Consider the following 71,415-nt stretch of genomic DNA (forward strand, 5'->3'; position numbering starts at 1 on the left):
TGTGCTTCGAGTCATTGTCCTATTGGTAGGTACTGAGCACTCTGGAACAGGTATTCATCAAGGATCTCTCTGGACTTTGCTCCGTTCATCTTTCCCTCGATCCTGACTAGTCGCACAGTCCCTGCCGCTGAAAAACATCCCCACAGCATGATGTTGCCAGCACCATGCTTCACTGAACGGATGGTGCCAGGTTTCCTCCAGATGTGATGCTTGGCATTCAGGCCAAAGAGTTCAAACTTGGTGTCATCAGACCAGAGAATCTTTTGATACCTTTTGGCAAACTCCTACCGGGCTGTCGTGTGCCTTTACTGAAGAGTGGCTTCCGTCTGGCCACTCCACCATAAAGGCCTGATTGGTGGAGTGCTGCTTAGATGGTTGTCCTTCTGGAACGTTCTCCAATCTCCACAGAGGAACTCTGGAGCTCTGTCAGAGTGACCATCGGGTTCTTGTTCACCTCCCTGACCAAGGCCCTTCTCCCCTGATTGCTCAGTTTTGCTGGGGGGCCAGATCTAGGAACAATCTTGGTGGTTCCAAACTTCTTCCATTTAAGAGTGATGGAGGCCACTGTGTTCTTGGGGACCTTCAATGCTGAAGAAATGTTTTTGTACCCTTCCCCAGATCTGTGCCTCAACACAATCCTGTCTCTGAGCTCTACGGACAATTCCTTTGACCTCATGGCATGGTTTTTGCTCTGATATGCACTGTCAACTGTGGGACCTTATATAGACAGGTGTGTGCCTTTTCAAATCATGTCAATTAAATTTACCACAGGTGGACTCCAGTCAATTTGTAGAAACATTTCAAGAATGATCAATGGAAACAGAATGCCCCTGAGCTAAATGTGAAGTCACATAGCAAAGGGTCTGAATATTTAAATAAATAATGTATCTGTTTTTCAAAAATCTAAATTTGCCACAATTTCTAAAAAACTGTTTTTGCTTTGTCATTATAGGGTATTGTGTGTAGATGGATGATAACAAATGTGTCATTCTCTCTTTTATCCATTTTAGAATAAGGCTGTAACGCAACAAAATGTGGGTCCTGAATACTATCCCGAATGCACTGTACGTAGATAGTGACACACAGTGCTTATTCTGAATCGCTACCACCTACATAAAACAAACTCCCTCCAAACCTCTCCCAAATGCCCTTCGCTGCATGGCAGAAGAAAAACACCATCCTCTCTTCCATTCCGAGAGCATCTGATTGCTTTCAACAGGCGATCAGTGGATGACACTGGTCCTTCCTTTGTCCGCTAGCCGCACTGCAGTGGGAGTTGTCGCAACGCCGAGGTCAATAATTCCTGTAAAAGCTATAGTCGGCATCTCAAATGGCACCATATATAGTGCACTATATAGGGAATAGGGTTTGATTTGGGGGAAACACACCCATAGTCTGCTTTTGGGATTCGTTAGACGGCACACGTGACAAGAGAGCCTGTCACTCAAAGCGTTATTGACTGGGTGTGTACTAGGGGACAGAAAAAGAAGAAGTGGGAGCAGCGTGTCAATGAGGGCCAGAGGTGTCTCTGGTGTTATGACCACATTGGAGCGCCAAATGGTGCAGCTGCAATCACAGAGAGCATAGGTACTAGGAGGACACTGGTGTATAAGGACATTATACACTAATCATATTCAGGTATAGAAAGACCAAACTGTAAAATAATAAAAGCAACAAATATAAAATAAAGACCTGGGTCCATATTCACAAAAAGATTCAGAGTAGGAGTGTTGATATAGGATCAGATTTATCTTTTAGATCATGGTGAATGCAATTATATGGACAAATAGACCTGATCCGAGATCAGCACACCTGCTTCGCAACACATTGTGAAGACAGACTCTGCTTTCCCCTCACCAAGAAAAAAATAATACTTTATAACAAAGTGGGGCGGCAGGGTAGCCTAGTGGTTAGAGCGTTGGACTAGTAACCGGAAGGTTGTGAGTTCAAACCCCCGAGCCGACAAGGTACAAATCTGTCGTTCTGCCCCTGAACAGGCAGTTAACCCACTGTTCCCAGGCCGTCATTGAATAAGAATAAGAATGTGTTCTTAACTGACTTGCCTGGTTAAATAAAGGTAAAAATTAACTTGTAAGTCGCTCTGGATAAGAGCGTCTGCTAAATGACTTAAATGATGTAAATGTAAAGTTACTTTCTAAATGGTTCAGAACCCATAGTTCATAAGCATGTTGTGTAGGTCTATATAGATCTGCAAAAACTTTAGTGCAGTGATCAGGGTAGACTTTCTAGCCAGTTTTAATATTGCATCGACTGTCGTGCTTCCAAGTGTGCCCCCATATTGTCACCCGCCTCAGGTCTCCACAGGGTTTCCTGGCAGGGGAGGTGGGGGCCTGGCAGGGGAGGTGGGGGCCTGGCAGGGGAGGTAAAGGAGGAAAAAGGGCTATGCTGTCTCTCTGACTGTGAGCCACTGGGGATCGCATGCAGGCTATGCGACCGAAGGTGCACTGAAGCCTGAGTGTGACACCTGGGCTGTCTGTCACAGGGCTACAAACACAGACTTATGTGGCACATGACAGGACAGCAGTTGAGGCTGCAGCACTAGAAATAAAGACCCGGGCGACAGCGTGGAGGAGGTGCACACGGCTAAACAGCCCTCCATCGACCACTGGAATCCCAGCCTGTCTCTCTCGCCTTCTCTCTCTCTTAAAACATGTCAGGTTCCTACTGGGTTCAGGTCCACAGCCACAGGCGTCTGAAGGGACTGCCTGTGAAGTGTGACTGGCTCAGAGGAGGAGAGCTGGTGTGCTGCAGTCAGACAGAGCTGCATGAGGAAACAGAGACGAACGGGCTCTTAAGATGAATTTCCCTCTCCGCATTACTAAACTAAACTGATATCCAATTATGTTCCCCACATTGACAGGCTAACCGAGCAGTGGCGAGGCGCTCCAGCTCTGCAGCCGGCACAGCGTTGGCCCGGAGTGTCAGAATTGGCCAGGCGCGAGGCAGGACCTTGAAACCCCCAGGACCTTGAAGGAGATGTCACGAGGAGGCCGGAGTAAGTCCGCCAATTGACTGAGCGATGGTCCACACACTTGTCTGAAAGAATGACATTGCCGAGGGGGGAAAGACACAATTTTATCATTCAGCACCATTCACACCCTCTCTCCCTGTCAAGCATGCCATATGTCCCCATCACAGGTTGCCCTGCTGGCTTATCGAGTGTGACAGGGCTATTCACACAATGCTCCCAATCAGACAGAATCGTCTGCAGAAAGAAAGGGGGGTAACAAAAACGCTGCCACCATGGCATAGTGACGGGCTGTCAGACAGAGGGCACCAACCTCCACAGGGCTCGGGCTGAGGACCTGCCAGCTGAGGGAGAGGGGCAAAGGTCAGGGGTCAAGATTTGAAGACACAAGGTACACAACCACACACACAGTCCAGTCACTGTATAATGCAGTGAAAGGACAACTGGGTTCATGCGTGTGTAACAATGGCAGTCTAGTCACCAGTCCATTTTCCTAACCCCTGGACCATACCAGCCCTTTAATATGCTTCATGCCAATCTTCCTACGTGCTAAAAGTCAACAACTAAAAGTCAAACATCACAGAGGGAAACTTAAAGGATTGTATCAGGAGGCTATCTTCCTTTTCCTGTGTTGTGGGGAAATGTTTACTTTGATATTAAAACATCCCTGCGGTGCTTAGCCACTCAGACCCAGACACAACAACACTGCAGATTAACATATTCCCCCCGATGATAATATGCATGGACAAACAAATCAGAGAGCAGAGCAAGAGGGAAAATAGAAGAGAGACAGCCGGTGGAGAGACAATATCAACTGATCTGTCACATCTTAAAAAGGAGGAGGGATGCCTCACCTCAAGTTACATTTTTTTTTTTTTAAAGATCGAAACTTCCTGGTACATTTTGATATGAAAGGTTTCTGAGAAATGATTGCTAATCTATGCAAAAAAGCAATCAGCGACTCATTCATAATGCATGAAAAAAAAAAGATACCAATTTTGCAACGCTTTCAGATTTGAGATGTTATCGTGAATGCAGCGGATGAAATATGAACACTCCTACCTGTCCCATAGTAATTACATGAGCCTGAGTGGTCTAAACAGGCAGTGGGAGAGAGCGAAGGACTGGTGAGAAATAGATGGGGGGTGGGGGAGTAATTGTGTGTGTGGCCCCCAGTGGAGCACAGAACAGCAGGATATAGGGATGTGGACACAGAGCTTGTAATGGGGATGAATGCGTTTCCCCCATCTATGGATCCCCTTTCCCCCCCGCTTGATTTCTTCATTTTAAAAAGGCACAGTGCAGTCAAAATTCAGTTTTTTCCTGTGTTTAATATCATATTGTACAATAGCTGATGAACATAATGCTGTAAAAGTGTGAACACATTTGATCAGTGTTATTTCCTGATAGTTGCTGGTTGAAAAATAAAATCTACACGGGACCTTTCAATCAGCAGGTTTGCATGGGCAGGAGTTTCAGTTTTCCGTAGTGACATCGCTATGCAGTAAATTGATTAACAGACCAATAAAGAGAGTTCCAAACCTCTCTGCCAGTAATAGCTGGTTTTCAGATTCTCTCCCCACACCACTTATTGCATGAGAAGGTTTTTGGCTGAAAAGCTATTTGTACACATTTCAATGGAAATCTATTACTGTAAGGTACTTAAATTGTGAAATCATTTTATATTGATGTAAAAATGGCTTCCATTGGGCCTTTAATGCTGCCTTTTAAGTATGACCGGTTGACATAGGGTTTTTATTGTCCATCAAACCACATTGTGGCGGCACGTGATTAAATACAAAGATCAACATCTTCCACACAAAACCTCGGAGACAAACAGACACAGCAGGATTCAATGAATTGGCAACTATTCCAGGGGAAATGAGTGTATTTTCAATTCAAAAGGCAGTTCAAAGTATGCATGTTAGAGTACGCGGTCTCTTATTAAATGAACGCTAATAACATTTGTGCTTGGATATTTTGGTTCTTTAGAGAGCCAAAAGTAATTACATTGAGTTCTTCTCAACACCGGGTGGTAGCATGACGAAAGGATTGGCATCCGATTTGGCGTCGCTGCATTTCGAATACTAGACGCAACGAATTGTGCATATTTCCGATTGAAGCGTAATAACAGAGATCAAGATAAATCACTTAAATTGATGTAATAATATCACACGTGAGCAAGTTCAATATTCACTTTAAATATTCACCCAAATTCTAAAGTAGATACTGCTCATTCTACAGAAGACAACCACACAACCTGAGTAATCATTATTGGCAATGTTTCTTGGGGGGGGGGGTGTGTGACTTTCTACAGGGTCGGTTCTTTTAACCATGACAACAGGAGCGTAGCTGCTCTAGAGTTGAGTTGAACTTGGCTCGTTCGGTAGAAGCCTTTAATATATATATTTTTTTTAACAGAGCCTTGAGCGGCCCCTTCCACAACACAGGCGGGAGGGGGGGGGGGGGGATAAAATACAGATTCAGTACATCCTCTCACTCTTTTTAAAAAGCAGAGGAGACAGATCTTTCACAACTTTAATGTCAAGACGACACCTGAAAGCCTGTGTGAAGAGCAAAAAAAAAAAAAAACGCTGCCAGATTTCATGTTTCAACATTGCCGGCAACTTTGCCATAAGGGATTTGCTCTTAAAACAAGGAGAGCATGGATGAGGGGTGGTATACAAATCAATGAGGCTCTTCAAAAGGCAACAAGAAAAAGAGAGGCCTTAGCCTGCAATTAAAGAAGGGAGCTGCCGGCACTAAGGGGATGACATACTTCCGTGCAGGTGTCCTTCACTACTTCGCAAAATCAATTACCCAATCAATGCAATGACATGATACAATTCCATGATGGAATATGGTATGTGGAGTGGAAACCAGTCATGCACTGTGGTGGATCAACATTCCCTATGTTGATGTGGTTCTGGTAGCTCTGTCTAGGTTGAACTCGGATTAACTCATGTGATAGTCACAAGAGTGTCCCATTGCTTTTCCACAAAGTGGCACCAACGTTTCAGACCTCTTTAAACGAAGGGTGGGGAATTCTGTCACAGATTCCACCACACCCCACTGGCCTTAATTGGGTCAGCAGACCCCTGCTTTCACCACAATCAGTCGCCCCCTGCCCCCCTCCGCCCCTATCACTTCCCCCAAAAGGGCAACCTCCCTGCAGGAGGGTCACAGAGCACGAAATGAGTGAGAGGGGTCGCAGGCTAGACCCGCGAGGGCTTTCAGAGGCTGATGTCTGTCAGCCCTGTTTGTCGGTCCGTGCGTCTGTCTGGCGACCTCTCACCCTGACATATAGATGTACTCTATACACACACACCATCACCTCTCACCCTGACATATAGATGTACTCTATACACACACCATCACCTCTCACCCTGACATATAGATCTCCTCATATACTGTATTAAACAAAATACACGTATAAACATATGCATGTAAATGACCACATACTGCACTCAAAATCTCCAACTGACATCCTGAACAAAAATATAAAACACAACGTGCAACAATTTCATTGATTTTACTGAGTTACAATTCATATGAGGCCTTAATCTATGGATTTCACATGACTGGGAATACAGGTACGCATCTGTTAGTCACAGACGCCTTAAAATGGGCCTTAGGATACCATTACAGTATTTTTGTGCATTCAAATTGCCATTGATAAAATAAAATTGTGTAGTCCATAGTTCATGCCTGCCCATACCATAACCCCACCATGGGGCACTCTGTTCACAACATTGAGATCAGCACTGTTCGCCCACATGACGGCATACACATGGTCTGCGGTTGAGGCAGGTTGGACGTACTGCCAAATTCTCTAAAACGTTGGAAGCGGCTTATGGTAGAGAAATTAATATTACATTCTCTGGCAACAGCTCTGGTAGACATTCCTACAGTCAGCTTGCCAATTGCACACTCCCTCAAAACGTGAGACATCTGTGGCATTGTGTTTGAACATTTTTGAGTGGCCTTTTATTGTCCCCAGCACAAGGTGCACCTGTGTAATGATCATGCTGTTCAATCAGCAACTTGATATGCCACAACTGTCAGGTAGATGGATTATTTTGGCAAAGGAAAAATGCTCACTAACAGGGATGTAAACAAATGTGTGCACAACATTTGAGAGAAATACACGTTTTGTGGGTATGGAACATTTCTGGGATTTTTATTTCAGCTCATGAAACATGGGACCAACACTTTAAATGTTGTGTTTATATTTTTGTTCAGGGTAGATACCAATATAATGAACTGCAAGGAAAAACATGCATACGCAAATATTAGTCATGGTCAAGAACTGTGTGACATCTTGTCAGTCAGTTCCAATTGTGTGATGAAAGTGAATTTGCTCCTGGGCGGCGCCGTGGTCTAAGGCACTGCATCGCATGTGCCACCAGAGATTCTGGGTTCGAGGCCAGGCTCTGTCGCAGCCGACTGGGACGGTGCACAATTGGCCCAGCTTTGCCTGGGTTAAGGAGGGTTCGGTCGGCAGGGATATCCTTGTCTCATCGTGCACTAGTGACTCCTGTGGTGGGCCGGGCGCAGTGCACGCTGACCAGGTCGCCAGGTGTATGGTGTTTCCTCCGACACATTGGTGCGGCGGGTTGGATGTGCATTGTGTCAAGAAGCAGTGTGGCTTGGTTGGGTTGTGTTTCTGAGGACGCATGGCTCTCGACCTTCGCCTCTCCTGAGTCCGTACAGGAGTTGCAACGATGAGACAAGACTAACTACTACCAATTGGGGAGAAAAAAGGGGTTCAAAATTAAATTAAGAAAATGAATGGCTCCTGACAACATTTCACCAACTTGTTGAGAACAGAGGCATGATTGGTGCCACAGTGATCATGATACACGACCACTCCATTTCACACACAAAATTAACCATCGGATTACTCTTGCATGCGCAGTAAAACTTCTGCATTCCTTATTACTCTCCCACAATGATTCAAACGGCACACCGTGAAAACAAACCACCCCCCCAAAAAATTACCATTTTACATCTCTCTTATCTCCTGGGACAAGGCTTTTAGGCTTGGGTAGTGTTCTCATTTCATCTCCAGTGTTGACATTCTCCCTCTATCCTTGACCCCCTTTCCGTGCTCCCGCTGTTATCTGAAATAATGTCAGGGTCTCCTTAGAATCTATTCATCAGAGCAGAAAGAAGCGGGCGCTGACATTGATAAAAGAAAACATCTGTGCCACAGGGGTAAAAGGGAGAGAGAGAGAGAGGGAGGGATGAGAAAGGGGGTCTTCAAATGAAACGGGCGTGACTGGGCAAGCTTTCTCCCTCTTCTCCCCCCCCTTGTCAATGCCATTTCAATTGAAAAGCGCAGTGGTAATTAAATTGCAGCAGGGGTTAGGGGCGACTGTGCCGAGCAGTGACGGGGGCTGCCCTGACATACAGATGACACAATTCAGGGGGATGGAAGGGGCGACAGGCGGAAAGGGGTGGTGGGGGAATGTGACAAATGGTGTTCATTCATATACAATGGCCAGCCAGGTCCACACTACTCAATCTTCATGACATTTAAAATTAAATAAAAATGGAAATTCAAGACTCAGATATCCCCAACTGACCTTTTCCAAAATGAGAGGTTTTCTATACTCGGCTAATCCATATCTTACTGTATACGCAGCATAGGCAGACAATTCTGTTATGCTTAGGGGGTGAGCAGTTACGTAAAACGATTGGAACAAATTTGTCAGAACAAATGGAAGCGTGAGTCTCTGCACGCCACAGAACTGTTTATCCACATTAGAGGGAAGCTATTTCAGAGGCTCCCTGAAGAGCCTTACCGATCCAGCCTCCACTTCCTCGTGTCCTACACCACTTTTCTCACTAAACATTAAAAATGATCAAAAACAAACTAAGATCAATTACTTTCCTAACTTTGAAAAGACATCACGAGAAACATGGGATGCATATGTACTGTTACACATTTAGCAATCCAAGATACCCACTGTAATAGGGTATCATATGGATTGTTCACATTTTATTGGTGTTATAAAGTGGGATTAAAATCAATTTAATTGCTCTTTTCTGTCAATGTCTACACAAAACACTAATGCCAACGTGGAAGAAAAATTTTACATAAAAAAAAAAAAAAAAGATTAATGAAAAATCACCACCAAGACAATACAACTTTGGCAGCGATTAAAGCTGTTAGTCTTCTTGGGTTAGCCTCTAAGGACTTTACACACCTGGATTGCGCAATATTTGCCCATTATTCTTTTCAACATTCTTCAGGCTCTGTCAAGAGATCATGACTAGACAGCAATTTTCAAGGCTTGCCAGAGATTTTCAAGCAGATTGAAGTCAAACCTATCTTGGCCAGGAACATTCACTGTCTTCATGGTAAGCAACTCCTTTAAAGATTTGGCCTTGTGTTGTATGTTATTTTCCTGCTGAAAGTTGAACTCCTCTCCCACATGTGGTGTAAAGCAGGTATTCCTCTATAATCGTTCCTGTGCTTAGTTCGATCTCCCATCACAGCCATTAGCGGTTCTAAAACCACAATGGTGACATCCCTGAGCAGTTTCCTTACTGTCATGCAGCTCAGTTCAGAAGGACAACTATCTATCAATCACTGCCCTTCTTTATGAGGCTCCCTGGTCTTTGTAGTTGAATCTGGACTTAACATTCTATACTTGACTGGAGGGACCATGTAACTTTGTGATTTGTTAAGTCAAATTTGAGCCCTGAACGAATTTGTTTGTCCAAACGAAAGGGGTGAATACTTATGTAATGACTAGATTTGAGTTATTTTGTTTTCATTCATTTGTAGATTTTTTTTTGACATGAGTATTTTCTGTAGAACAATGACAACAAAATCCCAGCATCATGGTTCATATACACTCAGTGGTCAGTTTATTAGGTACACCCATTTAGTACCAGGTCGGACACCACTTTGCCTCAAGAAAAGCCAGAATTCTTTGGGGCATGGAAACGTTGCTCAACCGCCACCAGCCTGTACCATTGACACCAGTCAATGGGACTCATGCCAAACCCTGACTCTACCATCAGCGTTACGCAACAGGAAACAGGTTTCATCGAACCAGGCAGTGTTGGTGATCGTGTGCCCACTAGAGCCTTTACTTCTTGTTTTTAGCTGATATGAGTGGATCCCGGTGTGGTCGTCTGCTGCAATAGCCCATCCGTGACAAAGACCGACGAGTTGTGCGTTCCGAGATGCCATTCTGCGCCGTTATTTGCTTGTTTGTGGCCCACCTGTTAGCTTGCACAATTCTTGCCATTCGCCTTCGACCTCTCATCAACAAGCTGTTTTCCCCCACCAAACTGCCACTGACTGGATGTTTTTTGTTTGTCACATCATTCTCGGTAAACCCTAGACACTGCCGTGCATGAAAAGCCCAGGAGGCCGGCCATTTCTTAGATACTGGAACTGGCGCGCCTGGCACCGATTATCATATCATGCTCAGAGTCGCTTAGGTCACTCGTTTTGCCCATTCTAACGTTCAATCGAACAGTAACTGAATGTCTCGATGCCTGTCTGCCTACTTTATATAGCAAGCCACGGCCACACGTGACTCACTGTCTGTAGTAGAGAACCTTTTTCGTGAACCGAGTGGAGTACCTAGTAAACTGGCCACTGAGTGTATATTACAACCATGAACACCAATGTGAAAGGCGGAGGCAGAGATGTAGCCTACCTACCAATAGTTATTTTTAAAGGCCTTGCAATTCTTGGTCTGTGGCGTGATGTCAGACATATTTGATGACCAAAGAAATCAGAGAAATGCTGTCATTTTCAAGTTCATACTCATCTCTTGGAAAGAAGAGCTTGAAGGGCTGTCTTCAAAATATGGTCTCTCGCCACCAAAAATATGGAGGAATTACATTTTTGCTTTGGACATTGAGAAAACAATTACCCTTATGTGACAGAGAATTATGCACATTTTTATTTTCAGTTTTAAAAAGGTTTGTATACCTAGGAATGCATCTGCTTTGGCATTGTATTAACACCTGAAGCAAAAACTGAATGACAATCTCTTCGCTACGATTTGCTCATGTCAGTTAAGAGGTTAGTTCATTCTTACATTTTGCTGCCATCTATACGACAAATGGCTCACAGCACCCTCATTTGAAACGAAGAACAAGTCAACCAAGGTATTGATATTCAAAAACAAGTGTAAACTGCAAACTGAAAAAAAGAAAAAGAAATCAGGTGACCAACTTTGAGTTTGATGCAATGCTAATATTAAAAAGAAAAGCAAATATACACTGGAGTCAAGGTCGGTCGCCTGTCATCTTTCAATACATTTTTTAACTTGTTTTTAAATACTAGCACCTAGACACACTGCTACGCACTGGGTTTATCTTGCTTTTTTGCAACATCTTCTTTTGAAGTTTCGTGATAAGCTCCTGCTAAACCAAAAACAGTTTAAATACACATTCGTTAACAATCATTTCAAGCCAGGGGATAGGGAGGGCTACAGTGCATACCAAATAATGAAAACTAGAACACCACTTATTTTAAAAGGGAGGTGTGATCACCTGCATAGTGCCCCTACAATCTTAGTTCCATGACCTCATGAAATGGCAGAAAAATATATGATGAGTGGGTGATTAGCAACTGTCCTCCCCTGAAACAAAGAGGCTGTCTTGACGGTTGGTCGTTAGAGAAGCGCTATTAGCATTTATGCATGTCCCATGCTGTATTGTGCTGTAGCCAACTCTTCTTTTGGAAGTTGTCAGGCCTTAACAATAGAAGACTTGGTAGGCCAAAGTAATGGAGCAAAGCGTCACCTGTTCACCCATAGGAAGGGCAGACCCATGGCCAGTAGGTCTCAGTAGCGTGCTAAAACCTCCAGGGCCTCCTCTTTGACGGCGAGGGGAGAGTGCTGCTGCACGCCTTCTGCACCTACACTGGTCTCCCAACAGTCATAGCCACAGTCTCTCAAGTCCTGGATAGTGTTCTGGATCACCGAGCACTCCGTTTCTACCAGAGGAAATCACAAAAGAAAAACAAAGTCACAAACAGTGAGCTACATTCAAAACACACGACTCGACAGTGTTTGCCCCTCCGTGCGTGCCTCCTGTGCAAGAGGATTAGTTTACATCTGCGTAGGTTTTTACCTAATTCATCTCTGAGAATGACTTCGGCTACAACACAATTGGCACCCTTTGCCCTGGATGCACCCTAGAGCTCTGTGCTGTGGGAGTCCGATGGCCGCTGTGAGAGCTGCTCACAAAGCCCTCGCCAGCAAACAGCAGAAGGGCGGTGCCACAATAAATGGGACAAAACAAATAACTGGATTTAAAAAATGTTTCACCTTTATTTAACCAGGTAGGCAAGTTGAGAACAAGTTCTCATTTACAATTGCGACCTGTCCAAGATAAAGCAAAGCAGTTCGACACATACAACGACACAGAGTTACACATGGAGTAAAACAAAAATACAGTCAATAATACAGTAGAAACAAGTCTATATACGATGTGAGCAAATGAGGTGAGATAAGGGAGGTAAAGGCAAAAAAAGGCCATGGTGGCAAAGTAAATACAATATAGCAAGTAAAACACTGGAATGGTAGATTTGCAGTGGAAGAATGTTTAAAGTACAAATAAAAATAATGGGGTGCAAAGGAGCTAAATAAATAAATAAAATAAATACAGTAGGGAAAGAGGTAGTTGTTTGGGCTAAATTATAGGTGGGCTATGTACAGGTGCAGTAATCTGTGAGCGAGCTGAGATAAGGGGGGACTTTACCTAGCAGGGTCTTGTAGATGACATGGAGCCAGTGGGATTGGCGACGAGTATGAAGCGAGGGCCAGCCAACGAGAGTGTACAGGTCGCAATGGTGGGTAGTATATGGGGCTTTGGTGACAAAACCGTTGGCACTGTGATAGACTGCATCCAATTTGTTGAGTAGGGTATTGGAGGCTATTTTGTAAATGACATCGCCAAAGTCGAGGATTGGTAGGATGGTCAGTTTTACAAGGGTATGTTTGGCAGCATGAGTGAAGGATGCTTTGTTGTGAAATAGGAAGCCAATTCTAGATTTAACTTTGTTTGATGTGGGTCTGGAAGGAGAGTTTACAGTCTAACCAGACACCTAGGTATTTGTAGTTGTCCACGTATTCTAAGTCAGAGCGTTCCAGAGTAGTGATGTTGGACAGGCGGTCAGGTGCAGGCAGCGATCAGTTGAAGGGCATGCATGTAGTTTTACTTGTATTTAAGAGCAATTGGAGGCCACGGAAGGAGAGTTGTATGGCATTGAAACTTGCCTGGAGGGTTGTTAACACAGTGTCCAAAGAAGGGCCAGAATATTACAGAATGGTGTTGTCTGCGTAGAGGTGGATCAGAGACTCACCAGCAGCGAGAGCGACATCATTGATGTATACAGAGAAGAGAGTCAATCCAAGAATTGAACCCTGTGGCACCCCCATAGAGACTGCCAGAGGTCCGTACAACAGACCCCCCAATTTGACACACTGAACTCTATCAGAGAAGTAGTTGGTGAACCAGGCGAGGCAATCATTTGAGAAACCAAGGCTGTCGAGTCTGCCGATGAGGATGTGGTGATTGACAGAGTCGAAAGCCTTGGTCAGATCAATGAATATGGCTGCACAGTAATGTTTCTTATCGATGGCGGTTAAGATGTCGTTTAGGACCTTGAGCGTGGCTGAGGTGCACCCATGAACATTTCGGAAACCAGATTGCATAGCAGAGAGGGTGAGATTCGAAATGGTCGGTAATCTGTTTGTTGACTTGGCTTTCGAAGACCTTGGAAAGGCAGGGTAGGATAGATATAGGTCTATAGCAGTTTGGGTCAAGAGTGTCCCCCCCTTTGAAGAGGGGGATGACCGCAGCTGCTTTCCAATCTTTGGGAATCTCAGACGACACGAAAGAGAGGTTGAACAGGCTAGTAATAGGGCTGGCAACAATTTCGGCAGATCATTTTAGAAAGAAAGGGTCCAGATTGTCTAGCCCGGCTGATTTGTAGGGGTCCAGATTTTGCAGCTCTTTCAGAACATCAGCTGACTGGATTTGGGAGAAGGAGAAATGGGGAAGGCTTGGGCAAGTTGCTGTGGGGGGGTGCAGTGCTGTTGACCGGGGTGGGGTAGCCAGGTGGAAAGCATGGCCAGCCGTAGAAAAATGCTTATTGAAATTCTCAATTATAGTGGATTTATCAGTGGTGACAGTGGTTCCTATCTTCAGTGCAGTGGGCAGCTGGTAGGAGGTGTTCTTATTCTCCATTGACTTTACAGTTTCTCAGAACTTTTTTGAGTTAGTGTTGCAGGAAGCAAATTTCTGCTTGAAAAAGCTAGCCTTGGCTTTTCTAACTGCCTTTGTATATTGGTTTCTAGCTTCCCTGAAAAGCTGCATATCACAGGGGCTGTTCGATGCTAATGCAGAACGCCATAGGATGTTTTCTGTTGGTTAAGGGCAGTCAGTTCTGGGGAGAACCAAGGGCTATATCTGTTCCCGGTTCTACATTTATTGAATGGGGCATGCTTATTTCAGATGGTTAGGAAGGCATTTAAAAAAAATAACCAGGCATCCTCTACTGACGGGATGAAATCAATATCCTTCCAGGATACCCCGGCCAGGTCGATTAGAAAGGCCTGCTCGCTGAAGTGTTTCAGGGAGCGTTTGACAGTAATGAGTGAAGGTCGTTTGACCGCTGACCCATTACGGATGCAGGCAATGAGGCAGTGATCGCTGAGATTTTGGTTGAAGACAGCAGAGGTGTATTTAGAGGGCAAGTTGGTTAGGATGATATCTATGAGGGTGCCCGTGTTTACGGCTTTGGGGAGGTACCTGGTAGGTTCATTGATAATTTGTGTAGGATTGAAGGCATCAAGCTTAGATTGTAGGATGGCTGGGGTGTTAAGCATGTTCCAGTTTAGGTCGCCTAGCAGCACGAGCTCTAAAGATAGATGGGGGGCAATCAGTTCACATATGGTGTCCAGAGCACAGCTGGGGGCAGAGGGTGGTCTATCGCAGGCGGCAACGGTGAGAGACTTGTTTTTAGAGCTGTGGATTTTTAAAAGTAGAAGTTCAATTGTTTAGGTACAGACCTGGATAGTAGGACAGAACTCTGCAGGCTATCTTTGCAGTAGATTGCAACACCGCCCCCTTTGGCAGTTCTATCTTGTCTGAAAATGTTGTAGTTTGGGATGAAAATTTCAGAATTTTTGGTGGTCTTCCTAAGCCAGGATTCAGACACAGCTAGAACATCCGGGTTGGCAGAGTGTGCTAAAGTAGTGAATAAAACAAACTTAGGGAGGAGGCTTCTAATATTAACATGCATGAAACCAAGGCTATTACGGTTACAGAAGTCATCAAAAGAGAGCGCCTGGGGAATAGGAGTGGAGCTAGGCACTGCAGGGCCTGGATTCACCTCTACATCACCAGAGGCAAAGAGGAGGAGTAGGATAAGGGTACGACTAAAAGCAATGAGAATTGGTCGTCTAGAACAGAGCGTAAAAGGAGGTTTCTGGGGGCGATAAAATAGCTTCAAGGTATAATGTACAGACAAAGGTATGGTAGGATGTGAATACAGTGGAGGTAAACCTAGGTATTGAGTGATGATGAGAGAGATATTGTCTCTAGAAACAGCATTGAAACCAGGAGATGTCATCGCATGTGTGAGTGGTGGAACTAATAGGTTGGATAAGGTATAGAGAGCAGGACTAGAGGCTCTACAGTAAAATTAGCCAGTAAACACTAAACAGAACAGCAATGGACAAGGCATATTGACATTAAGGAGAGGCATGCTTAGTCAAGTGATCAAAAGGGTCCAGTGAGTAGTGAGGTTGGTTGGGGTCATGGCGATTCAGACAGCTAGCCGGGCCATCGGTAGCAAGCTAGCATAGGATGGAGGTCTGTTTTTAGCCACCTCGTGCATTTCCGTCGGTAGGATTAGTGGGGTTCCGTGTGGTAGAGGGGATCAATCCAATTCGCAAAAACATTTTTATATAGTTATAGAGGCCCAAGAAAAAAGAAAGAAATTGTCCGATAGGTCTATTCAGATAGCAGCCGATAAGACAGCTAACGATTAGCGGACCGCAGATGGGCGTTCAGGTAACGTCGCGACGGAGGAGCCAGCTGGATAACTCCCTTGGGCAGATAACGTCAGTAGTCCAGTTGTGAAGGCCCGGTGGGGCTCCGCGTTGGCAGTAAAGCGGGTCCGGATAGGTGATTGTAACCCAGGAGTGACTGATGGAACTCTTCAGCTGGCTAGCTCTGGAATAATTTATGTTTGCTCCGGAATCGACGTAAGCCGATAGTCACACGGATTGCAGCTAGCTAGCTGCGAGATCCGGGTATAAATGTCCAGCGCTTGCGGTTGAAATCTGGGGACATGGAGAGAAAAATAGGTCCGGTATGTTCCGGTCCGAGCTGCGCCGTACAAAACTGGCGATAGATTTTCGAGCTAAAGGATAGCTGATGACCACAAACTGTGGTTAGCTGAATACTAACGATTAGCCAGTAAAGAAGCTAACTAGCTTCAGGCTAGCTTCTGGCTAGCTTCTATGGAGGATTACAGATTTGAGGTAAATAATACTTTATTTTTTAAATATAAAATTGGTGAGGCGGGTTGCAGGAGAGTGTTTTGAAGATGAGTTTATGGAAAAGACAAAATATATATAAAAAGGTATGCGAAGAAAGTTGTAAATATATATGGGACACGACAAAAGACGTCTGACTGCTATGCCATCTTGGTGACATTGCTATTCCCGAAAGGAAAGTGCGAAGAGCCTCTCGTCATGCAGCAAAGGAAATGTTTGCATGACCAGGGCTTTGAGAAACTGACCTTGAGGGAATTTAACCTGAACCGCCTCAGGATATCTGTGGTCATGTGTGGCTAATGCTGGGCATACGCTACATGACTTGTAAAATCTTAACTACTTGGACGCGCTCACATTTCCCGATTCCCTTGTCCCAAATCTTTCATTCCGTCCATCCTCAATCCCAGAACGTAGGTGCTCACATTGCACAATGATCCCCTGGTTGCTCCTGCCCTGCGTTTCTCCGTTGTCATAGGGAAGAAATGCAAACACGCAAACAGCGATCTGCTTTATAAGCGTGCACATTATTACGTGCTGTAACATCAAAAACAGATGTGTAGAATATATACCTGCAAATGGTTCGGCAGAAGTGGACAATATTACCTATATTTTACAGAGGGAATTGGAGGTGAAAACATTTAATGTTGAAAAGACAGCTGCATTTTATCCACAGCTCCACCAATCTATTATAATTCTGGCTAACCCCCTTTTAGTTCAAAAATGTATCTTCTTAAAATATGATTTTAAACCTAACCGCTCTGCTAACACTATGCGTCACCTTAACCCTCAGTCTAGAGCAGACATGGGCAAACTACGGCCCGCGGGCCACATACGGCCCGTTAGGCTTTTTAATCCGGCCCGCCGAACTTGTCCAAATTATAGTAAAAACCTCCTTTTTTCCCCTTTCCCTGCAATGCCCACGTTTCCCCAATAGATGGCGCACTCAAAACACATTGACCGTTGTTGGAGTGGCGCGTATTTCTCTTTATTTCACTTTAATTTTCACTTCGTTTCACGTCACCATTAAGCCCTTCTGTGAAAATGAGCGGACCAAAGAGAAGGAAAGTGGACAGCGAATGCCGAGTGTTTAATAAGGAGTGGACAACAAAATACTTCTTCACTGAAGTCCGATCAACGGCTGTATGTCTGATATGCCAAGAAGCTGTTGCGGTTTTCAAAGAGTACAATATCAGCCGTCACTTTGCCACGAAGCATGCAAACTATGCTAGCAAGCAGTCAACACAAGAACGGGCGGCTACTGCTCAGAGGTTGGCAGCTAATTTAGAGTCAACAGAACTTTTTTCACCGACAAACTGCAATTCAAGAGTCAAGTACCAAGGCAAGTTATTTGCTGGCATTCAAATTAGCAAAGGCTAGCAAGCCTTTCTCCGAAGGCGAGTTTTTGAAAGCGTGCATGGTAGAGACAGCAGGTCTCTTGTGTCCGGAGAGCAAAGCCAAGTTTGAAAAAATCAGTTTAGCACGCAGGACAGTGACTCGCCGCGTGGAACTGATTGACGAAGATATAGTCAGCGAGTTAAACAAAAAGGCGGAGTCCTTTAAGTTATATTCACTAGCACTGGATGAAAGTAACGACATAAAAGACACTGCTCAGCTCCTAATTTTTATCCGAGGGATTAACGACAGTTTTGAGATAACGGAGGAGCTTTTGAGCATGGAATCACTGAAAGGGAAAACGCGAGGAGAGGACTTATATGAACAGGTGTCTGCTGTCATCCGAGGGATTAACGACAGTTTTGAGATAACGGAGGAGCTTTTGAGCATGGAATCACTGAAAGGGAAAACGCGAGGAGAGGACTTATATGAACAGGTGTCTGCTGTCATCGAGAGAATGAAGCTACCTTGGAGTAAACTTGCCAATGTCACCACGGATGGATCGCCAAATTTAACTGGAAAAAACATCGGGCTGCTGAAAAGAATCCAGGATAAAGTGAAAGAAGAAAACCCTGACCAGGATGTTATTTTACTTCACTGCATCATTCATCAGGAGTCTCTGTGTAAGTCTGTATTGCAGCTTAATCACGTCGTGGATCCAGTTGTAAAACTTGTTAACTTCATACGAGCAAGGGGACTTAATCATCTTCAGTTCATTACGTTCCTGGAAGAAACTAATGCGGATCACCAGGACCTACTTTACCACTCTCGCGTCCGCTGGTTAAGTTTGGGGAAAGTGTTTCAACGAGTCTGGGAGCTCAAAGACGAGATTCGCTCATTTTTAATTTAATGGGGAAATCCGAAGAATTCCCCGAGCTGAGAGACACAAACTGGCTTTGTGACTTTGCGTTTGCTGTGGACATATTTTCACACATGAATGAGCTGAACGTGAAGCTACAGGGGAAAGATCAGTTTGCGCACGACATGTACACAAATGTGAGAGCCTTCAAATCCAAGCTGGTTTTATTCTCCAGGCAAATGTCAAACAAATCTTTCGCACATTTCCCCACACTAGCCGTGCAGAAAGAGGCCGCCCGAAATGCGAAGAAATACTGCAAATCACTGGACGATCTGCACAGAGAATTTTGCCGTCGGTTCTGTGATTTTGAAAAAATTGACAAGTCACTTCAACTGGTGTCCTGTCCCCTGTCACAAGACCCCGAATCAGCACCGCAGGAGCTGCAATTGGAACTGATCGATCTTCAGTCTGACTCCGTCTCAAAGGAGAAGTTCAAGTCTCTTAAACTGAATTACTTTTACGCTTCACTTAATGAGACCGCGTTTCCAAACCTCCGGAGGACGGCGCAGAAGATGCTGGTGTTGTTTGGCTCGACCTACGTGTGTGAGCAGACGTTTAGCGTCATGAAAATCAACAAAGCCCATCACAGATCCAAGTTAACTGACCAACACCTCAGATCTGTCCTGAGAATTGCCACAACAAAACTAACTCCAGACTTTGATGCACTGGCAAAAAGGGAGACCAACAACACTGTTCCCACTGAAATGGTGAGTTTTTCTGCTGTGTTATGAAAAAATGCATATGGAAAGTTTGGAAGTGCGTCTTTTAATTAAGAGCAATGCGCATTTACGCACAGCAGCGGTACAGTAGCTTAATTAACACGCCGCACATCGCTCTTAATTTAAATTTAAATTTTCAGCTGATATTTAATACAGCCTATGTCTGTGTGCTTGGCAACGATACACGTGTACTGTTTGCGCGTGAAGGCGAGGGCGTCCGTGGCGAGTTTGTAGAGCGTGCGGTCAGGACAATCCATCCATGATTTTGCGGAGTTTAACACAAGTAGATATTATTGAGCTTGAGTATTTCGTTGTGTAATAATATGTTTTGAATGTTGAAAGTGATTCCATTTTTCAATAAATGTTGATTTCTTTAACTTTGCACCTTCGATTGAAACTTATTAAAAACAGACGCAATCTTTATAAATCACAGTGCGTATGTTATTTTAATCTATTTACATTTCCTCCTCCCAGTATCTCCGAAATAGTATGTAAATGCCATATCTTGCATATTCCTTGAGACAAATTTATTAACTTATAAGGGCTATTTTTCACATTTGAAAGACAGTTAATAAATTGGGTTGTAGTGTTCTTACTGTGCTATGAGGTTTGCACACACTACATTTAATGCTTTAGTATATCCGGCCCAAACACTCCCTCCAAATGCTCCTGGCCCGGCCCCTCTGTCAAATTTTAGAACCCATTGTGGCCCGCGAGTCAAAAAGTTTGCCCACCTCTGGTCTAGAGTCTAAGTCCTGTCTAAGCCAGGGGAGTGGGGGGTTCTAAATTAACATGTGGAGTTGTTTACAGATTGTCATATCAAGGATCCTTAAGGTATCAAAAAAGTATAGAAAAAAATGATTGGATGAAACATTGAATTTGGCCTTACTGCTTTTAGCCCATACAAACGCATTGAATAACAGATTCACTACACGGAACAACAGATAGTCCCCATAAAAAAAATAATAATAATAATAATTTTGTTCTGAAGTGCCTGGTCCTATATCTGAGAGATATAAGAAATACCAGGAAACTATTATATATTATATATATATATATTTATTATTTTTTTTACATGTATTTAGCCCTTTATTTTAGGCACTAAACTATCTCCATATATACTTCCATACATTTAAAAAAAAAAAAACTGGCACCAGGGACCTTCAGATGAGTCTTGTGGGCATCCTAGGGAGAACACCATGTTCGTGAGAGTCTCAGCTTTCCACAGAGAGGTCATAATAGTGTGTAGCCCAAATTGTTCGGACGCTAGAGACGCTTCCGTGAGAAGACTACTAATCTGACAAACACCCCTTGAGCTCTGCCACCTTTCACCTCAGATGCAGAAGGGCGATATCGGCGGATGTGGTGGATTGAGATGGAGCCCATGAACATCTCTTGCTTAAACAGATGGATTTTTATGGGGATTTTTTAAATGTTAATTCATTTCCGCAGGGGCGCGACCATTGTAGGGCAAGGATTAAAATGAAGACCAAAAAACAAAATGTTTGTTTACATGAATTTTTACGATATAGCCAATTTTGACTTTGTGGATGTAGTAACTAGTGACAACACCGCGTGTTCTTGCTTTCCTCTTACAGGCTAACTACACCGCTCGCGTCGCAAAATAATTTTCGAAATCTATCTTATTCAATTATTGCACCCACACTGCTCGCGAGCACCAACGAGCGTCTGCAATGCCAAGGGCTAAAATAGAAGTCAGTTCTATTTCTGATACAGATCAAGCTGCAAGTCCTGCCTCTCCCTTCTCCTCATTGGTTTATAGAAGCAATAGGTCGGTGGCGGTAATGCACCTAATATATGAAAGTTGCCAATCGCAATATAAAGTCAAGAGCAGAAAAGGCCTGGAAGGATGAGAGATGACTAGAAACAATTCGGTTGACCGTTTTGTGTGTGGATTAATTGGTGGAGTAGAACCAACCACAAGGACCTTGTGCATTTCAGGTAAAATAACAACAATGTTTATATCCCAGGACAAATTAGCTAGCAACAGCAAGCTAGCTAAATAGGACAAATTAGCTAGCAGGTTCAAGCTAGCTAGCTAAATTGCCATAAATGTTGAATGCTTTTCGACCTGTCCCCAAATTAATGTAATTGGTTCAGAGTTTGTTTTGATATTTTAACATGCGTGTCGTGATCGCGTTTGGTGTGGGGGGACAAAATACATTTATGCACGATGGCGCACGCGCGCAAATGGTTTGGGTTCCGTGTTAGCCATCATTGATTTGGTCTCACATGCTGAGTGCTCATTGGCTATTAGAAGTAGTCCTTGTCTAATCGCATCGTAGCAATGCTCATACTACAAGATGCACAACCAACAGGGGTCTGGTGAATGGAACAGTCATCATTGTTGAGTCCTTGAGCCGCTCAAACTACACAAGTCCTGACGTACTGACACTAGCCCAAGTTCATAGGATTTCACCCCGATCATGAAAATTAGCCTGGGACAGCAAAAACGTGGCGAAACCATGTAGTGTATGACCGGCATAAGTTGGAAATTGAGTGGCAGTAGCAACTCCAGGGTTGTGGGTTCAATTCCCATTAGGGGTCAAATATACAAAAAAAAGTATGCTCTCACTTGCTGCTTTGGATGAAAAGCATCTGCAAAATAGCATATACTCTATTATTAGTAATAGTAGTATTTACTTAGCTGAAGAGCCAACCATAAGCTAAAGTACATCTCTATGTGGAGGAAAATACATTACAATGCTCATCAGCAAAGAAATGATGAATATTTAGCAAGTCACCAGACAGTGGTGGATTTTAACAAGGCAGGTTACTTTACTGCATGCTCGTCCCTGCTCTACCTCAAATCAAAGCCTTTAAGCCCAAAGCTGATCTGAGAGCACTGGGAGGGAAAACAGACACTTAAGTAAACTTTTTGGAAAATAGCTTCAAACCAGAAAAATGTGCAACACTTGCTTGCTAGTACAACAAAGCAAATCAACATCAGTTGGGGATATATTTAGGAGATCTTTAGCTGATTTAAAATGCAACGTGTTACAGGCTGCAGGCATAAACAAAGAAGGCAGTGGATTCAGACAGGTTCTCTGCCGGTTTTGTTTTTGTGGAAGATAGGATCCTGTTTGTCACTCTCTTGGCGTACTGACATATCCCTACTTCTCTACGCCGTCGGTGGGAGACTACAGAGCTTTTCCCTAAAACGAGGAAGAAGATTTAGGATGACTAAGGTAGAGATTTCCAGGACATACAATAACTCCAGCAGGAAGGAACCCCCCCCACACACATCCAATCAATAGAATGGAGCCAAATCTACAGATGTCCTTTCATAGATCTCTCACTTTTAAAAGGATTCATTACAAATAGAAAATGGTAACTCTAACACAAAATGAAGGTGAGGACCAAAGATGGCGATAAAGTGTAAGAACAAAAAGGGACAGACGCGCGCGCCCCCCCCCCACTTGATTACTGTAAGGCCAGATAGGGAGGTAAGTAAATAGCGAGCTACAGTACCTGGTCTAAGCAGGGTGATACCACAGCCCCCTCCGCCGGCACCAGTCAGCTTGCTGTGTAGCCCTCTGGCCAAGGTGACGCGGCACAGGGTGTCCAGGGCCGGGTGTCCTACACCCATCACGTTCAGGTGGTGCTGGTTGATGTCAATGAGTTCCTACGGTAGACATAATAGCAGCTGTCATTTTTATTTGAGCTTTTTTTTTTTTTTTTGCATGAAAATACTATTTTGTCTTTTCATGCAGCTGTAGTCTTTACCGTGTGTAAGAGGAAGGGAATCATTTCTACACTGTCACACTGGTAGTGTGTCTGCAGCACCAGGACACACTGTCCATAGGCAACGTGTGCATGCATTTCCATACGGTACCTCCAGGATATTGTAGTGCTCTGGAGTGGGGGTGTCGTTGGTCATCTCTGATAAGGTCTGCTCGCAGGTGCAGGAGACTGCATTCACAGATTCCAGTACAGGGTTTATAATAGAGGGAAACTGGGAGGGGGGGGGGGGCAGCAAATAAACATAGAATAAATACTTTTTACAAATAATTGGTGGTCATCTAGTGGTCATAATCATTTAAACAGTCAGATACCATACAGCACCAGCACAAAAAGCCAGTCACTCAGTGCTGAGTGAAAAACATTGCTTGCCCGCCCGCCCCCCAATCATAACACTGCCAGTAACACCACCTATGTCGATCTAACAGAACAGAAGTGCTCACCCCTGTGGGTGTCGTCAAGGCAACGCCACACAGGGGTGCTAGCTGAGTGCTTCATCTCCATGTTTTATGAACTGGCCATTCCATATGCATTCAATTACTTTCTGACTGCACACCTTTATATTTCAACAAAACCTTCCAAACATGTTTGGCCATGTCAGAAGTGGTCAGAAAGGGACTTTTTGAATGCCCAAAGATTCAGGAGATTGAGCTTACAAAAAGGGTTGTCAAATCATTTTTGAATTTCTTGATACTTGTTTAAAATGAAAAATGTATGTGTGTTGTCATAAATTGAGACACGGCATTATCTTGAATACAGGGGGGGGATGTCGTTGCAGTCATAGAAACAGAATTCATAGAACGGGATGTATTTCCATTTCAATTACTAACAGAAAGATGGACACCAGTCCACCCACAGTTGAATTTCAACTTGAATGGAAATGTCTATTCTATTATCTATATTTCCATGATTTCAATAGGTTTACTGTGGAAGATTGACAGTTTATTTTAAAACAATGAATATTCCTACTTAGGTCAACATTCTCTGATGTGTGGAGCTCCAACCATCTTTACAACCATTTTGAAAGTAGAAATGTAAATTGTATTGAATTTGTTTGTTCATTAAATCAGCCAAAACATGACATACACCCTGTATTCAAGAACATGCTGTCTCAACCAATGGTGGGCACAACACAAACACCTCTGATTATGTACAATTGTATCTAAGCTACAACAGATACTGTATGAACATTTGAAATAAATCACATTTAGATAATTAAATTTAAAGGTAAAAAAAAAAAAAAAAAGACTTTTTGACAACCCTGTTTGTAAGCGTTCAGATTATATCAAACTCAAACATTTATCTTTTTCATTGATGGTAGGGTGATTTACATGTAGGGTGGTACATGTTTGCCCATGGTAGGGTGGTTTGAGCACCTCTATCTCCTGAATGTTTTGGCATTCAGGTCCAAAATGTCACTTTCTGACAACTTCTACCACGGGCAAACATGTACGGAAGGTTTTGTTGAAATCTAAAAGTTGTGCAGTCAGAAAGTGATTGAAATGACACGGAATAACCCAAAGGCACTCAATGCCAGGCCCCAGAGTGCCTTTCCCATACAAATGAAAGCACAGGCGATTACACTAATTACAGGGCTGGGGAGGTGAACACAGGGGAGATGAGATGGCAGCCATTTAGTACCTTGTTCATTTTGTCCTTCACTCCAGCAACAAGTACCTTGGTGCTGCGAGGGACCTTGGTGTTTGTGAGTAGGATCCTTAACATTGGGACCCTGCAAATGGGAAAATAAAAAAGGCAGGTTAGCAATAGAATACCACATGATGCACCTGTATTTGTCCAGGTGTTGCTACTGTTATGGGTTCCCTCATACGAGTGGCAATAGTAGAGTCCACAGAGGGAGCATTGCCTATCTTTTCCATTGACCACTCTTGTGACAGCATGGGCAACGCCGTCTTCATTCTAAAGTAGTCAATTTCAACTTCACTTGGGGATTTAAATTCCACCTGCCCTGCTGGAATGTTCGCTCAAGTGTATAATTCACAGGCTGACCCCCCCCCCCCCCCACTGACCTGGATAACATTCTGGGATCCCTTCCCAACCCCAGTAGACTACTTTAAAATGATGTCTGCTATCACAGTCTGTAAATCTGTCAATGTAAATTAGGCCCAGCGAGCATATTCATGGAAAGGTGATTTGTTAAGCAAAAAACTGTTCAGTACCTGTTTAGGGGTGTTATTTTCCCAGCATGGTATCTCAATATGCCACCTAAAAAAAGAGTCAAAACAAAGTGAAAGAAATGGGCATCGGATGAAAATAAAGAACACAAACGAGCATACATTTTCTGACCGCAAAACAGCCCTCGCAACACACTAAGGAATAGTGCAGCACATTTCCCCTCCGTTTACTGTAACATCCTCACAAATAACATCTGCCTCCTCACAGAGATCCTACAACGAGATAAATCCCTACAACACTGTAAGTTCTGCAGACGACAAATGTTGCCAGATTGTATCATATCATTCCGTTGTAGTGTCCACATACACAGTTCATGGTATCATACATCACAATGCAAAGCTGTGTGGTACTGTGGTGTCTGTGGTGTTGCGTGCAAAAGGCAGAGGGATCTGGGTCTTACCCCATGTCCCCACGGCGTTGTCCACCCCCGACGGGTTCCCATGGATGATTCTCTCCCCCTGAAACGCCCACCTGTTGATCAGCTCCATCTCCACCTCACCCCATCTGTCAAAACATGATGAAATATAGTAGAGATGATTACAATGACAATGTACACTGGGCATTCAAGCCCCATCAGCATTTCCCTGCTGTCCTTTAGTCTGTGCTTGTGATGAGCCCTACCCATACTAACATGTGAGGACATCAGTAACAAAGTCCTAACTGATTTTTGGAATAGCATCCTTCAGTGGCGGCAATACCCAATACATGTGAGATAAAACAGTTTACAATTGGCTCATTCATCCTGTAACTATTCCCCAGGTCATTGCTGCAAATGAGAATGTGTTCTCAGTCAATTTACCTGGTAAAATAACGGATAAAAAAAGTTTATAAAAATTTTTAAAAATTGGGATTTGAAAACGACCAACATCTCTGAAGAAGACTGGAAAACAATATGTAGAACCCACTGTACCACTGACAACACAATGGCAAGAATTCTTCTGGAAAAACGTGCCATTTTTCATAACCCTAAAACAACAAATTAATTACAAATACTGGAGAAACTGCCACCAAACAGAAGTAAATCATTCACATTGTGGGCAGGTATACAGGGGGGCAAAAAAGTATTTAGTCAGCCACCAATTGTGCAAGTTCTCCCACTTAAAAAGATGAGAGGCCTGTAATTTTCATCATAGGTACACTTCAACTATGACAGACAAAATGAGAAACAAAAATCCAGAAAATCACATTGTAGGATTTTTAATGAATTTATTTGCAAATTATGGTGGAAAATAAGTATTTGGTCAATAACAAAAGTTTCTCAATACTTTGTTATATACCCTTTGTTGGCAATGACAGAGGTCAAACATTTTCTGTAAGTCTTCACAAGTTTTTCACACACTGTTGCTGGTATTTTGGCCCATTCCTCCATGCAGATCTCCTCTAGAGCAGTGATGTTTTGGGGCTGTTGCTGGGCAACACGGACTTTCAACTACCTCCAAAGATTTTCTATGGGGTTGAGATCTGGAGACTGGCTAGGCCACTCCAGGACCTTGAAATGCTTCTTACGAAGCCACTCCTTCGTTGCCCAGGCGGTGTGTTTGGGATCATTGTCATGCTGAAAGTCCCAGCCACGTTTCATCTTCAATGCCCTTGCTGATGGAAGGAGGTTTTCACTCAAAATCTCACGATACATGGCCCCATTCATTCTTTCCTTTACACGGATCAGTCGTCCTGGTCCCGTTGCAGAAAAACAGCCCCAAAGCACGATGTTTCCACCCCAATGCTTCACAGTAGGTATGGTGTTTTTTGGATGCAACTCAGCATTCTTTGTCCTCCAAACACGACGAGTTGAGTTTTTACCAAAAAGTTATATTTTGGTTTCATCTGACCATATGACATTCTCCCAATCTTCTTCTGGATCATCCAAATGCTCTCTAGCAAACTTCAGATGGGCCTGGACATGTACTGGCTTAAGCAGGGGGACACGTCTGGCACTGCAGGATGAGGCCCTGGCGGCGTTGTGTGTTACTGATAGTAGGCTTTGTTACTTTGGTCCCAGCTCTCTGCAGGTCATTCACTCGGTCCCCCTGTGTGGTTCTTGGATTTTTGCTCACCGTTCTTGTGATAATTTTGACCCCACGGGGTGAGATCTTGCGTGGAGCCCCAGATCGAGGGAGATTATCAGTGGTCTTGTATGTCTTCCATTTCCTAATAATTGCTCCCACAGTTGATTTCTTCAAACCAAGCTGCTTACATATTGCAGATTCAGTCTTCACAGCCTGGTGCAGGTCTACAATGTTGTTTCTGGTGTCCTTTGACAGCTCTTTGGTCTTGGCCATAGTGGAGTTTGCAGTGTGACTGTTTGAGGTTGTGGACAGGTGTCTTTTATACTGATAGCAAGTTCAAACAGGTTCCATTAATACAGGTAACGACTGAAGGACAGAGGAGCCTCTTGAAGAAGTTACAGGTCTGTGAGAGCCAGAAATCTTGCTTGTTTCTGGTGACCAAATACTTATTTTCCACCATAATTTGCAAATAAATTCATTATAAATCCTACAATGTGAATTTCTGGATTTTTTTCTCTCATTTTGTCTGTCATAGTTGAAGTGTACCTATGATGAAAATTACAGGCCTCTCATCTTTTTAAGTGGGAAAACTTGCACAATTGGTGGCTGACTAAATACTTTTTTTTACCCCACTGTATATATTAGGACATACGTTACGGTGAGAGAACCGTGCATTGTCTGACTGTGCATTGAGTGGTGCAAGTACTCTACATAAAACTACAGTACATGCAGACTAAGACAAATATGGCTTACATTGTTCCAATAGACAATTTAAATGTTGCAATGTTATTAGATCTAGTAGACAATTTGTTGTGCAGTCATTACCTGGCTGTGCTTTCCTGGTCACTCAGTAGAGAAGGGATGGTCCCACTGGCAGAGAGCAGAGCTGCAGCCAGGCACACAGAGTAGGCTGCACTTGACCCCAGACCCGCTCCAGTTGGCAACTCTGACCACACAGACACAGTCAGGCTGGGTAACTCCCTGCGATGGAGCAAGAACCATGAATCAAATTCTCATTCTCAGCTTAGATGTGCTTATATCTAGGAATAGGAAAGTAGTATGATTTATTAAGACTAAGATAGGCTAGGGAGAAAAGTATATAATTTGAGTGGAAAAGATACAATAAATAAACACTTTCCATGAAATCACTTTAAAACTGGGCTATTGTTTGTACCGACTACTGTTCGTAAGAGGCTTTTAGGCACCCATTCTCACACAAAAACCTCACACTTTGCAACAGCTCATACAGCAAAAATATCCAGAAAGCACACTTCCTGGGATCTTAATCAAACAGGCCAAAGGACCGAGGCACAGCAGTACTTTGCCTCGGGAATGACTAGTGTGGTGTGCATATGTGCATGGGTGTGAGCTGAGTAGACTTGCTCCGCTGTCAATGTCCATGACAGTCAGACTCCTTTTGGGCAGACAGGAAACGCGGGTGCTCTAAACTAATTGTGGAGCTCTTCTCCCCAGGGACAAACACATCCAGACTTGTTAAGGCTGCAGCGGGGGCCCAGTGCCAGCCTCTAATTAGTGGCTGTCCGTCCTGTCAGAGCCCGTCCACTCCTCTCTCAAACACGCTAGCCTAGCGCTGCCCGCGTCAGCCCCGATTAGGCCTACTCTTTAGCATCCTCCCAGCTGCCTAAGTCTTCCTCACTAGCATGGGGTCTGTATTGTTCATTAGAGGTTTGGTTCTTGGGTGTCAAGATTAGAATTATCCTATGTTAACGCTCCTATATAAATTAGCTCTATCAATTTCAATTCTTACCCTGACCCAGCAAAGACAGAGAGGTAGATGTAGAGGAAGGCTAAGATGGCCATGCTGCGAGTATCCAAGGTTCCATTTGATACACCAACCAAGTCTCGCAGCCTCCTGACAAGCTCTGCATCAAGCTCATTCACATTCCCCAGTTCAGCTGTAAGCAGAATTACAAAAATGGACAACATTACCATAGAAGAATAAAACAAAAGAAAACCAACAATTATATTTTGAGCTGTTGTTTTACAGCTTGACCAATAGTTTTGGGGTTCAAGTCCAGTTCAGGCTCTCTCCCAAATTCGCTGCATTGGTGTCAGAAGTGGAATGGAGCTGCTAGGAGGCCATTATGTCCCAGAGCACAGACACAAGGATATGACTTTCCAAGGGGGTAGTGTAGCAAACTTAGTACAACACCTACCTTGTCAGGAGGTGTAAGCCTCTTGGTGTAATGGCTAAGGTGTTGGACTGAGTCACAGGGACCAGGGTTCCAATCCCACTCAGGCCACCCCTTCAAATCCACTACAGTACATTTCAATCCTCCAGCCAGAAAGCACCTCTCACCTCCAGAGTCAGGAAGCAGCTGCTTCAACTTGGTCACATCCCAGCTGAGGAAAGTGTTGATGTTGGGGAGATTGATGGAGACTTTACTGGTGGATGTGGCTTGCAACCGTAGGTATGTGCGCAGGTTCAAACTCACAGCCAGAGCCACCTAGCAGGGGTTGAGAAAACAGACCTCTGAATTGTTGTTGTGGTTATAGTCAAATCAATTTCATGTCAACAACCAATCTTCTTTCAGTGCAAACACAGAATAGACTGTCTGTACTGGGTGAACAACTTTCATGAATACATGAGTGTATAAAGATGTTGTATTAGCCTGGGGGCAATTCCATGGTAAAGGAGTTGCACTGAGACTCAGGTTGTTCACTTAAAATGTTACCTATGCCAAAAAAAAAAATGTTTTCAAAGTTGAACAAACCATACAAACTCTACGCACAATGAATACTTTCAACAATTTACACAGAAAATGTTTCCAAAGCACACGTACTATTAAAACTGTGGAGATCTGCCACTGTTTTTTTGTGACCCTTTTACAAAAACTCTTAAATATCTGCTCTGAATTAAGAATCAAATATGTCTGCAGAAAATAATGAGGTGTCAGCTATGATGAGACCTTGACTTCGAACAAAAACTATTTTGGTTATTGAACTGGATTTACACCAGGGAACAGCATCACGGTAAAGAATTACATCATGGGTTTCTGTTCTGTCCTGCACAAAAATGCATAATTATGGTTATGAATGTCATTCTCTTCATGGTGACGTATCCTCAACAGGTACACAAAGGCAGAAATATGCAATATCCTTATTTTGCATATTTGGGTATTATCCTACACACAGGCTATTATTTTAATGAGCTCTGCCACCAAACAAGACCAAATTTGGTTGGTCCGGACCAAATCTGAACCAATCATAGACGTCTATATGTTCCACAAGTTTGGACAGCACAGAAGAGCTCAGTTGAGTACAGTATAATTCATTATAGTGTAGTGTACTCAACTCTAGTGGGCTCTACTGTGTATTAGGGGTGTGACGTATAAATTCAATTGGGATCGTTAACTTTTAGAAAAGCTCCCTAACCAATCGTTTTAGTTTTTCACAAAATTAGTGCAGTTAACTTATCACTAACAGGTCCCGATCACCATCATATAGGGGGGGGGGGGACGAATTAAACAAATACCTAATGCAGCAATGCTTTAACGTTAGGAGGAAATCCGTATCTTTCAAATTATTTGCCACGGATATAACGCGCTCCGCTCGTCATTAACAGTTGGAAAAATGACAGAGTGAGACAGTGAAGCGGCAGCAGCAAAATCCTGTATGGGAATACTTTGAGAAATTAAATGAGAAGGTGGTGAAATCTGCTAACCTTGCGAGGTGAAACTGAGCTCCAGTGGCAGTACAGGTGCAACGCTGAAAGGGAGGGAACATGAGACCCAACCCGTTGCTGGCAGCAGTGCGATAAGAGACGTAGTGAGAGAAATCACAGCACCGATTACAGAAAGTATTGCAATTTATAGGCAGACACTGTCAATGGTAGAGGATGACGGCTTCAATGTCCAAATGGCATATCTATAACCAGACGGAAGATGCCGGAAAAAAAAAACGTGACAGCGCGCGCTCTCAAACACCATGCGTGGCGTTAACAGCAGATTGTTGGACATCTATGAACACGCTGTCATGCATCACTGAAACGAGCCATCACACAGCCCATGTACTGACATCTGAGAACATTGAGGAGAGGCACCCAGCAGGAAACCTAAAACGGCATTAATTACCATTGTTGCCGAGTGTGTGGGGGACAGCAGTAAGAGTGCAGTCTGGTAGGTATCCAGGACTTCAGTAGATTAAACTGCATTGCCAACTAGCGGTCAAAACGCAGGATCATATCTGAATCACGTCATTTTAGGATTTTTCTTATGGTTTAAACTTGAACAAAATGGTACACTTGTCACATCCCAACCACAGATTAAACAACGAGACAGATATTTCACTGGATGTACACTACCCTGTCAAAAGTTTTAGAACACCTAGTCATTGAGTTTTTCAATATTTTCTACATAATAGTGCAGACAACAACACTATGAAATAACACGTCTTAAATTAATGATGGACTGTCGTTTCTCTTTGCTTATTTGAGCTGTTCTTGCCATAATATGGACTTGGTCTTTTACCAAGTATCTATCCATCTTCTGTATACCACCCCTACCTTGTCACAACACAACTGATTGGCTCAAACGCATTAAGGAAAGAAATTCCACACATTAATTTAAGCCACACCTGTTAATTGAAATGCATTCCATTTGACAACCCCATGGAGCTGGTTGAGAGAATGCCAAGTGTGCAAAGCTGTCATCAAGGCAAATGGTGGCTATTTTAATTTGTATAACACTTGTTACTACATGATTCCATGTGTTATTTCATAGTTTTGATGTCTATTATTCTACAATGTAGAACATGTAGAAAATAGTAAAATAAAGAAAAACCCTTGAATGACTAGGTGTTCTAAAACTTTTGACAGGTAGTGTATAAATGTGAAGCATCAGCTTGACATTTCCACTGACAGGCAGGGGGAGAAGATGGAACGAGATGGATTTTGGCCTACATTTTCTCATTGATCTAACATTTGCTCTCAATACAGTTCTCTGTTCACAAAACTAGAATATGTTCTGAACAGTTTGGACTAAGTTCTGTAGACTTTCGTTTTTTTTTTTAAATCGTGCTGTGTAGAACGAGTGCAAAGGTGAATTGAGATATTGCACACGTGCACTTCGGAGTAGGCGTTCCCTAACGGAAATATGCAGATGTCTGCTAAAACGCGCCAATAGGATCACGCTAGCGCATGCTTGGCTCTGCCCACTAGGAATCATTTGTTCCCACTGGAAATGTTCCCACTGGACAGGTACTGGTCTATCTTGGTTTAGTTATAAATCTATTGTGCACTGTACTGAACTCTACTTTTCTTTACTGTCACGATACCAGAATTTTGACTTAGAAACCAGGTTAAGGTTTAGTGTCACGATACTAAAAAACAATAAAAAAGAAACCAAAGTCACAAGAAAGATCCAGACAAACTCAGCTAATGCTCTGTTCAATTGTTGAGCTTCTTTTGAGTTCAATATCATTAAATTACACTTTTTTTACGTCAACATTTTTCAGAGGCAGCCATGAATGCATTAGTGAATCAATCATAAAATCAATCTAACTACATAACATAATAGTATCCATTTATTATGAACAAAAATATAAATGCAACATTTTAATTGATTTTACAGAGTTAGTTCATATAAGGAAATCAGTCAATTGAAATAAATTCATTAGGTCCTAATCTATTGATTTCACATGACTGGGAATACAGATATGCATCTTTTAGACACAGATACCTTAAAAAAAAAAATGGGGCTTACAATGGGCCTCAGGATCTCGTTACAGTATTTTTGCATTCAAATTGCCATCAATAAAATGCTTATGCCTGGCCATACTTTATAACCCCACCGCCACCATGGGACACTGTTCACAACGTTGACATCAGCAAACCACTCGCCCACGAGACGCTCTACGGTTATGAGACTGGTTGGACGTACTGCCAAATTCTCTAAAATGACGGAGACGGCTTATGGTAGAGAAAAGAACATTAAATTCTCTGGCAACAGCTCTAGTGGACATTCCTACAGTCAGCAGGCCAATTACATGCTTCCTCAAAACTTGAGACATCTGTGGCATTATGTTGTGTGAAAAAACTGCACATTTTAAAGTGGCCTTTTATTGTCCCCAGCACAAGGTGCCCCTTTGTATTGATCATGCTGTTTAATCAGCTTCTTGATATGCCACACCTGTCAGGTGGATAGATTATCTTGGCAAATGAGAAATGCTCACTAACAGGGATGTAAACACATTTGTGCAAACAATGAGAGAAATAAGCTTTGTGTTCATATTTCTGTTCAGTGAATTTGAATGGTAAATCTTTATTGATAAACTGGGTAAATCAAGATGTAGCCTAGGCCTATTCAAACAGGAGTGTGTGCATGTATTAAGTTACGGAGCGTGTTTCGGCTGATTTCATGGGGCTACAGATGAGTCAACTTGCAACCCGTTTCATTGGACTGATCAACAACATTTAAATATAAATGAGCTTAATTTATAAATGTGTGAGCTGTCTCTTTAACCAGTAATGGCATAGTTCAAGAGAGAACAGGGAGGCTGCCCATCAGAGCCCCATTCACACATTCTGTTCGCTGAGGCAATAGATCATCTTTGGGAGGGACCAATTTTAAGTGAATTAATAAAGTTTTTGTGGGAATCAACTTTGGGTAAAGCGACTTTCTGTATCATAATCAGTCACATTGACCCCAAATCACATGGAGTTGGATACAGTGCCGGAAAGAGGAGAATGTTAGCTTCCTTATGAGACCAACATGAGCTCTCTCTACTCCAAATATCAAGCGAGTTACGTGCCATTCACAGAAGGTTGGTGGCACCTTCATTTGGGAGGATGGGCTCGAGATAATGGCTGGAGCGGAATCATATCAAACACATGGTTTCTGTGCGTTTAAAGCCATTCCATTCACTCTGTTCCATCCATTATTTTGATCCGTCCTTCCCTATGCAGCCTCCATTAGTGCCATTTACATGCGGAACATCACCAAACCATGAAATCCATTACATGACGTGTCCGTGTTCTTCTTACACACACAAAATGACATCTTGCTCTTACTATACAGACATAGTGTCCGTCTGCATCATTGTCGTGCACAAATATGCATACACGATCACATGTATACGTTTGTACACATACAAGCAACGGGATACACATTGGCTACATTCACTTATTTTCACACACGTACACGCACATACAGTATGTGTGACAGAGAAACTCATTCTGCACATGTTCAAAACATGTGTGAGGACTACGTGTGGTGTGCACGCGTTCGTGGCGCATGTGCACATGCATGTGCAGACAAATGCATGCACATCCCATGTAGTCCTCGCACATATCATGGTTGTGACCCTTACTTTTTCCATGTCAGATTACATTCGGGGAGAAGGCTTGGTAGGATAAATAATTAGCGCGTTAAATAACATCTCTTTATAAAATACATGTCGCAGAATGTGCATAGGCTATACTCAAACAAATTGTTTCAGTCTGACACGTCCCCGACCACAGAGTAAACTACATCTGAAAAGAGCTAAAACAGGGAAGAGGATGGAGGAGATGAGAGCTAAAAAGGGTCAGAGTAAGCTCTGGGCTCTCGAAGCAGCAACTAAAATGAGAAATGTTAAAGAAAATATGTCCACACGCGTCCCCAGAGAGTGAGGACTGATCGTCTTTTTTTGGATCCAATTTGTGTGGGAGTCTTTGTCGCTGGTCCGCTGGCTTGAGCTGACGAACGTTTGATACAATTCTAAGTATCAAGATTCAGGAAGACACCAAGTTCATGCATCAATATTTTGTACTCGTGCCACACAGAGGACTTGGTCTGAAATTGTCGGTAGCGCCCGGATGTCTGCCCTTTTTAAATCCAGGGTTCCATCCTGGGAGCGGCATCGCGTGGGCATTGGCGAAGTTGTTGACATAGTGGACGATTCGCTGAATGTCCTCGTAGTACAGCACCTGTTTGCTGGCGAGACGACCACCACACTACTTCTTCCTTGGAACCACACCGTGTTCCTTGTAGAACTTTATCAATGCTGTCAGCTTATTTGTAGAAACCAGAAAATAAATGACTTAAAACAAGCCTTTAATATGTGCTGAAAGGAACAATGTATTCTGAGCTCTTATTTCTATTCATGATACAGCCTACTACTCATTCTTCCTGAAGTACCTCATTACCACTGTTGCAGCTCCAATAATAACAGAAAACATCCAAGTTGTATTACTCTAAAGAAAACTTAAGTGTAGGAACTTGAATGTTTCTCTTCAGATTTGCTTGCCATCAATGAAATATGTCCTCTTGATGTTTCCTTTGTGTTTGTTTGCTCCTTTTAGAGCTGAACGTTTTCTTGCAGAGGAAAAAGCTACTAGTTTTTTATCTGGAAAAGTAAGATAAAGAATTATATATTGTTCACATTCAGTCATTGTCATCTATTTTGGCCAATACATAAATTACACATAACCTGCACTCATTCAAATGCATACGTGAACACACAAACAGTACACACTTTTACTAGTATTGATATGAAGGTATTTGATAACGTTATTGATGGCCATTTCATGCATTTATGTAACCTGTCTTTAGGACAAATATAAGCACCCACCACACACGCACAGGTCGAATAAGTTACTGCAAATATTTTAAGGTCTCGCTCTCGGCTTTAATACGCTAGCTAGCTAGTCAGTCTAGTTGTCTCATCACACACACACACACAGCAAACTAAACTTGACTAATAGTTGAATGGCAAGCACTTACCATTGGTGAGTTCATTAAAACTGGTCACGTCTCGACCATCTCCTTGGGGGTAAAAAGCAAATAGCAGGGCCTCCCTTCATTGGACTTGCAAGTGCACCTGAACTCGAACCTTTTCAATTTCTTGTCCAGAATCACTGACATATTACCCCTCAACCGACTGAAGCACCGTAATTGAAAGAGCCAACATTAACGGGTGGTCTTCCTCGGTTGCCTCAAGGGGCCTCAACGTCGGTGAGCTCGTCTGACTCGGTGTCTGTGCTGTCTGGAGTTGCTGATGGACACTCTCTGGCTCAGGTGTCAAAATGTAGTCGGCAATAATTTGGCAGCCCTGATCGTCTGAAACAGCTCCCAGCACAACATGACTATTTCCTGCGAATCCATTGATGCAGTAGAAATCTAAGCTAGCTAGCTAAGGTGTAGGCAGTAGTAACAGTGTGACTAAGTGTAACCGACGTGAAATGGCTAGCTAGTTAGCGGTGGTGTGCGCAAATAGCGTTTCAATTGGTGACGTTACTCGCTCTGAGACCTTAAAGTAGTTGTTCCCCTTGCTCTGCAAGGGCCGCGGCGTGTCAGTTGTTGATGTGTGCAGAGGTTCGAGCCCACGTAGGGGCAAGGAGAGTGACAGAAGCTATACTGTTACATATGCATGATGGGTTTTTGACAAATGTTAAGAAACAGTGTAGTCTGAGGTACAGTTTTTGTTTACTGCGGATAATACACTACTAAACGAAAATAATACAATTGAATAGCCTATTGCAGCTTCATTCAAAATATATACAGTGTTTTTCAATGCGGGATCATTTTTGTTGGTACCCTTCCCCAGATCTGTGCCACGACAATTCTGTCTCGGAGCTCTACGGACAATTCCTTCGACCTCATGGCTTTGTTTCTGCTTTGACATGCACTGTCAACTGTGCGACCTTATATAGACAGGTGTGTGCCTTTCCAAATCATGTCCAATCATTTGAATTTACCACAGGTGGACTCCAATCAAGTTGTAGAAAAGTTAAGGATGATCAATGGAAACCGGATGCAACTGAACTCAATTTCGAGTCTCATAGCAAAGGGTCTGAATACTTATGTAAATAAGGCATTTCATTTTTTTTTTTTTTTTTTTTTTTTTTTGCAAAAATGTCTAAACCTGTTTTCGCTTTGTCATTATGGGGTATTATATATATCAATTTTAGAATAAGGCTGTAACATAACAAAAATGGAGTCAATATACTTTCCGAATGCACTGTATGAAGGGCCTACATGTATCAACTGTCACAGTGAATGTCTTTGCTTATACGTTTTGTACGAATGAAATTAAAATGTCAAATGAATAATAAAAAATATTGTGCCTATTTAATGCAACCCTTGCTGATAATAGATCGCAAAGCATTATAAAACTGAGCTAAACAATTGGAAATGACAAGTTCAGTTTCTCATTCATAGCCTAACAACGCATATCAAGTGCAAGTGCGCTGTTTAGCTCACATCTGAAGGCTGGGGGGGATTTAGGATGTCTTTTAGAACGTATTTTAATGCGGAACGCCAAAATATGATTATGATCACACTTCCTCAATTCAAATATTATCGCGACACTTCCATCATAACTAAAAAAATGTATTGAAAAAAAATAATTACGGGGGCAGTTTGGAAAAAAACTAATCCTGTCAGAATCGTACTAGTCCTTCACACTGCAGTCTGACTCATCCCAAACCATCTCCATTGGGTTGAGGGCGGGGTATTGTGGAGGCCAGGTCATCTGATGCAGCACTGGATCACTCTCCTTCTTGGTCAAATAGCCCTTACACAGCCTGGAGGTGTGTTTGGATCATTGTCCTGTTGAAAAACAAATGATAGTCTCACTAAGCGCAAACCAGATGGGATGGGTGTATCACAGCAGAATGCTGTGGTAGCCATGCTGGTTAAGTGTGCCTTGAATTCGAAATAAATCACTGACCGTGTCACCACCAAAGCACCCCCACACCACCTCCTCCATGCTTTTGTGGGAAATACACATGCGGAGATCATCCGTTCACCTACTCTGCATCTCACAAAGACACAGCGGTTACAAATGTCAAATTTCCACCAGTCTGATCCTCCATTGCTCGTGTTTCTTGGCCAAAGCAAGTCTCTTCTTCTTATTGGTGTCCTTTAGTAGTGGTTTCTTTGCAGCAATTAGACCATGAAGGCCTGATTCAGGCAGTCTCCTCTGAACAGTTGATGTGCTTGTTACTTGAATTCTGTAAAGCATTTATTTGGACTGCAATCTGGCATACAGTTAACTCTATTGAATGTATCCTCTGCAGCAGAGGTAACTCTGGGTCTTCCTTTCCTGTGGCGGTCCTCATGAGAGCCAGTTTCATCATAGCGCTTGATGGTTTTTGCAAATGCACTTGAAGAAACTCTTAAAGTTCTTGACATTTTCCTGATTAAGACATGAAGGTCAGTCAAAGTAATGATGGACTGTAATTTCTCTGCTTATTTGAGCTTTTCTTGACATTTACTCTCTTTGGTAAAATACTATCTTCTGTATACCACCCCTACGACTGTGTGATCACGCTCTCCGTAGCCGATGTGAGCAAGACCTTTAAACAAGTCAACATTCACAATGCCGTGGGGCCAGACGGATTACCAGGGCGTGTACTCAGTGCATGCGCGGACCAACTGGCAAGTGTCTTCACTGACATTTTCAACCTCTCCCTGACCGAGTCTAATAACTACATGTTGCAAGCAGACCACCATAGTCCCTGTGCCAAAGAATGCAAAGGTAACCTGCCTAAATTACTACTGCCCCGTAGCACTGGGCTAGCCATGGCTCACATCAACACCATCATCCCGGAAACCTGAGACACACTCCAATTTCCAACAGATCCACAGATGACGCAATCTCAATCGCACTCAACACTGACCTTTCCCACCTGGACAAAAGGAACACCTATGTGAGAATGCTGTTCATTAACTACTACTCAGTGTTCAACACCATAGTGCCCACAAAGCTCCTCACTAAGCTAAGGATCCTGGGACTAAACACCTCTCTCTGCAACTGGATCCCGGACTTCCTGACGGGCTGCCCCCAGGTGGTAAGGGTAGGCAACAACACGTCTGCCACGCTGATCCTCAACACCGGGGCCCCTCAGGGGTGCATGCTTAGTCCCCTCCTGTACTCCCTGTTCACCCACAACTTCAGGGCCAAACACAACTCCAACACCATCCTTAAGTTTGCTGATGACAACAATGGTAGGCCTGATCACCGACAACCATGAGACAGCCTATAGGTAGGAGGTCAGAAACCTGGCATTGTGGAGCCAGGACAACAACCTCTCCCTCAATGTGAGCAAGACAAAGGAGCTGTTCGTGGACTACAGGAAAAGGAGGGCTAAACAGGCCCCCATTAACATCGACGGGGCTGTAGTGGAGCGGGTTGAGAGTTTCAAGTTCCTTGGTGTCCACATCACCCTCAGGAGGCTGAAAAGATTTGGCATGGGTCCCCAGATCCTCAAAAAGTTCTACAGCTGCAGTATCAAGAGCATTCTGACCGGTTGCACCACCACCTGTTATGCTAACTGCCATCCAGGACCAATATACTAGGCGGTGTCAGAAACAAATATCCTAAACTAAATAAGTGTTGATATTAGTTCTTATGTTTATGTATTTCAAATACCTTTAAGACTTTTTCTGGTAGATGTTTTCTAAGAATCCTTGTCCAACTGTTTGACAGGAATGCCTTTTTTAAATAACTCTTTGCTTTTATTTGACACTCACTTTGACATGCTCCTAGAAACCTCATGTTGGTGATCATGGGTCTTTTTACATAGAGCCCGACCAATGTATAGGTTCATCAATATTATCGGCTGATATTGGCCTTTTAGCGCTATATCGGTATTGGCTGATAATTCCACCGATGACCGATATTCAATTTATAGGAAGAAAAGGCTACACATTTTTTCCTGCGAAACTGCACATCACCATCTTCTGTCTTTTGTGTCACCAATGTAAGGGTTTATGGCAGGGGAAACAGTGTTGCAGTAGTCTAGTGTGTGGTGCGGAAATAATGACAAGAGACCCTGGGGAGCTTTGCGTTCACGCTGCCTTAAAGGGAACCGGACTAAGGAATTAAAGGGAACCGAACTCAGACCATCTCTTGATGGCCTCCATTCGGTTCGCTTCGGGGGTTCTTTTGGGGGGGTCTGAGTCCCTTTGGAGTGTTCACACTTCACAAAAATGTAAGTAAACAGCACTGTTTGTAAGCAAACAGCACATTTCACAAAAACTGTCAAAGGGACCAAGTGTGAAAACACCATTAGGCTCAAATTGTGTTTGTTGATTCTAGCAAATAATTCTACTTCACTGGCTAGCTGAGGGTTTCTAAGCTAGCCAGTTACAACACATCAATGGAGTTGAGTGATAGAGATACAGTCCACACACTTGTCTGACTACGTTGAGTCATTGTCAGTCGATACTTCTAAAAATATTCATTCTACCTATGTTTGTCCTCTGTAGCTGTGCAGCTTTGTTTGCTGAAATCTATATTTTTTTAATAAACCGTTAATCAAATACAACCACCGACAGTTTCCCCATATCGACTGACAGCGACTCGATGTAGTCGGGAGGTACACTCCGCCCACAGTAGAGTAGAGTAGAGCTCTTCACAAATCCACCTGTATGCGAATACCCGAGACCCAATCCTGGACCCGAGAGGATCCGGATCCAGAATTCTAAATAATGTCACAGGTTTGAGTTGGATTTGATATGATCGTCACGGGTCTAAGGTATGTGTAATTTTGACTGACTTGTCCGGAAGGATCTGAACGTGACTGCTGCAGTAGAGAGCAAGAGAGAAATGGTATAATTTATGCTGCTGCTCTTGCTTTTTACAAGAGTGGAGCATGTAGCTTGTTGTTGGCCAATCCATGAGTCATCAAAGCGGCAATAGGCTACAGTCATAGAGCCTCGCTCTGTGTGTTGCAAAAGTAAGGAGATATCTAATCAATGGAAGATGGAAATAAAATGACAAAATTATAAGTTAAAGGAGAATGACAGGCTACAATGACCAAGAGCCAACAGGTAGGCTGCTAGTTAATATTCTGAATGGAGTTATTTGTAACTAGGATTAGAAAGTGCATGCACTGCAGCCTCAGTTAGCCTACCTACCTAACTTCTCACAGTTTGATCCAGTCAAGACCAATACTACGTAATCATACGATGATAAATAATCTAGCTATGGCAGCTATTAGCCTACTATAGCGCGAGTCGGCTTGGTTGGTTGCTGTCTCATCTCTCGCTTCCTCCTCCCAGTGTCACTCGCTCACAGTACGGCCCCTCCCTGCCTGTTAGAGCATCACATCTCTCCCTCCATCCTCTCCCTTTAATAACAAATAAAACAATTCTGCTGCTTCCCTCACTCGGATCGGAACGGGTCTGGATCCGACTAGGTCTAGTTGTCCTCAGGTCCATTTCGGAACGGGTCCAACTTAGAATTGTGATGAGGCATATCTGGGAAAGGGTATACAATAATTTCTGCATCTTTGGGATATTTTTAAAAATGACACTACCCAGACTCTGCCAAGAGCTGGCATCCAACCAAACAACCTGGCAAAAAGGACCTTGATCAGGGAGGTGACCAAGAACCCGACCACTCTGAGAGAACTACAGAGTTCCTTGGCTGAGATGGGAGAACATGATAAAAGGACAACAGTCTCTATAGCACTTCACCAATCTGGGCTTTATGGGAGAATGGCCAGACAGAAGTCACTCCTGAGAAAAAGGCATGACAGCACATCTAGAGTTTACAAAAATGCATGTGAAAGACCAGGCATAAGGTAAAAGATTCAGGTCTGATGAGATAAATTTGAACTCTGACCTGAAGGCAAAACCCATCTAACACCATCCCTACCGTGAAGCACGGTGGTGGCAGCATCATGCTATGAGGATGCTTTTCAGTGGTAGGGACTGGAAGACTGGTAAGGCTAGAGGGAACAATGTCTGGAACCAAATACAGACAAATCCTTGATGAGAAACTTCCTTGGAAACTACCTTGGAATGTACATATTTGCCCCAGTCTAACAGGACAATTCCCTCAAGCAAGACTGGAATGGCTTCAGAACAAGAATGTGAAAATCCTTGAGAGGCCCAGCCAAAGCCCAGACTTGAATCTCACTGAAAATATGTGGAAAGACTTGAAGATTGCTGTTCACCACCACTCCCCATCACTCTAAAGAGGTTGAGAAAATGTGCCAGGAAGAATGGGGGGGGAAAAATCCCCATATCCAGATATGCAAAACTTATACAGACACACTCAAGACGACTCAATGATGTACAGGTGCTTCTACGAAGTATTGACTCAAGGGTGTGAATACTTATTTAAATGAGATCTCTATTTCATTCAATACATTTGCTAAAACGTCTAAACATGTTTTCACTTCGTCGTTATGGAGTATTGTGTGTAGATGGGGGAGAAATTATATTGAAAAAATGTTGAATTCAGGCTGTAACACAAAGTGTGGAATAAGGCAGGCGCTAGCTAGGTGGTCCACTGATTATACTGCGCTCCAACGTTACTGTACTTACATTGCCATGCACGACAGCGTGTTCTCCGTGGAGGATAGCTTTCCCAGGTGCAGACATGATACATTCCTTGATATGCATTCTGATAGCAAATTCGATGTACCAAAACGTAGCCCGCTAAGTAAATTATTAGTTGTTAAGGTAACTAGCTGGCTAGCCTCCAGACAATTCGCCAGGAAAACGTTATCTGGCAATTATTAGTGATACGTCAACCACTCCGAATGATGAGGGGTCGTCTATACACAATCCCGATGTATTTTTAAAAGAGATAAAACGTCAGTATGAAGCTGTTGCCACTTAAATAGCTTGCTACCGTAATAATAGTGGAAACATCATGCGACAGTGAACTGTCAACACAACGCATGCAGCCAGCGGGCCATAGGTCTGCTTCATGTCCAATCAGCGCTAGAGGTGAGGTGTACAGATCTTTTGCTAGCCAATCAAAATCCTACTCTGTCCCTCGTGCCATTGGTCGTGCGACAAGCTGTCCATCCCACTCACATACGGATACCAGGGATAAACAAGAGGCACAACGCGCGTTTTTATATTATGTAAACATGGCTTCAATGATTACCAAACCATCTCACCTACGTTGTATCCTGACAAGGACTGGCAAATGTTTAGCTGTGACTTGGACAAAGACATCATTTGGATCAGAACGAAGGTAGCTGTATGGACCATCGCTTCTTATACAAATATGTTATCTTGTTTGGTAGCTAGCTAGCTATGTGCCATATTTATTTGACACACAGTTAGCTTACACATCAGTGGAGGCTGATGGGAAGAGCTATAGGAGGACGGGTTCCATTAATGGATGGAATTGGATAAATGGAACGGAGTCAAACATGTGGTTTGCATAGGTTTTGATACCCTTCATTTATTCTATAACAGCCATTACAATGAGCCTGTCCTCCTATAGCTCCTCCCATCAGCCTCCTATGCTACACATGTAACGTTAGTACTAGTCACACAGGTTGTGCAAGAGAATGGGATAAGAAACACACCTGAAATTGTTGTAGATGACGGCTAACTATGCTAGCCAATAATATTGCCTACAGACAGACAGCTGAAATGATCTTGCCTGCACTGATAGCCAAGCTAGCATAAAGCTCTTGATTATATTTTTCTCCTGTAAAAGTTATGCCTCCAAAACCGATGGAGAAAGCAGGATCCCCAAAATATACACTAAAACTGGTGATAAAGGTGAGTATGCAAGCAAGTTATTGCACATCATATGGTGATTTCAACAAGGAGCGCTTTGTTTATCGTCTTCCTGTCATCGCCAAAGGTTTCTCTAGCACTTACACTGGAGAAAGAAGACCCAAGGAAGATCATGTGTTTGAAGCATTGGGAACAACGGATGAGTTGTCATCAGCGATAGGGTAATGTGATGTCCATTCCTTCTATTGGGTATTATGCTTTGTTCCTCCTTACTGAATTTATTCACCGTCTTGTGTTGTCTTCTGCAGCTTGGCCAGGGAGTTTTGTATCGACAAAGGCCATACATTCACAGATCAACTGGACAAGGTCTGAGTTGTAACTTTTTCCCGTTCATTTATGGAGAGTAATGATGAATGTTGTCTTGCACTCAATGTTTACCCTTCTAACCCCAGATTCAGTGTGTCTTACAAGATGTGGGATCCAACATTGCCACACCTCAGTCATCTGCACGAGAAATTCATATAAGTAAATGACTTTGTTGTAAATCATTTTGAAGAATCATTCCACACAGCTTACCTGAGTCAATGGTCTTCTCATTGATTATCCTTATACTCTCTCGCACTCCTGCCAACAGAAAAAACTAAGTTCAGTTCCCAACCAGTGGCAGACCTTGAAGGCTGGATTGATGAGTTCACAGAGAAGCTTCCACCACTGACAAACTTCATATTACCTGTAAGCACTCACACACTGGATGAACCTTTTAGAAAACGGAAATGTTATTTAAAACGTGATGTGGAATTGTGAGAGGCTTATGGGTTCATATTCCAAATACATGAGCTGACAATATGTTCAAGGTAAAACAGCATGAGGCAGATAAGGTACTGTAATTGTATTTGTGAATCCATGTGTAAAGCAACTCAATGCATGTGTATGGACTTGTACTACAGTGCATTCGGAAAGTATTCACACCCCTTGACTTTTTCCGCATTTTGTTAGTTTACAGCCTTATTCTAAAATTGATTAAATATTTTCTCAAATCTACACACAATACCCCATAATGACAAAGCAAAAACAGGTTTAGACATTTTTGCAAATGTATAAACATTTTTTAAAAATCACATTTACATAAGTATTCAGATCCTTTAGTCAGTACTTAGTTGAAGCACCTTTGGCAGCTATTACAGCCTCAAGTCTTCTTCAGTGTGACGCTACAAGCTTCGCACACTGGGTATTTGGGGAGTTCATCCCATTCTTCTCTGCAGATCCTCTTAAGCTGCAGATTGGTGTGATGGGGAGCGTCGCTGCACAACTATTTCAGGTCCCTCCAGAGATATTTCGACCGGGTTTAAGTCCGGGCTCTGGCTCGGCCACTCAAGAACATTTAAGACTTGTCCCGAAGCAACTCCTGAGTTGTCTTGGCTGTGTGCTTAGTGTCGTTGTCCTGTTGCAAGGTGAACCTTCGCCCCAGTCTGAGGTCCTGAGCGCCCTGGAGAAGGTTTTCATCAAGGATCTCTGTACTTTGCTCCATTCATATTTCCCTCGATCCTGACTAGTCTTCCAGTCCCTGCCTCTGAAAAACATCCCCACAGTTTGATGCTGCTACCACCATGCTTCACTGTAGGGATGATGCCAGGTTTCTTCCAGACGTGACGTTTGGCATTCAGGCCAAAGATTTCAAACTTGGTTTCATCAGACCAGAGAATCTTGTTTCTCATGGTCTTAGTCCTTTAGGTACCTTTGGGCAAACTCCAAGCTTGCGGTCATGTGCCTTTTGCTGAGGAATGGCTTCCGTCTGGCCACTCTACCATAAAGGCCTGATTGGTGGAGTGCTGCAGATGGTTGTCCTTCTGGAAGGTTCTCCCATCTCCACAGAGGAAATCTGGAGCTCGGTCAGGGTTTTTGGTCACCTCCCTGACCAAGGCCCTTCTCCCCCGATTGTTCAGATTGGCCGGGCAACCAGCTCAAGGAAGAGTCTTTGTGGTTCCAAACTTCTTCTATTTAACAATGATGGAGGCCACTGTGTTCTTGGGGACCTTCAATACTGCAGACATTTTTTTGGTACCCTTCCCCAGATCTGTGCTCGACATAATCCTGTCTCGGCCCTCTACGGACAATTCCATCAACCTCGTGGCTTGGTTTCTGCTCTGACGTGCACTGTCAACTGTGGGACCTTATATAGACGTGTGTCCCTTTCCAAATCATGTTCAATCAATTGGGTTTACCACAAGTGGATTCCAATCAAGAAACATAAAGGATGATCAATGGAAACAGGATGCACCAGAGCTCAATTTTGAGTCTCATAGCGAAGGGTCCAAATACTTATGTAAATAAGGTATGCTTTTTTTTCTCTTTTGCACATTTGCAAGAAAATTGCTTCATCATTATGGGGTATTGTGTGTAGATTGAGGAAAATGTTCATTTTAGAATATAACTAATGTAACAATTTGGAAAAAGTCGGTGGGTCTGAACTTTCTGAATGCACTGTGTATATATTGATGTTATTCATAAGGACCCTTTTTGGGTGAATACATTGTCTGTGCATATTGGTTTGATGTGTTTTTATCTTAACTTCTCTGTCCGGTTAGTCTGGAGGAAAGAGCAGTGCGGCCCTCCACATAGCACGGACAGTGTGTCGCCGAGCAGAACGCAGGTGAGTTCCAACGAATCATACGGTTGTTTAGACCCAACACTGTATAACGTTGTGATCCTGAACGTAGCCCCAGAAACAGCCATAACACTTGTCTTATCTTTCCAGTGTTTCCCCTATTGTGCGGTCAGGTGAGGCCGATCCTGATGTTGCCAAATATTTGAACAGGTATTATCCTTGTATAAATGTGCAGATGTATTATCATGCGTTTAAGGAAGTGGTGTACTCTTGTTGATAAACATTTACCACACGTCTTCCCATAGATTGAGCGACTACCTGTTCACAGTGGCCAGGTACACAGCCATGAAAGAAGGCAACGAGGAGACGATCTACAAAAGACCCGAGTGACACATGTCTACACGTGAAAGATCAAACCGGGGACCTTTGTGGAACAACCTTTGTTCTGCTTCTAGGTTGAATTAATCAAGTCATCGGCATTGTTTTATGTGAAAGACCGTTCGATGGGTCTAAGTTTAAATACTGTATCTCGTGATGGAACTTTTCCTACATTTCAAATAAACACTTGAATCCAAATTCGACTTCGCTAGAGGCAAAATATAAACGTACGGACACTTCTTTTGCCATGCGGTACTTTTTAAAATGTTGCAACAACCATTTTTGAACAGGATAATAATAAAATGAGGTTTGATTTTGTAATGACGCGCACAAGTTATAATCCTGTATTGTGTATATGAAGCACAGGTTGTATCACAAGAAGCTTTCAATACAATTTCTTTATCAGGTATTTCAGAGAACTGGATGACTAGCTTTTATCACTCGGCATCAGAAAGTACACTTTTCTAATGAAAACAGATGAGACTCCATTTTGAATTATCATAAACCTATATTTGTATAGCATTTCTACAAACTCTTATGCTGTCATCCGATGCTGCAGTAAATAAACTTCTTTCATCATCACATTACCATTATCTTCTAAACCTCAAACGTAAAGTGCTGAAGGTCATATTGGAAACCTACTACAACTGGTCCTCAGAACTGTACTGTCGGTTCAGATATCCTAATTTCACACTGGGCTTTCCAACAGCGTTTCAACAACTATGGTGGATGCAAGCATAGTACAGCCCGGGCCGGCCCAGTACTGTGAATAGGGCTCTGTCTTCCAACTCACACACGGTCACTATCTGGCACCAGGCCTGGCTTTTCTGGGAAATGCTACTGGCCCAGGTCATAAGAGACAGATTGTGATTCTCGTATGGCGGGTAATGCAGGTGGGTGATTGAGCAGGCATGATTTCCTGTGTGAGAAGCTATTAAAGCTGTAGCACCCATGGTAGGTGCCAGTGGAATGGGATCCTGTCAAGTGGAGTTTTAAACAAAGATGGAGGATTATTGCACCTAACCCTAATTTGATCCAGGGTCACCGTACTACTATGGCTGACCCTGTAAAACACATTTCACTTCACCTTTCATGTGTATGTGACAATATGTATTTATTAATTTACTATGGTACTGCTTACCAGACCTTATTATGGAAGAGTAGCTCAAACGTCCAGGGTTGTGTTCAGTAGGGAGCAAATGTTTTGAAAAAAGGGAGATACTTTTTTTGTTGTTGTCCAATAACAAATTTGTTCTGCTACAAAAACAATCTGCTTTAATGAACAAGACCCATGTCTCTGCACTGAGAAGAGATGAAGACCAGAGGTAGCGATCTGACCCAGACTATTCTAGAACCTACCTACTCCCCGAAAGGCAGGACCACCATCAGGCTCTGCAGGACCCTGTCATTGGAGCAGCGTATAGTATGTGTATAATCAGTGCCATTTCTAGGAACAAGCCCCCCCCCCCCTTAGGAAGTCAGTCATGGTCTCAACTTACTGTTAGTTAAGATTAACCAGTTGAGCTGACAGACGTTTTACACTGTTTAGCTGTGGGTTAGTCATCAATCTAGCAAGACGGCAATATTTCATTAATGTCCTGTTTCCCCCTAGAAAGCTATGACCTTTATGTCTGTCTGAGAACAAAAACAACTTTCAACCCATATGATCTACTACACAATAAAATAATAAAACACATACAATATATGATAATATCGCCTCCACTCTTCTGGGAAGGCTTTCCACTAGATGTTGGAACACTGCTGCAGGGACATGCTTCCATTCCGCCACAAGAGCATTAGTGAGGTCGGGCACTGAGGCCTGGCTCGCAGTCGGCGTTCCAATTCATCCCAAAGGTGTTCGATGGGATTGAGGTCAGGGCTCTGTGCAGGCCAGTCAATTCTTCCACACCGATCTCGACAAACCATTTCTGTATGGACCTCGCTTCGTGCACAGGGACATTGTCATGCTGAAACAGGAAAGGGCCTTCCCCAAACAGTTGGCAAAAAATTGAAAGCACATAATTGTATAGAATGTAATTGTAAGCTGTAGTGTTAAGATTTCCATTCACTGGAACTAAGGGGACTAGGCCGAACCATGAACAACAGTCACAGTCCATTATTACTCATCCACCAAACTTTACAGTTGGCACTATGCATTCGGGCAGGTAGTGTTCTCCTGGCATCCGCCAAACCCAGATTCGTCCGTCGGACTGCCAGATGGTGAAACGTCAGTCATCACCCCAGTGAACATGTTTCCACTGCCCCAGAGTCCAAAGGCAGCAAGCGCATAGTGATCTTAGGCTTGTGTGCCGCTGCTCGGCCATAGAAACCCATTTCATGAAGCTCCTGATTAAGTTATTGGGCTGCCGTTGCTCGGTAGTGAATGTTGCAATGCAGGACAGATGATTTTTACACGCTTCAGCACTCGTCCATCCCGTTCTGTGAGTTTGTGTGGCCTACCACTTAGCGGCTGAGCCGTTGTTTCTCCTAGATGTTGCCAATTTACAATAACAGCACTTACAGTTGACCGGGGCAGCTCTAGCAGGGGAAAAAATATGACAAACTGCTTGTAAAAGTGGCATCCTATGACGGTGCCACATTGAAAGTCAGAGCTTGAGTACGGGCCATTCTACTGCCAATGTTTGTAGATTGCATGGCTGTGTGCTCAACTTTATACATCTGTCAGCAACGGGTGTGAATGAAATAGCCAAATCCACTAATTTGAAGGGGTGTTCACATACATTTCATTACAAATGTACATACATATACATACACACTAAGGGTACAAAACATTAAGAACACCTTCCTAATATTGAGTTGCACTCCTTTTGCCCTCAGAACAGCCTCAATTTGTTGGGGCATGGACTCTACAAGGTGTTGAAATTGTTCCACAGGGATGCTGTCCCATGTTGACTCCAATGCCTCCCACAATTGTGTTAAGTTGGCTGGATGTCCTTTGGGTGGTTGACCATTTTTGATACACACAGGAAATTGTTCAGCATTGCAGTTCTTGACACAAACCGGTGCCCCTGGCAACTACAACCATACCCAGTTGCCCATTCATCCTCTACACATTCTAAAAGATAAGTATTCATGCAGGGCTCCCCCAGCCTGGTCCTGCAACACATAGACAAAAGCCAGTGTATTCTTATGTGTAAACCAAACAAGTTGTTGTTACTGTAGTAGTCCATAACAAATCATAATTCAGTATACATTCTGCATGTCAGGCGACCAGTACTCTTGCATGCATAGCAGGCTCTTGCTTTCCCACTAATCAAATTTATTTATATAGCCCTTCGTACATCAGCTGATATCTCAAAGTGCTGTACAGAAACCCAGCCTAAAACCCCAAACAGCAAGCAATGAGATTATAACAGAACATGTCCAAGATGTTCAAATGTTCATAAATGACCAGCATGGTCGAATAATAATAAGGCAGAACAGTTGAAACTGGAGCAGCAGCACGGCCAGGTGGACTGGGGACAGCAAGGAGTCATCATGTCAGGTAGTCCTGGGGCATGGTCCTAGGGCTCAGGTCCTCCGAGAGAGAGAAGGAGAGAATTAGAGAACACACACTTAGATTCACACAGGACACCGAATTGGACAGAAGTACTCCAGATAACAAACTGACCCCAGCCCTCCGACACATAAACTACTGCAGCATAAATACTGGAGGCTGAGACAGGAGGGCTAATGCTGTAGAATGTTTACCTCTCAAACAGGCTTTTAAAATATATATATATATATATATATATATATATATATAAAAGCCTGCTGAAAAAAAGTGTATACTAAACAGAGGACAGACCCTGGGCAGTAAGCATACCATTAAACCCCCAGTATCAGAGGGAAATGACTTCAAATCAGGCAATGCAAGTAAACCAGTCATAGATTTGATAAAGAAATTCAAGTTGTAAGATACTGTCTCCTTAAATTTCTGAAAGTAATATTGATCTCAAAGATGAACAATGTCCTTAAGTTTGAGAAACAAAAGTAAATCAATAAATCATTACAGATTGTTATTACTACCAAAGTAATTAATGTGAATTTTGACAGCGAATTGATGCGTTTGACTAGTTCTAATGCACTTACCTCCGCAAAGCTGTGAACCAGCGCGTTGGAGAAGGACTTGGATGGGTACTCATGTTTTTTTAGTGTTTTTTAAAATTTAATTTAGATAAAATGATCGGAAAATAAACTGTTTCTGAAAAGGACGCATTGATATTCATGCTCACAACCCAAACGTGAGTCGACTAACAGATTGGGGTGCTTCGGGTGTGCACAATATAAACCAGCATGTGACACAATCAAACTTTGCAGATAGTAACGACATTAATAGAGAACTGACCATAGAGAATGATAGAGGCCTCTCGTGGTCAAAAGGCAATTTTAGCATGGGCAGCGCCATTTAAGGCTTCCACCATTTAAACGCAGTCAACTGGGTGTGACTTGCATCTTCATTGGCTGATCCCTCCTGAATACCTGGAGTCATGTCCAACCGGCTCATCAGGAAGGATCAGCCAATCGTGAAGAAGAAAATGTACTACGTTAAAATGGAGATAACCTCAATGGCGCTGCCCATGCTGTGTCAGACGCTATAATGGCAGATAAAGATGAATCTCTATGGAACTGACAGAACCTGTTCTTCACAACTGTTAGATCATTATTTAACTGTTCTTCACAACTGTTAGATCATTATTTAATTAATAAATACCGCTCTGGGCTATACAGAACTTGTCCCGAAGTGAGAAAATAAATGGATTGATTCCTCTAGAAATAAAACCAAGACACACTCACTTCAGTTGATAAGTAAAGTTTTTAGAATGATTATGGTTAACAATTATGTTACTGTTTTTACAGAATAAATAGTATCTTACACAAACATGTTTTACATTGAAATTGAGTTCAATTACCTGCATTTCACATAGTGCAACCAGTTCCCAAAGACACTTCACAGATTGTGAAGGGACAGTACTTTCATAGAAATATGTTGCACATTTCCTGGATTTATTTTTCTTCTAATTCATAAAAAGATACAGCGAGATTTCATGACATCGTTTAAAATGGAGGAGCGCCCCCATTAAAACACCAGACAGAGCTTGTGAGGTATCTTCCAGTCTTCTCTGGGACACTGACCATTTCCATTCCATGACTCATTTCTAACCCATTTCAGGATGCTGAAACAATTGATTGAAATAAAAATGGGTAACTGTAATCAGACTGGCACCACTGAAGTGAAAAAGATGCAGTCAGATTGCAGTATAACTACAGTATGCTGCAAATACTGCGTCCAAAAGAATATTTTTGTTTTACTGCAGTAATTTTGCAGTGTAACTGCAGTTCAAGGTACCAGTCGACTGCAGTTACTGCATTTTTACTGCAGTTTCAAAACTGCAATCTTTTTTTGTAAGCGAATGATTCATAAGAGGTCCTTGGGAAGTAAGGAAATATATCGCAGTGATCACAACAGACTGAACATTGAGGTAAAGTCTTCCCATAGAGTCACTAAGACAAATTGTCATTTCGATTAATGGCATTTATAAATGGGGGGGAAATGCCTGTACAGGTATGTTGTACCCCCTTAATATTCCTATACACAGACAAATCGAGCACAGATTTCAGTTAGCAAAGCAATACAAAACCATATAGAACCTTGTTTAATGCCCATAACATGCCTGTATAATCATCAGAACTGAGTTCTGTTAACCAGTGGCCAGGATATATAAGAGATAGTTATTAATGGTGCTTAAAAAGGCTTTATTCCCTTTTTTTATGACCACAACCAGAGCCATGTCTATGGTTCTGACAACCGCTCAGCGCATACATGTACACCCCTCACGAAACAGTTTTGCATAAAATACTGAATCAACAAATAGGCTATTGCTTTTAAAATCAGCCTGTTAATCTTTCACATTATTCAAATTCAGGACCCTTTGCTGCCTCGTCTGCAACCACCTTGACGTTGGAACTACACGTCACTAACAACTGCCACAAATTGTCTCTTTTTATTTGCTCCTTTGACGTTTTGCATGGTATAATTATTTACGATCTTTAGAAGAAAAAAAAATGTGTCCCCCCCTCACAAAAAGAGCAGGGTTATATGTGCAAGAGAGAGTAGGTAAGAAAGGAGAGGTTAGAGAGAGAGACACACAAGCAATGCTTTCAGATTCACATGATCAACCAGCCCATGACAAATAGTATGGTTTGCTCCCTGTGTATCCCCTTTTCCACGTGGCTGTAAGGTTACCAGACAAGTGAGAATCAGTACATGCTTGACACCAAACCTCCCTGGGTTGGACGGTTCAGTGGCGGTAAAGGGAGCATGGGACTTCAATTGTCTGTAAGCAGGCTCAAGTCCTTGTCCTATGTGTTCATGGCTTGATTCCATTCCAAGAGGCATGGCCAATCCTAGTGGATATAGAGAAATGTTCATGATTGACTTCACTGTAACGGATTAGTTTGGCAATGTCACAATTAGGGACATGCAAAGTGGAAAAAACAATGGTTGTCAATGTTGTGTCCGCTGTAGTTATAGGGCCCAGATATTTCACAGCAAAACATATTTTTTAAAAACAGAGCCACTGTATTATCCATTTTCAAACGCAACAAGAAAAGAGACTCCGGAACCATGACAGAAGATAACAGGGACATCTGGTATCAAATAACGGCATGGAGTTTGGTTTAACTATTGATGGCATCACTTTGGGTCACAAATGCATTGCTGTGTAACATGAATTCTAATTTGAATACATTAGAGAACAGAGACATATAGGCTCCAAAGCTGTTGTCAGGTGACTGACTAGTGTGTGTGTGTGTGTGTGTGTGTGTGTGTGTGTATGGGGAGAGAGACAGATTGTCAGGATTTAATTCCCTAATTAACCCACGAGGGACAATAAACAGATATGACACAGGCGCCAACACGTGACCACATCTCCATGGTCAGAACTTGTCGTTGAACACGAGGCGGTGATTTGTCGTCTCTTTATGAAAAGGCCCTTCCGTGATGTTAAACAAGGTTATTAAGACTCGCCAAATGACAGCAGACAGTTGCTCGGATAACATCCTGTTCCAGCAGGTAGAACAAAGCTTCATATGATTTTGCTCCAGTGTGGAGTCTATCGCGTGTAATCGCTTGAAATGCATCTATATTGCTTTCCAGTTTGTTTAACGTGGGAGTGCTAGATCCAAGTATCGTTCTGTTAAGCCTGAGAAGAAATAGTAAGACACTGAGACATTTTAGTTCAGCAATGTGTTAGGTTAAACATTCCTCCTTGTTACGATTATTAGCATGGGTTTGGTTTTCGGGTGTGTGAGAGTAAAGAGAGACTGTTTCAATTGTGCTGTTCCCACAATTTCTTCAGCTACTTGTCTATAAAAAAAGTGAAATAAACTCACATGGGCAATGACTGCCACTGGTCAGAACATAAGTTACCATGGTTGCACAGGCAGCAAATAGGGTTGAAAGCCCTTGGGATGGGTGGAGTTTCTAGAATCCAGATTGATTGGGGTAAAAGAGGGTGGCGCTCTTCTGGTTTCCTAGACTGGGATAAAGGTAAGGGGGTATCCTATTTGTTTCGCCTTCAGCTTTGGTGAAGCTCCACTGACTTGACCGGCTGCCACTCTTAGCCTGGGTAAGGAGGATGCTCTTTAGTTGTTTATCCTTTAGTTTTGCTGGCAGCAGACCACAAGCAGGGGGGAGTTTATTTTAGGAGAGCTCAAAACCTGTGTTCATACTGATGGCATAGCGAAGCTTGTCACGCAGGATGCTTTTCTTGCTGTAGTTAGGCAGCTTGAGCAGGTTGAAGCAGGTGGATGAGGTGGGGAGGCGGCCGCCAGGCTCCTTCTTCCGGATGGTGAAGAAACCCCGCAGGACACTGCCCAGGGTGTCCCCCGTGTCCTAGGGAGAGATGGGTGACAGGAGCGTGAACACAAACACACGGAGAACCAAAGTAGTCTCAAGGGACTGACTTCCCAAACCTAAGTTCTTCAACTAAAATAGGCGTACTAGTTGTGTGTGCTGGGGCGGCAGGTAGCCTAGTGGTTAGAGCGTTGGGCCAGTAACCGAAAGGTTGCTAGATTGAATCCGCGAGCCGGTAAAAATCTGTCATTCTGCCCCTAAACAAGGCAGTTAATCCACTGTTCCTAGGCCGTCATTGTAAATAAGAATATGTTCTTAACTGACTTGCCTAGATAAATAAAAAGGTTAAATATATATATATATATTATTATTTTTTAACAAACATGTGGCTTAGAACTTTCCAATGATCCAAGTGTTCTCACCTGATCATCGGACACCTCCACACAGCGAATGGAGAAAGGGGGCTTGAGGTAGGCAAAACCCAGGAGGGGTGGTCTCGAACAGCTGGTGACAAACTGTAAAAGCAGAACAACAGAGGATCACATAACAAGTGGAAGGGCGTTCTAGAGCAGGGGTCTCAAACTGACAGCCCCGCAAGCCAACGTAATGCAGTTAACGTATGAACAGTAAAATAGCATTTTATACTGAACAAAAATATAAATGTAAATTGCAACAATTTAAAATATTCAACTTTATTACAGTACATAGAAGGAAATCAGTCAATTGAAAATTCATTAGGCCCTAATTTATGGATTTCACATGACTGGGCAGGGGCGCAGCCATGGGAAGCCAGGCCTAGCCAATCATAATTACTTTTTCCTCCACAAAATGGCTTTATTCCAGACAAATACTCCTCAGAACCATCCTCCCTTCCTCAGACGATCCCACAGGTGAAGAAGCCGGATGTGGAGATCCTGGGCTGGCGTGGTTACACGTGGTCTGCGGTTGTGAGGCTGGTTGGATATACTGCCAAATTCTATAAATTGACATTGGAGGCGGCTTATGGTAGAGAAATTAACATTAAATTCTCTGGCAACAGCTCTGGTGGAAATTCCTGCAGTCAGCATGACAATTGAACACTCCCTAAAAACTTGAGACATCTGTGTCATTGTGTTGTGTGACAAAACTGCACATTTTAGAGTGGCCTTTTATTGTCCCCAGCACAAGGTGCACCTGTGTAATGATCATGCTATTTAATCAGCTTCTTGATATGCCACACCTGCCAGGTGGGCATATTATCTTGGCAAAGGTGAAATGCTCACTAACAGGGATGTAAAGAAACATTTTTGAATAATAAAACTTTTTGTACATATGGAACCTTTCTGGGATCTTTTATTTCAGCTCATGAAACCAACACTTTACATGTGGTGTTCATATTTTTGTTCAGTATAGTAACATTTGGGGGTTGTTACTACCTTGAGGAACATGGCCCTTTCCTCAGAGGAGAAGTCACTGGACAGGATGTCCCACAGCCAGATGATGACCCGATGGCTGCTGTGGAAACCTCCATAGTACACTGTGTGTTTCCTGACAACAGGAGAGAGAGCGGTCAGGAAAGAGAGCGAGAGAGACCATGTCAGCAAGCACCTTCACCTTGGCTTTACAACCTTACACAGTCAACTCACTGTCCGTTACCCAATCAAATGGGACATTCAAATCTAGGATTATAGGATTTCCCTAAAATGTTTGGGAATTGGCAGGTCGAAAAGATGTGGAGAAGCTCATCGAGGGGTAAAGGGGGTGGAAGGTCACGCACTTGAGGTCATCCAGATCTATCTCGGCGTTGTCCCCGGAGACGAGGCGCTGGACCTCGGGGGTGGAGAACATGTGCAGCCACTCTGGGTTGATGATGCTGCGGAACCCTCGGATGAAAGCTGCCGTTTGCTCTTTTATCTGCGTGTGCATGCGGAAGTGCGCCATCAGGTGGATATAGCTGATCCTGCAACACGGACAAGGTCAAAGGTGAGGTTATGTCAGACTCGGAACACCATGGGCCTCAGGGTTCTCCCCAGCATTTTTTAACAAGGTGGTGCTGCCGAGTACTGTGGGGGGAGGCCCAGGGGGGCCATTTCCTATAATCTAGAGCCAAACATTTCCTTTACTTTTTTTTTAACATAGTGGTGCAGACAGTCCGCAAGATGGCACAGCGAACCACTTACATTCTTGGGGGAGAACCTTGGGCCTGTCTAGAAACAACCCTCTAGCCCTTCCGCCTAGGTACTTGTGGAGAACTGAAAGGTTTTGATAGATGTACTAGCGTATTGCTTATTATACCTATCTACCTTGCCCTGTGATAGGCTTGGTAGGACATACACCATATTGCTTACACCTATCAGATCTCCACAAGTGTCAAAGGGCCGGGTGTAGGGCTGGGGGTTGTTCCTGGACGGAACCCCACGTCGTCATCCAACCCAACTTATAACTACAGGGACAATAAACAAATCTTGTGTTTAGATAAACGAGAGTGTTAACATCAAATGACATCAACAACCGTAAAAATATACACGTTTGTTCCAGATACTGTATCTGCATCTTTCTCACTTGTTTTCATTGGTGACTGGCATCGTCTTTCCTCCAGGAATCAGCTCATGACAGACCAGCTGCGATATGACACGAAGACAGTATTAAGAGACGAGAGAAGAGTTCTGTTTTTCTACATTCAGAGAAAAACTATGGCTTCTACCTGTCCCATAACATCCTCGTCATACGATAGCGTCAGTCCTAGATCACCAACATCCCCGTCGTAGCGCTGGAAAAGGACAAGACGAAGATCAAAGAACTATTTTGAGTCGACTTCCACAACTTCAGAGTGATATTGATCACAGAAAGTAACGACGGATAACAGCGAAGCAAAAAAAACTTCTCAAATCAAAATAGCGGTCACCATAAACCAGGGTCGTGTTCATCAGGCACCAAGCAGAAACAAAACAGACTGAAACAGGGAGAAAGGACCTCATGGACTTACAATAAGAAACACTCCCTTTCGTTTTCAGTTGCAAATTGTTTTGAAGCGTTTTCCATTGCCTGCTGTAATGAACATCATCCCAGGAACTAAACAACTATCAGTGTCTGTGTGTTGGGAGGGGGAGGGGTCTTTCTGACCTTAATGGAGGTGAGGTTCTTGTAGAACTCAGAGTCCAGGGAGGGCAGCTCGTCAATGGAGCTGTAGAAAGTGCTGTGATGGTGGCCCATGACCTGGCCGAGGAAGAAGGAGGCGAAGGGTACGTCTACCACGATACCCTGAAACACACACACACGTTGATCTCATGGACTATCAGGCTTCGCATCGATAGCTCCATCTATAAATTGTGGCAACATTTCTCCAGACCTATCACTCAGCATTATAGAGGGAAAAAGTGGTGAGTTGGGCTAGTGGCTTGAAAATAAGTAATTCTTGTTACATATATGGTCATTTCACATGAATAACATCCTCGGAGCGCAGGCACACCTCATACATGGCTTTTCCGAGCATCTTCCCCACAAACTCAAAGAGCTGCAGGTGGTTCTCGTGGATGTAGGACGTAGGGGAGGGGTACAGCCTCTCATTGCCACTGGTGGTCTATGGGGTGAGACATCAGCATAAAATCAGCAGCAGCAGTAGCAGCAGTGGCTAAAAGTACCTTGACACTATTTGAAATCTTTCAAAAGACTATGAGCATTAGCTTTAGCCTATCCTGGAGTGCCAGGTGGGCAGTGTATGCACTTTTGAGACTTGTCTATTGGTTCCAGTGCAACAGGCAAGCTCAATCAAGCACAGATACAGCACTCAAAATTATTTCAAAAAGTATTTGAAGCAACGTCTGGAGAGTCAACCTTAAACAGGTTGAGAGCCGGATTGAAGACTTTCTTGATGATCTCTTCCAGGAACTCCTTGAAGACGCCGTCCTGGTCGATGCCGGCCTCGTCCACACCCAGGTCGTTGACAAACTTCACGCGGATCACACCTTTGATGGAGTTGACGGGCAACCGGCGGAGCTGGTCATAACCATCCTTATGAGAGAGTTCAGACACAAAGAGTTTGGGTGATCAGTTTGGGTATCAGTCACAACCACCATGCCTGACTGTATTTGACATCAGGCTCTGTGCCAATATGTACCCTTTGCATAACACTGTTTCGAGAATACATTCTTAGTGATATGCTAGTGTGGGGGAAAGCATCCATTTCATACCTCTAACATCCGTGAGCGGCGAATGGTGATATGGGTGACATGCGGAGAGGCGGAGCTTGTCTCCACCAATCCCAAGGTTTCCTTCTCCTTGGTGACAATGTTTCGGAACAGCAGGACCCTCTAAAGTGGGGAGAACAACAAGTGAGACACTATGTGCATTATTGGTATAGTGAAACGACAAATACGAATGCCCGGGAAGGACAAATATTATTTCTGTGCAGACTCACGTTTTTGTGTGGAATGACGTGTGGGATGTACTGAAGTAACAGCTGAGCTCTCCTCTTGCCCTTCTCCAGCTCTTGGAACAAAAGGCTCGGCTTTAGATCCCTGGACACAAGGGGTGAAAGAGTGAGTCAGTAAGTGTACCTTTTCAAATATCACATTTTTTTTCCTACTGATCAGGCCTGGGACAAATACAGTGCCTTGAGAAAGTATTCACCCCTTGACTTTTTCCACATTTATGTCACAAAGTGGGATTAAAATGGATTTAATTGTCATTTTTTTGTCAATGATCTACACAAAATACTCTGTAATGTCAAAGCGTCAGAAAAATTCTGAAATCTAAAAATATTTATGGATAATAAAACACTAATATATATTGATTAGATAAGTATTCAACCCCGAGTCAATACATTACAGCAGTTAGTCTTTCTGGGTAAATCGCAGAGCTTTGTACACCTGGATTGTACAATTCTTCAAGCTCTGTCAAGTCGGTTGTTGATCATTGCTAGACAGCCATTTTCAAGTCTTGACATAAGATTTTAAATCAGACTTAAGTCAAAACCATAACTAGGCCACTAAGGAACTTTCAATGTCATCTTGGTAAGCAACTCGTGCATAATTGGCCTTGTGTTTTGGGTAATTGTCCTGCTAAAAGGTGAATTCGTATCCCAGTGTCTGTTGGAAAGCAGACCAAACTAAGCTCTCCTTGCTTGGATCTATTCCTTTGCTTTTTATCATTAAAAAAACTCCCTAGTCCTTGATGATTAGCATACCCATAACATGATGCAGACACCACCATGCTTGAAAATATACTGATAAAATGTTTTAAATCCCCTTTGGCCTCATGATGAAATCCCTGAGCGGTTTCCTTGCTCTCTGGCAACTGAGTTAGGAAGGACGCCTGTATCTTTGTAGTGACTGGCTGTATTGATACACCACCCAAAGTGTAATTAATAACTGCACCATGGGACATTTAATGTCAGCTACCAATAGGTGAACTTCTTTGCGAACCATTGGAAAACCTCCCTAGTCTTTGTGGTTGAATCTGTGCTTGAAATTCACTGCTCGACTGAGGGACATTACAGATAATTGTATGTGTGGGGTACAGAGATGGGGTAACATTTAAAAATCATGTCAAAAAACTCATTGCACACAGAGTGAGTCCACGCAACTTATTATGTGACTTGTTAAGCACATTTTTACTCTTTCATTTATTTAGGCTTGCCATAAGAATACTTAGACTCAATTACAACTCAGCTTTTCATTTTTAAAAACATAATTCCACTGACATTATGGGTTATTGTGTGTGACACAAAATCTAAAATCAATCCATTTTCAATTCAGTCAAATACTTCCAAGTACTGCAGGTGGGCTCAACATGGCTTGCGTGGAGTTCTGGGTGGTCAAAGTTGGCACAAATGTTCCATTGGTTCCATTGTGGTGGGAAAGCTTCAAGCGCTCCTCAAGCATTTGACCACAGACTAACTATGGGAAGGATCAGGGATTAGGATAAGTATGTTTCCCGGGGGGGCACTTACTTGCGCAGCCAGTTGTCATCAGGGGAGAACCTCCTCCTGCAGTCCCGCTCGTAAAGCACCATCAGCCAGCCGTGAACACTGTGGAACAGGTCCAGCTTCTCTCCCTTGGCATTCTCTGTCACAGACAACAACACATTAAGTTAATGCACACACTCAACGACCCTATCCTCAAGACATTTCTCATGGTGCCGGAACCTGGGATTGGCAATTCTGTCACTGTCTATCACATCGCCTTTGAGTACGACAAGAATTCAACAGAGGGAGGAGGAGACTCACCCAAGATGCCATCCCAGACCATCTTGTAAACAAACGTGTTGAGAAATGAGGAGATGGTTACAAGCTCCTCCGTCTTAAACGAGATCTGCTCTTCGTAAACTTCAATGTCATCCAGGATCCTGTATAACACACAAAGGATGGTCAACATATAATATATAGTCGTGGCCAAAAGTTGAAAATGACACAAATATGATTTTTCACAAAGTCTGCTGCCTCAGTTTGTATGATGGCAATTTGCATATACTCTAGAATGTTATGAAGAGTGATCAGATGAATTGCAATTAATTGCAAAGTCCCTCTTTGCCATGCAAATGGACTGAATCCCCCAAAAACATGTCCACTGCATTTCAGCCCTGCCACAAAAGGACCAGCTGACATCATGTCAGTGATTCTCTCGTTAACACAGGTGTGAGTGTTGATAAGGACAAGGCTGGAGATCACTCTGTCATGCTGATGGAGTTCGAATAACAGACTGGAAGCTTCAAAAGGAGGGTGGAGTTAAAATCATTGTTCTTTCTCTGTCAAACACGGTTACCTGCAAGGAAACACGTGCCATCATCATTGCTTTGCACAAAAAGGGCTTCACAGGCAAGGATATTGCTGCCAGCAAGGTTGCACCTAAATCAACCTTTTATCGGATCATCAAGAACTTCAAAGAGAGCGGTTCAAAAGTTGTGAAGGCGGCTTCAGGGTGCCCAAGAAAGTCCAGCAAGTGCCAGGGCCGTCTCCTAAAGTTGATTCAGCTGCGGGATCAGGGCACCAACAGTACAGAGCTTGCTCAGGAATGGCAGCAGGCAGGTGAGAGTGCATCTGCACACAGTGAGGCGAAGACTTTTGGGAGGATGGCCTGGGGTCAAGAAGGGCAGCAAAGAAGCCACTTCTCTCCAGGAAAAACATCAGGGACAGACTCATATTCAACAAAAGGTACAGGGATTGGACTGCTGAGAACTGGGGTAAAGTCATTTTCTCTGGATCCCCTTTCCGATTATTTGGGGCATCCGGAAAAAAGCATGTCAGGAGAAGACAAGGTGAGCGCTACCATCAGTTCTGTGTCATGCCAACAGTAAAGCATCCTGAGACCATTCATGTGTGAGGTTGCTTCTCAGCCAAGGGAGTGGGCTCACTCACAATTTTGCCTAAGAACACAGCCATGAATAAAGAATGGAACCAACATCCTCCAAGAGCAACTTCTCCCAACCATCCAGGAACAGTTTTGTGACGAACAATGCCTTTTCCAGCATGATGGAGCACCTTGCCATAAGGCAAAAGTGATAACTAAGTGGCACGGGGAACAAAACATCGATATTTTGGGTCCATGGCCAGGAAACACCCGAGACCTTAATCCCATTGAGAACTTGTGGTCAATCCTCAAGAGGCGGGTGGATAAACAAAAACCCACAAATTCTGACAAACTCCGAGCATTGATTATGCAAGAATGGGCTGCCATCAGTCAGGATGTGGCCCAGAAGTAAATTGACAGCATGCCAGTGCGGATTGCAGAGGTCTTGAAAAAGAAGGGTCAACACTGCAAATATTGACTCTTTGCATCAACTTTATGTAATAGTCAATAAAAGCATTTGACACTGATGAAATGCTTGTAATTATACTTCAGTATTCCACAGTAACAACTGACAAAAATATCTAAAGACACTAAAGCAGCAAACTTTGTGGAAATTAATATTTGTGTCATTCTCAAAACTTTTGGCCATGACTGTATAAGTAAGCACAGAGATGGGATATTGTATTTAGGGCCAGTTTCCTGGATACAGATTAGGACTGAAAGAGGTGCTTCTTAGTCTAGGACTAGAATTAATCTATACTTAGGAAACCACCCCATACTGTATAACGTGTAAGTTATGTGGTAGCATTTCATGGAGCTCACGTGATGAGGTGTCTGGAACAGTCACAAAACAGCATGAGCATGGCTAGCAGCTGTTTAGACTCCTCTGTGTCGTTGTTCAGGCACTCTATGAACAGCTTGAGCCCTCCTTGGGGTCCTAGTTCGCAGATAAAGGCCCACAGCTTAGGCAGCAGGTCATCCAGGTAGGTTAGGCCTGAGGGGGACAGCACCGAACACAACATGAGAGAATGTGCGCGTGCGTGTGTATGCGTGCCTGATTCAAATGGAACTATGCAGGGACTCACCAGTTAGGATTTGCAGTCGTATCTGGGTGAGCGTGGTGAGGGCTGTCTGGTACAGTACACAGATACTGCACACTTTCTGAACCTCTGCGGAGTCCACCCGTCTCCCGCCAATTGGCTTCAGGATGTTTCGTACGGAGGCAGACTTCTGAAATGCCCGCTTGAATAGACCTAAGAGGAAACCGATCCAATAAGGTTAGTTCATTGTTTTAAAAAACACAACTTATATGATGCACTTCTATAATATAATCTGGATCAATCGACAACAACCCAGGTATGTGATAATAAATCTGATAATGATGTCAAAATAAATAACCCATGACATTAAATGATTAAGTGCCTGATGAGAAAACAAAAGAGAAACTGAAATACAAATTCGACTTACTCTTGACTGGCAGGTTGTTTTGGGATGTGGTAGGTTGTGGCAGAGGCGTGGGCTCTTGGGTCTCCAGCTTTTTGCTGAGGACGTCACTGAAGAGAGTCCGGATCACAGGCATGCCCCACAGGTACTGCAACTGCTTCGTGACCAGTGGCATGGACTCATTCAGACTGGAGGGATGAAGTAAAGCTTGAGTGGGAAGTGTGTGTGTGTGGTGTGTGGTGTGTGTGTGTGTGTGCACGCTTGAGTTGGTCCCCCCTTTGCTGCTATAACAGCCTCCACTCTTCCGGTAAGGCTTCTCCGCCAAACCCAGATTCATCCGTCAGATGGTGAAGCATGATTCCTCACTGCAAAGAATGTTTCCACTGCTCTAAAATCCAATGTCAGCTAGCTTTACACCACTCCAGCCAACACTTGGTATTGCCCGTGGTGATTTTGGTACGTCTAATCGGCCATGGAAACCCATTTCATGAAGCTCCCAATTAACAGTTCTTGTGCTGACGTTACTTCCAGAGGCAGTTTGGAACTCGGTAGTGAGTGCTGCAACCGAGGACAGACGATTTTTACATGCTACCGCACTCGGCAGTCCCATTCTGTGAGCTTGTGTGGCCTACCACTTCACGGCTGAGCCATTGTTGCTCCTAGACGTTTCCACTTTACAATAACAGCACTTACAGTTGGCCGGGGAAGCTCTAGCAGGGCAGAAATTTTACGAACTGACTTGTTGGAAAGGTGCCATCCTATGACGGTGCCACGTTGATGGTCACTGAGCTCATCAGTACGGGCCATTCTACTGCCAATGTTTGTCTATGTGCTCGATTTCATACACCTGTCAGGAACGGGTGTGGCTGAAATAACCAAATCCACTCATTTGAAGAGGTGTCCACAGTTTTGTATATATATTTTGTAGCTGAATAAACTAGAAAATACCATGGCTTGCGAAAGTATTCATCCCCCTTGGCATTTTTTCTATTTTGTTGTATCATTTGAGGGGGTGTATCATTTGATTTATATAACATGCCTACCACTTTGAAGATGCTAAATATTTTTTATTGTGAAACAAAACAAGAAATAAGACAAAAAAATGGAAAACTTGAGCATGCATGACTTTTCAACCCCCCAAAGTAAATTATTTGTAGAGCCACCTTTTGCAGCAATTACAGCTGCAAGTCTCTTTGGTTATGTCTCTATAAGCTTGGCACATCTTGCCACTGGGATTTTTGCCCCTTCTTCAAGGCAAAATTGCTCCAGCTCCTTCAAGTTAGATGGGTTCCGCTGGTGTACAGCAATATTTAAGTCATACCACAGATTCACAATTGGATTGAGGTCTGGGCTTTGACTAGGCCATTCCAATACATTTAAATGTTTCCCCTTAAACCACTCGAGTGTTGCTTTAGCAGTATGCTTAGGGTCATTGTCCTGCTGGAAGGTGAAACTCCGTCCCACTCAAATCTCTGGAAGACTGAAACATGTTTCCCTCAAGAATTTCCATGTATTTAGCGCCATCCACCATTCTTTCAATTCTGACCAGTTTCCCAGTCCTTGCCGATGAAAAACATCCCCAGAGCATCATACTGCCACCACTGTACTTCACTGTAGGGATGATTTTCTGGGGGTGATGGGAGGTTTTGGGTTTGCGCCAGACATAGCATTATCCTTGATGACCAAAAAGCTCCATTTTAGTCTCATCTGACAAGAGTACCTTCTTCCATATGGTTGGGTAGTGTTTGCTTATTTTTTTCTGGCCATTCATCTGTAAAGCCCAGCCCTGTGAAGCGTACAGCTTAAAGTGGTCCTATGGACAGATACTCCAATGTCTGCTGTGGATCTTTGCAGCTCCTTTAGTTATCTTTGATCTCTTTGTTGCCTCTCTGATTAATGCCCTCCTTGCCTGGTCCATGAGATTTGGTGGGTGGCCCTCTCTTGGCAGGTTTGTTGTGTTGCCATATTCTTTCCATTTTTTTAATAATGGATTTAGTGGTGCTCCGTGGTATGTTCAAAGTTTCGGATATTTTTTATAACCCAACCCTGAACTGTACTTCTCCACAACTTTATCCCTGACCTGTTTGGAGAGCTCCTTGGTCTTCATGGTGCCGCTTACTTGGTGGTGCCGCTTGCTTGGTGGTGGTGTTGCAGACTCTGGGGCCTTTCAGAACAGGTGTTTATATACACAGATCATGTGACAGATCATGGAACACTTGAATAAAGTCCACCTGTGTGCGTTCTAACTAATTATGTGACTTCTGAAGGTAATTGGTTGCACAAGATCTTATTTAGGGGCCTCATAGCAAATGGGGTGAAAACATATGCACATATGCATTATTATTATTTTTATTTTATTTTTTTGAAACAAGTCATTATTTTAATTTCACTTCACCAATCTGGACTATTTTGTGTATGTCCATTACATGAAATCCAAATAAAATTCTATTTCAATTACAGGTTGTAATGCAACAAAATAGGAAAAACGGGGTGAATACTTTTGCAAGGCACTGTATATTTTCTCCAAACAATTTTACGGAGTGCACACATGCGGCTATTCTGTATTGAGCGGTTAACAAATTTAGAGGTCCTCATATATGATTAATTTAGAGTTATTTATGCAACTTTAGTGGTGAAACAAACATTGGGCTACATGTTTTGATTTTTAATACATTCTGCAGGATGTGACTAATGATTTTCCCTTTTTACGCATGAGCTCTGCTTTGTTTAGTTTAATTTTTTTGCACAGGCTGCACACACTTTATCAGTCTCTCATTCACTATTTGACAAGCAATTGATAATGCCTTGCGGTCATGGTGCCCTTGGATAAATATAATAATTCCTTCCCCCAGCTGAGTTCTCCAAAGCACCTCTCACTCGCGTGGCTTTCTCAGATACCGCAATTCTTATTAGACAATGACCGTCACGTGATCAGGTCCTTCTCACAGGCTACAAGTGAACACACACATCTGGGACGCAACTGCGCTCGTACTTATCAAATTCTGAGGCGCATATTGAAGATGTTGGAAGGCCAAATGAACAGCAAAAGCACTAGCCTATGTCAATCTACTAACTCCCATAGTACAAAAGTTGACCTATTCTATTGGTCAACTTGTCCTTCTGTGCGAGTAATAAATATTCCAAACATAATCTCGGACAGTTGTCGAATACGACAGATCCCAAATTAAATACCACCACTATCATAAAAAAAATGTTTAAAGCAATGAGGCTGATGCAACAGATCAGAACATTTAGCTCATTGATTGTCAACTAGATTAAGTCGTGGGACGATATTTTCTTGAGCGGAAGGTCGGGTGCCAGAACTTATTTACAAATAATTTGTAGACTGCAAATTGGCCACAAGAAGCTCAAACCAATATAATGTTTGATTAAAACAATCATTTTAAACCTTGCTTACATTTGTATACGATCACATCTCTCCATTATACGTTGGAATACTTGGGAGCAGATTTCTTAAATTAAAATCACTTGGAGCTGATTTCCTGGTGTTTTTACAGTCTTATGTCCAACAATTAATTTAAAATGTGTAAAAAAAAAAAAAAAATCCTCAGAAAACCTGGGGGGGTCAAATAAAACCACCCATGGGGTGCCAGTTCGGGATCCCTGGTTTAGCTTAAAATGTTGATAAACTATTAGGTTATTTCTTCACATTATAAGCTCAGAAATGCGAACACGGCAGTAGGCTATAACAGTGAATATTGAGAATGCAATTAGCGGGAAAATACCATTCTCAAAAGTGACCGCAAATGCGATTATACATGTATTGCTTTATTATAAAGGTACATTTTTATGGCGACAATTATCTTCCCCAAACTTGAAACTCAGACGCTGCCAGGGCCTCCCGAGTGGCACAGTGGTCCAAGGCTGTGCTACTAGAGATTCTGGTTCGAGTCCAGACTCAGTCGCAGCCGGCCTCGATCGGGAGACCCGTGGGGCAGCACACAATTGGCTCAGCGTCGTCCGGGTTAGGGGAGGGTTCCAGGTTAAGCGAGCAGTGTGTCAAGAAGCAGTGCGGCTTGGCTGGGTTGTGTTTAGGAGAACGCACAGCTCTTGACCTTTGCTTCTTCCCGAGTCCGTACGGGAGTTGCAGTGATGGAACAAGACTGTAACTTCCAATTGGATACCACGAAATGTATGCCAGTTAGGCTCCTACGTATGCCAGTTAGGCTCCTACGTATGCCAGTTAGGCTCCTACGTATGCCAGTTAGGCTCCTACGTATGCCAGTTAGGCTCCTACGTATGCCAGTTAGGCTCCTACGTATGCCAGTTAGGCTCCTACGTATGCTAGTTAGGCTCCTACGTATGCTAGTTAGGCTCCTACGTATGCTAGTTAGGCTCCTACGTATGCTAGTTAGGCTCCTACGTATGCTAGTTAGGCTCCACACCAGTTGTAAAGCAAATTAATGTTCTTAATTTTAAGAAGTTATTTGGCCACTTTAGTGCTGATACAAACCTTATCAAAGGGGTTTGCGACTATGATTTGAAAAAGTTACAAAAAAAGGCATGCACTGTTTCTTGCCTCACTGCACAGAGGCTGGGCATCATTAACATGTGATACTATATCATTCACAAGTGATAATATATCATACACAAGTGATACTATATCATACACAAGTGATGGGCTAATATTGTCAACAATCACACTATTCTTGATTTAATCTAGTCTTTACATATAATAAATAATATATGTGTGAAATTCGTTTTGATTTAGAATGGACCATTATCATGCACCTGTCTCAAAACAGGGGCATGGGAAAGAAATACATGTTATCTACGCACTTAAATAGGGAATGGAGGATGCTTTTCCCGTGGTTCACTTTCATGCCAGCCAGTAAAGAGAAGCAATGTGCTTAATATTAGGAAAGTTGAGAAATAAATATAGTAGATCTAGCCTATAGAAAGCTGATGGGATCCTCCTCTCTTTAATAGAGGCCATCAAAACTCTGTTTTCTCAATTGCATAGCCTATAGAAATATTGCACAACATGAGCTCATGGGCTCTCATTAAGTATTTGATTAGATTTTCGTTTACATTTGTCAGAGTGATTAGAGGGACAATAGAGTGCTAAGTACAAGGCAGTTAGCAAGTTGGTAAGCTACTAATGGCCATCAGCAGCATCAGAGCTTGGAGAAGACTAATGACTCGTGACTGCCGGTGTGGAGTAACGCAGACACCGTAACAGCCCTAGTTGAGATCCCATTTCATAGCCCAGTCCCAGATCGGTTTGTACTGTTTCGCTCCTAAGGTCATTGACACTTGATTTTGGCATGACAACAACCATAAGAGTCGGCAAGAGAGCACAAACCGATCTGTGATCAGGCTATGAGGATGTCTCACTGACCCGTAGTCTACGGTTTGGGAGAACCAGCCAAGGACAGGGTGCCAGTGGGTGAGGTTAGATTTCTTCTGGGACACGTATCTCTGGCAGTAGGACAGCATGTCCGTCAGTTCCGTCACAAAGTGGTTGGCCTCCTCCTCCAGTACTTTCTCGTTGAGGTAGCCCAGATGAATCAGGTTACCTACAGTACAACAGGATGAAACGGAGGCCCCGCAGAGCAGCAACCCCAAATAACTGATTCAGTAGGTTTCCCACAGCACCGCACAGAGAAAGACAAGAAAGAGAGAGACAAAAAAAAGGCAACTCAAACATGCACACTCACAGTAGTAGACAATATTGCCATAAAATAGATATGAGAGTCAGTGTAAACGGCCTTACCCAGTAAGCACAGTGTGTGGCTCCCCTCCAGGCAGACACAGATGTCGACACACTGCCCCTCGCAGCTAAGGAACAGGATGAATTTCCTCAACAGGTCGTGGGTCTGGATGGTGGTCATGCACTGCACAGAGACAAGCACACACTCAGAGGCTTTGTCAGTGTACAAGCTATTATATGTTTATACAATAATGTCTATATATCTGAAGTAGCACCCTACACAGTGCACTAGGTAGAGAATTGGATGTAATTTCTTCATTTTGAGTGTTTAGCGTTTACCTCTGGGGTGATGGTGTAGATGTGGGAGACAACTGCTGGGACAGACATGATGTGGATGAGGAGAGACCTCAGCAAGTTGTCAGAGAAGTGAGCAGCAATGACAGGTCTGTAAAATAAAGACAAATTACACTAATGGCTCCCGAGCCTTCTTCAGCTCCAAGCATTCTAAAAAGGTGACCAAGCAGATCATACACTATGATAAGATAGGACCTCATATTCCATGAAACTAAGCCACTTGATTTTTTTTTTCTTCCAACAAACCCAGTTACAAAGGGAAGTGTGAGCAAGCAGAACATTGGGTATATACAACAATAGATCTGGCCCAGGCTCTAGTGATGCAGAGACAATTGATCCGTGGTGGTCGAATGGGAATGAGAGAGCTTCCAGTGACCACTCACCTTAATGCCAGTGTAAATACTGCTGTGAGTGTGCCCTTGGTAAGTGAGGGTCTGGAGCGTGCCAATCCGTTGGTGAGTAGAATCTACCAGGGAATACAAAATTGCAGAAACCACCAATAAAACGACAGCAACATAATAATAATCATTCTAAAAACAATGATGAAAAGATGGAAGATGACATATGAGTCACTGTACCTGAAGTATTGAATAAAATCCCTTTTGATTGAGATGCCCCATGATGTTCTCACAGATCCGGGTCAATGCTGGTCTGAGGGCCTCGCCTACCACAGAGGGAGAAAAAAAAATGGAGGATTCCACTTTGTCTCTTTCCTGTCAACATCAAGAGACTTATATAGAGGTGGTGTGTGTACTGCAGCAGTGGTTTGACCTGAGACCGACCTTTCCCTCTCACTATCTTCCAGGTTGATGTGTCTGTGAAAGTCACCAGCATGGTGAGGTACAGAGTCACCAGCTTATTGTCCTGCATGATGTCAGGCTACAAGAGACAGAAGGAAGAAGGGGTGTAAAGATCAAATTATAACATTTCAATATTTAAAATGGTACACCTGATTTCTAAAAGAAGGTTATTATCATCAAAGCATTCTGATTTACCTTTAATTTTTTCAGGAACTGACAGGAGATCCACAGGAGATCTTTAATCTGCTTGATCCAAGGGATGGTGAGGTCTTTAGAAAGAGCCAATGACACATACCAAACCTGATAACAAAGAACAATACATTATTATATATAAAGTCAGAGTCAATCACACTCTGGGTGAATTAAAAATATGTTCTCACAGATGATTCCTTCACTATAATCATACTCACTTTGGGCTCATTTTCAACATCCATGCTGCCAAGAATGGAGCGACAAAGCTTCTCAAATCTCTGTGTAGTTAAAAGCATCATAGCTTGTTAGTTATATGTACACTAAACAATCTCAAGTACTATACTGATATGTAATCATTCATTTGCCTTTCAATTAGTAAATAAGAGACATCATCCTGTAAGAGACAATTAATAACAATGTACAAAACATACATTCAAATCAGTGAGGGTAAAGTGTAGGTGTTAAAGAACTTACCAACTTATCATCTTGGCAAAAAATGAATAGTAACTTCCGTGCAATTTTAAAAATGGATAGTGCGTTTCTTTTTGTGGTCCCGGCATCTTGGAATAAGTCATCAACTTCTTTCCTAGTAAGAAAGAGAGCATTCATACATTACTTCAAAAGGTTTATTCACAAACTAGTCTCATGAAAGATTGTGTGTCCTTATGCATAACAGCACTTATTGCTTGTAAAGCGAACCTTATTTGTTTCTGGAGTCTGCAGCGACAGAGGAATCTCCTGACCAGCGCTTGAATTAGGGTGGCTGCTCTGTCCCTTGCTTTGTACCCCTTCCTCTCCTCACGTGCCTGCCTGGCTTTGTCCAGAAACTCAGACTTGGAACTCTGAGCTGCACTAAACATTGTGCACCCCTAAGGTCATGCAAAATGGACTTAGTTGGTGTTGAAACATAATGGAGATGAATATTCATGGTCAAATG

At 43.1% G+C, this 71,415-nt stretch overlaps 3 protein-coding genes across 6 annotated transcripts in view; 1 reads left to right on the forward strand and 2 right to left on the reverse strand.

The window, feature by feature from the left end:
* Positions 1-10,892: 10,892 nt before the first annotated feature.
* On the reverse strand, positions 10,893-43,102 carry LOC135514350 (mevalonate kinase-like). The gene is made up of 10 exons (XM_064937778.1): positions 42,752-43,102; positions 29,791-29,938; positions 29,239-29,386; positions 28,296-28,451; positions 25,865-25,968; positions 25,449-25,494; positions 24,910-25,000; positions 23,363-23,482; positions 22,999-23,152; positions 10,893-11,960 (listed from the first exon to the last, which is right to left on the reverse strand). The coding sequence occupies exons 1-10, from the start codon at positions 42,827-42,829 to the stop codon at positions 11,809-11,811; spliced, it is 1,197 nt and encodes a 398-aa protein (XP_064793850.1). The 5' UTR covers positions 42,830-43,102; the 3' UTR covers positions 10,893-11,808.
* A 135-nt stretch (positions 43,103-43,237) lies between these two features.
* Positions 43,238-47,213, forward strand: mmab (metabolism of cobalamin associated B). The gene is made up of 9 exons (XM_064937779.1): positions 43,238-43,412; positions 43,887-43,951; positions 44,037-44,130; positions 44,218-44,275; positions 44,362-44,434; positions 44,544-44,641; positions 46,495-46,559; positions 46,665-46,724; positions 46,820-47,213. Exons 1-9 carry the CDS (start codon positions 43,306-43,308, stop codon positions 46,902-46,904), a joined length of 705 nt encoding a protein of 234 aa, XP_064793851.1. The 5' UTR covers positions 43,238-43,305; the 3' UTR covers positions 46,905-47,213.
* Positions 47,214-51,689: 4,476 nt separating this feature from the next.
* LOC135514352 (ubiquitin-protein ligase E3B-like) overlaps positions 51,690-71,415 on the reverse strand; it is a 20,659-nt gene continuing 933 nt past the window's right edge. For 2 of the 4 annotated variants that reach the window (XM_064937781.1, XM_064937780.1), the window contains 26 exons: positions 71,178-71,347; positions 70,953-71,064; positions 70,697-70,756; positions 70,482-70,586; positions 70,269-70,365; positions 70,065-70,150; positions 69,870-69,952; positions 69,472-69,577; positions 69,196-69,316; positions 68,821-68,998; positions 63,483-63,646; positions 63,101-63,268; positions 62,838-63,009; positions 60,956-61,074; positions 60,680-60,794; positions 59,147-59,246; positions 58,920-59,039; positions 58,564-58,740; positions 58,199-58,309; positions 57,853-57,990; positions 57,434-57,499; positions 57,292-57,350; positions 56,507-56,689; positions 56,166-56,277; positions 55,173-55,265; positions 51,690-54,789 (listed from right to left, as the gene is read on the reverse strand). In XM_064937781.1, the coding sequence (XP_064793853.1) occupies positions 54,598-54,789; positions 55,173-55,265; positions 56,166-56,277; positions 56,507-56,689; positions 57,292-57,350; positions 57,434-57,499; positions 57,853-57,990; positions 58,199-58,309; positions 58,564-58,740; positions 58,920-59,039; positions 59,147-59,246; positions 60,680-60,794; positions 60,956-61,074; positions 62,838-63,009; positions 63,101-63,268; positions 63,483-63,646; positions 68,821-68,998; positions 69,196-69,316; positions 69,472-69,577; positions 69,870-69,952; positions 70,065-70,150; positions 70,269-70,365; positions 70,482-70,586; positions 70,697-70,756; positions 70,953-71,064; positions 71,178-71,338 (3,198 nt within the window). In that variant the 5' untranslated portion in view covers positions 71,339-71,347 and the 3' untranslated portion in view covers positions 51,690-54,597. Of the gene's footprint in view, positions 54,790-55,172; positions 55,266-55,563; positions 55,727-56,165; positions 56,278-56,506; positions 56,690-57,291; positions 57,351-57,433; positions 57,500-57,852; positions 57,991-58,198; positions 58,310-58,563; positions 58,741-58,919; positions 59,040-59,146; positions 59,247-60,679; positions 60,795-60,955; positions 61,075-62,837; positions 63,010-63,100; positions 63,269-63,482; positions 63,647-68,820; positions 68,999-69,195; positions 69,317-69,471; positions 69,578-69,869; positions 69,953-70,064; positions 70,151-70,268; positions 70,366-70,481; positions 70,587-70,696; positions 70,757-70,952; positions 71,065-71,177; positions 71,348-71,415 lie in introns of those variants that run through there. The other 2 variants (XR_010451666.1, XR_010451667.1) reach the window with 2 other exon arrangements.

Source organism: Oncorhynchus masou, chromosome 25, assembly GCF_036934945.1.
Source record: "Oncorhynchus masou masou isolate Uvic2021 chromosome 25, UVic_Omas_1.1, whole genome shotgun sequence".
NCBI classification, from domain to species: Eukaryota; Metazoa; Chordata; class Actinopteri; order Salmoniformes; family Salmonidae; genus Oncorhynchus; species Oncorhynchus masou.

Bases quoted from the DNA above. Each gene is read 5' to 3' on its own strand.
- LOC135514350 (XM_064937778.1), bottom strand. From the start codon at position 42,829: ATGCATATCAAGGAATGTATCATGTCTGCACCTGGGAAAGCTATCCTC. The intron at 28,452-29,238 runs GTAAGAATTGAA...GCTCCATCGCAG, and splicing joins TCTGTCTTTGCTGGGTCAGG to GGAGTTACCCAGCCTGACTG. The intron at 23,153-23,362 runs GTACCGTATGGA...TGTCTACCGTAG, and splicing joins AGCACTACAATATCCTGGAG to GAACTCATTGACATCAACCA.
- mmab (XM_064937779.1), top strand. From the start codon at position 43,306: ATGGCTTCAATGATTACCAAACCATCTCACCTACGTTGTATCCTGACA. The intron at 43,952-44,036 runs GTGAGTATGCAA...TCATCGCCAAAG, and splicing joins CACTAAAACTGGTGATAAAG to GTTTCTCTAGCACTTACACT. The intron at 46,560-46,664 runs GTGAGTTCCAAC...TTATCTTTCCAG, and splicing joins TGTCGCCGAGCAGAACGCAG to TGTTTCCCCTATTGTGCGGT.